This window comes from Phoenix dactylifera, chromosome 7 (genome assembly GCF_051530095.1).
Source record: "Phoenix dactylifera cultivar Ajwa chromosome 7, Ajwa_hap1_PhDact_Kaust_v1.1, whole genome shotgun sequence".
NCBI classification, from domain to species: Eukaryota; Viridiplantae; Streptophyta; class Magnoliopsida; order Arecales; family Arecaceae; genus Phoenix; species Phoenix dactylifera.
The window spans coordinates 10,110,487-10,182,575 of NC_143196.1; the positions used below are offsets into that span (position 1 = coordinate 10,110,487).

The following is a 72,089-nucleotide window of genomic DNA, read 5'->3' on the forward strand; positions in this document are numbered from 1 at the left end:
GAGTGACCTAAAAAAAATCCTAAAAACTTAGATGATAGCCTTGTATAATCAAGTTACCGTAGATACATAAAGTTGATTTACATAACAGTGAATAACAAATAGTGAATAAATATGCACTAAACATATGCATTAATAAATAGCGAAAAAATTTACTGTATCTATCAAGAAACGTGGTTGTAATTTATAGTCATAAATAATAACAAAAATAGGAACCCAACTCGTGATAAACAATCAAAAAGCGGCGAAGGACCAACCTTGGCACCAATCTAAGTAGTCAAGTGGACTGGATAGTGGGGTTACCGAGGCGTGTGAGATGGCCTAGGTGGTCTATCTAAAACAACCTGCTCATACTGCTTGGTGTACCTTCTTTTTGGCTCATTTGATCCGATAGCTGCCATCTCATGCCCTATGTTGTTGCAATTCATACCATGGTACCTATGATACCGATAAGTGACCAGCACCATTGTTAAAATCCTTTGTCTTGCATGCTTTGAAACACTATCATGAAAAAGTCCTAAGCACGAATAAGAAAGGCAGAGGGTTGAATTTAGGTTGACAGCCAATTGTAAAACTTTTTTAGACTAAGACTATTATGGTTTTGCTTAATTTAAGGTGCACAAATAGTCCAATGAAATCAGTATCAAACTTCCATGGCATATACAAATTCATTCAATGCAATGTAGCATCACCTTCCATTAGTTTAAAACTAATTCAACTAACGAGGAGAGGGTGGGGTGTAGCATTCAGATGGATGAGTCTGTATCATCTTGCATTGACCCATCTGACCTCTTGCTAAGCCAATTGAAACTCCATTTCATCATAGCTATCTGCACCATAGAATGCGAAGCTCACATCATTCACATCATGGACATCCTCATTACCGCTCCCTGGATCACTGCTATAGCTGCTGTCAGATGAGCTTGTAGAATAAGAACCAAATACAGCAGCAGCCATCATCTGAAAGCTTGTGCTGCTGCTTATTTCACTGTCACTAAAGTTTTCAATATCAATGAAGCTGCAAAATGCATGAAAAAAACTTGTAACTAAGATCGCCAAAAACAATTCCTTGCATGATAAAAAGTAATCACCAGACAGCACGTGAGAGAGAGAGAGAGAGAGAGAGAGAGAGAGAGAGAGAGAGACCTCCCTTCTGGGGGAAAATTGGCAATTAAACAAATATCAGGTCTGTCCTTTAAAACTCGTGAAATTGGAATAGCACTGCACCAGTGAAAAATAAAAGAATTAGCTAGAAAGTAAGATTTTCAAAGAAATTCACAAGTGGCACACTGCTACCTTGGGTTATAGCACCGATAGTTCCAGTCATTATTAGCAGAAAGGCCATCCTTATTCGAAATGTCCTGTTCAAAGAAGTCCAAGAACAACAGCAATTACATGCTAGACTAAACAAATATCTATCAAATTTGCAGGAAGTTTTTTCCATTTATTGGAAGCCCAAGTGATTATCTAGCTGCCTACCAAATATCTGAGGGTTTTGAGGTCTCCATCAAGCACAGCAGATAAGAACCGGGAAACTTCAACCTGCATAAAAAAATAGTATATAAAACGTCCAAATATATATTCTGGTACACGTCCATAAGAAAAAATATCAACAAAATGGTAGAGGGTATGAATCATCTGGTGTTCCGAGATCATCACCTCTTTGAGATGCAAACAGTCACGTAAAATCAAGACCTCCAATGCAACGGGATTTGTGCCATTGGCAAGGTTCCTAAACAACTGAAATTGTGAAATACAGCTCAAGAAAAAGAAACTTAGGAACAAGAGAAGCATAACTTAGGATATCCCAAGTGAAAAGGCTCAAATTGCAGTAAAAGAATTCATACCTTAAAAACATGCCTGTGATTGAATAAGATGTTGAAAAATCAACAAATTTGAGATAGCGAAATCCCTACAAAAGAAAATGTCACTGTGCAAAGATATTCTTAAATTCAAAAATCAACAATCCAGTTCAGAATGTTGTATTCTATTGAAGAGTCCAACTCAGATTAGTGATTCTTGCAAGCAAAATCTCAGAATAATCAAGCTAAATATGATTGAATACGGACATAAGTAGAATATACTAGAAAATAAATAAATTGTTTGGTCAGTACCAACAGCTATGTGCAATTCCAACCATAACTTGACAGCCATATATAGAATGCCTAGCTAGTAGAATAGGTTCTTCTTGGCCAAAAGGAAAAAAGAAAGTCAAAATATAAAACCGGGTGCCCTTAAATCAAAAGCAATAAATAAAAGGACAAAAGGAAAAAATAAACAGACTTTATGATAAAAAAATGATACCTTAACCAGCATACGGACTTTATGATCATGAAGCTTGAATCCCCTGAGGGCTAATGTTGTCAAATTAGGACAGCCATTTACCAGATTGATGCAAGTTGGGGATTTCAGACTATCATCTCTGCCTGATTATACAGAAATTTTATGGATGTACAAGTGGGGTGTAGAGAGAGAGAGAGGCGAGATAACCAGGAATGTAGCATACCAGTATCAGAAGACTCAAAGAACAAACGCTCTATGGAGTGACAATGTGTGCTGACTGCATCCAATGTTCGCCTCAGCTCAACATGTCTGTTCAGACATTCATGTCAAAGAACTTCCGTGCAAATATGCTCTTTCAAAAACAGACTGCAAAGCAAGGTAAAAGCAATCTACAGCAACAACGTAAACCTATTATAACAAAGCCAGAAATTGACATTACAAATTTACAAAATTAAAAAAAAAAAAGAAAAAAAGGGTACTCTCTATCTATTCATACATACAGTGAACCTAGCTCAGGTTAAGAACTAAGATGAGAGGAAGCACATCCAAAATCTGGCTCGCCCGAACTAAGATGAGAGGAAGCACATCCAAAATCTGGCTCGCCCACCCCTGCGCCCCATCCCCCCCCCCCCCCCCCCCAACCCACACAAGACTTCAGCAACTGAAATAATTGGGACTCTCTCACTATTGAGTTCGTTTGCATTTGTTTAGGAATTTTGAATGGGCAGCTTTGAATTTTTTCTGAGGAAAGGAAGGTTCATGATGGTAGTCAGGAAGCTTAGATTACTCTTGCAGACATGGGTATTTGTGTCAGTGTCTAACATGGAATCTTAGTGCATCTCTCTTCTGCCGATTGACTCAAGGAAACTTATGATATAAATATATAATACAAATGTATGTATTGATAAAGTTAGATGTATAACCCCGGTGACTTCATATTTATGTTTCAGAATATTACTTGTACAGGCACCTTATATCTATATCACATAGTAAATGTATCCATGCTAGCCATATTGTATTAGGAACAAGAAGTAAAGTGCTTATCTATACCGTGTCAAATATGTATTTGATGACTTGCATCAAGAATCAACACTGAGCTCATATTTTTTCTGCATATTTAAGGATAAATACACTGCTACTATTCAAAAAAGATGTACATGGTGTCTTTGCAAATGAGATATAAGTGTTGATTGATGAAGAGAGGACTACATGAAATACTAAATTAAACTTATCAAAGAAAACTTCAAAAGATAAGGGTTTAAAAATTAGTAGAACAATGTAAGTTAGTGAGAATAGAAATGAGGATACCATCCCGATCAAGGGTCACCGTGCCGATACCAGGGTCTGGACCAGTTGCCAAGCGGCACGGTTCGGTATGCCGCCATGTCGTTCCATGTCGGGCTGGTACCAAAATAGCAGAGAGGGCGGGAAAGAGGGAGAACGAGAGAGGAAGAGAGAGAGAGAGAGGGGTGGAGGGAGAGGGAGAGGAAAAAGAGGAGAGAGAGGGAGAAGACCAACGGAGGCCGGCGGAGCGCGTCCCAACACGATAGAGAGGGCGGGTGAGAGGGACAACGGGAGAGAGAAAAAGAGAGAGGGGGAGGGAGGGAGATGGAGACGAAGGGAGAGAGGAGGTTGGCGGACGTCCATCCCTTGTCGACTTCACTTAAGCTTTTCAAAATAAGCTTTTTTTTATTTTGCAAAAATTAAGTGAAGTCGGCAAGAGGGTTGCCAGCTCCACTTAAAATTTTCAAAATTAAAAAGCCCCCCCTTTGGGACTCTTGTTTCGAATGAAACAAGAAAACCGGAGGCGGAGCCCTCCTCCGCCCCTATATGCAGCTCCTCGGCCCTCCACCGGCTATCAACCACCCTCCCTCTCTCTTCCTCCTTCTCCCTCTTCTCTTTTCCTCTCTTTCCTTCTTCCTCTCCCCCTCCTTCGTTGGTTTCTCAATTTCATTGTTGGAACCATCCGGATCTGCCGTCGATATGGCTCGATATGCTTCAAACCAGACGATTCAGAACGATTCCACCTTCCTCAATCTCGATGAAGATTGATGGACAAGAGATGCCACAAAATGATCTTTCATTATTTCGGGTCTATTATACAAAATAATGGGGAGATAGATGGAGATATATGTAATAGAATTAGAGCTGGTTAGATAAGCGGAGAGGTGCTTTATAGAACAACAACGAGGCCTACAATGTTGTAGAGATTGTAGTACAAGAGAATAAAGAGAGTTTGCTAAAACAAGTTGAGTGTAGCAAAAATGAAAATATTAAAATCTTAAAATAGATGTATGTGTGTGTATGAGGGGTTGTAAGAGTTGTACCAAATTAAGGACAAAGTGATGAGGAATTGATCTAAATAGTACGGATGAGTACAACAAAGATCCGAGAAGGCTCTGGTATAAAGAGTTAGAGGAAGATCTAAGATAACGGAGATGAAGGTTTTAAGGATATGGTGAAGCTTTGGAATAATATTAGAGGTAGCCCTAAATAGGAATACTTGGAGAATATAGATCCAACCACAAATAGTTCGGAAATGGCTAGATGGTCATGGTTATGGTTATGCATTTTTAACATGCAAGTCTATAATGCATAACAGGCCAAAAAGTAATACATAGGGTAAACAGGTGCATTCTTTTATGCTTCCCCTTTCTAGACTAGACTGCATTAATATATGTCAAAGTAACGTTTAGTTGTACAGGCAGATGCATAGCATGATAGCAATATTTGTTTGCAAGCTTCTTTCACATTTTAAGCAGTTATCTCTATTGCAGAAAATTAGAAACTCTCATTAATTTATTATTAAAGAAAAAAGAATCTGAAAGCCCAATCCAGATATTAGACATTATAATGATGAAAAATCCTTTTCCTAGATATGCCAAATATTACAAACTGAGGTAACCAATAGCATTTAAGTTTCTTATAGTACTATTGCTAGTAAGATTTACACAAAAGTGGCAGTTTGTATGCAAAACCTAAAATATGTTGGTAAAGTATAACATAGTTACCTATTCCCAAATTCTTTGTTGATGAATTGTGAGCTCGAATTGAATATAAATATCTCTTGTTAGCATGCATAGAAAATTTTTTGAAACTACCCAACCATAGAACTCACGGATTATTTATGATTTATAACTTTATTAAATAGTAAAATATTTAGTATCTATTTGAAATGCTCTGTATAATTATTTGGTATACATCTGCGAGCTAGCATAAAACAATTAAATTTGTTTATATTAATTGTATATTGTAACTTAGCATGCCAACTGTGCATATTTTCACAAACTAGCTTGTCTTTCCTGGATAATACAAGCCATGTTTTAGCGTGTTATGGCATGACACTTGTACTATGTAGGCTCTTGACTGGTGAAATCACAATATGCATGTTATTTTAATCCTCCCTTAGCAGATTCAGTCATCCCAAACCTGAATTGGAATCCAAATTTAAATTAACTAATAGGAATACAAGGCCAAGCAGCTAGAATACCGGAAAATTCTTTATATTTAGTGTGTTAGATCAGTCCGAGTTGGCATCTACACTTGAAGAAGAGAAATTTGGAGAGGAGGGTTAGAGAACTCTGAATAAAATATACTTCATCTATTTAAGCAAAGAATGCTTATTTTTAAATCAATTAACATTATTTAGCATATAAAAAATCAATTAGATGGCACATGTGCCAGAGATGTAGTTCAATGAATTAGCACACCATTTTGAAATATTAATCTCTATTTTAACCATTATAACCTACCTATCAATAATAAAACAACAAAATCAAGGAATCTGAATCTTTAAATAAAACATCTGAAATCAGTTTTGGACTAAAAGAGAGTGGAAAATGAATTGGTATGATAAGAATTTAATTTATTCAAGCATCATGAAGAATACGAGTTTGAAGTTCATACCCTTACAAAAAGAAAAGTAACAACTAACAAGTATGCCCTACAATAGAACAACTAATATAGTGCACGACAGAAAATGGTTCACAATACATACCCTTGAATTATCATATGGTATCAATATAGTGAAATAGATATCAAATAGTAGCGTATGATAGAGACCAATACTTAAATCATAACTTGAAAAATGCATCAAGCTCATGATTTTCTTATGTAAATATACTGGCTAAGCAACCATATCCATTATGTAATCTAAAGATGTTGATTGGTTAGAAGAAAGTGCTTAGAACAGAAATTCTAAATCAAGCAAGGACACAGTATGTGGCAGATGATCAACTCTTATAGTCGCTAATACACCAAAATACACTAAACCAAGGATCGTTGTGCTGATAGCAGGGCTCCTACCAGTTGGCCGGTAGCATAGTTCAATATGCCCTCATGTTGTTCTATGCCGGGCTCGTACCAACGCAGCAGAGAGTATGAGGGAGAGGGAGAATGGGCGAGAGGAAAAGACAGAGGGGGGAGGGAGAGGGTGAGGGAGGGGGAAGAAGCGGGGGAGAGTGAGAGTAAGAAGGCCGGTAGAGCACGGCCCGACACGGCAGAGGTGGGGGAAAGGAAGAACGGAAGAGAGGGAGAGGGGGCGGACGGCTGGTAGAGGCCGTCGGAGAGCCAAGGAGGGGCGTGAGAGGCTGGAGGAGCAGCTCTACAATCTAAACCCTATTTCGTTCAAAACAGGAGTCCCAGATGGAGCCCCTTCTTTAGCCCTTCGGACCCCTCCCCGGCCCTCTGCGACCCTCAAACGGCCTCTGTCGGCCATTCGCCACCCTCCATCTCTCTCCCTTCATCCCCCTCTTTCTCTCTCTTTTCCTCTCTTTCCTTCTCTCTCTCCTCCTCCTTTGTCGATTTCTCGTTTTGAATGCCAGAACCATCCCAATCCGCCACCGATACGGCTTGAAACAATCCGAACTGGGTGGTTCGTGATGACTCTGTATTCCTTGCTCTAAACAGAAACTATGTAGCCTCAAATAAATTAGCATGATATATACCTACATGCATTTTGCAGATGACCAACTATTCATGGTCACTAATTTTCTGAAAAGAACTTCACAATTCAGTACCTTTAAATTAAGTAACATGGTAGGTGTGGACGAAATGCACATAAACATAAACCTAAACTTTTCTTGAGAAGTAATATGAAACCTACACTTAATTGTGGCTCTCTCCATTCAAAAAGAGCAGATCTTCAATTCTTTGTTTAAGAATCTAAAATGTAAAACTGACTAGAAATCACCTTTATTAAGATGTAGACATAAGAATAGCGGTACTTACAAACCAATGAGTTCCAGATCAAGGAGAGACTGACAGGCTGCCAATGCTGTGCAAAGTGCAGAATTATCCATCTTATCAATATTGTACAGGTGCAGCCTCCTCAGGAGAGCCCTTCAAACATGTAAGTGTAAACATCAACCAAAAAAAAAAATGAAGTTCTAAAAAAAATAGCAGCCACATGCCAATCCTGCCGTACCCAGAAGCACCACCATCCACACTTAAAGCCAGCAGACAGGACCGGGTAAGAACAGATGACTCCCTCCTTGGCCTAGGTCTCTTGTCATTCCATGGAAGACCAAATGTATCTATGGGATTTTTAATAGGATTGGACATTGGTTGAGAAAGCTCTGCTGTTGAAGTTGGGCTAGGTCGCATACCAAGCTTGAGTGACCTAATTTTAGAGAAATGAATAGAAAGAGTGAATTGAAAAAAAACATATATGCAACAAATAAGAAAGCATCTTCATAAATATACTAATGAATTTCATTTACAGTTATACACAAGGGACAACTGAAATAAGAATCAATGTTCTCCATCAAGCAGAAGCAGGATACGGTACGACTGAAAGTATTTGGTTTCAGACGTGTTGAATGATTCTTCTGATAACTTTTTACAAATTATAACTGATTTTGAGAAAAGATATTCAAGGAAGATAATAAAGTCTGGATGATAATGGAAAATTCTACAATGTAGAGCAATACTCATGTAAGAATAAGGATGGTTAAGAAACATGCAGCAGAAGAGGAAAAGTTAAAACACCTTAAAGATTCTCATAGAACCAAATCATGATAGTTTTATTATAGCCCTAAAATACTGAGCTCCCATTACAATCTAGTCTTATCAGCAGGTACATCTATTTAGGAATATCTCAAATTTTGAGGTCATTAGATTGGGAAATCAATCAAGGTTGTGTTTCACCACAATGTGGATTGTATATATTTCAACTCTAAATCCTTTTTGTACATTGGATAAAAAGCAGAATAGGCTATTCAATTCTCACATATTTGAGTTTCAATTGGCATTTCTTCTGACAGCTATCCTTTTCTTTCTTTCTCATTCTTTCTTCTCTTATTCTTTGCTTCTTATCTTCTCTCCTTTCATTTTTCGTCACCATATTTCTTGCAGCATACTTAATGCTTTTATATTTGATTAAATATCAGAAAACAATGATTATACTTGCTGTCTGAATTCCAATCTACTTATAAGTTTGAAATTTTAAAATGCACTAAATGAATATCTAAAATATAAAGCCAGCTTAACTTCCTTGTCTAAACCCTCCCATCATCTTCTTCCAAAATAATTGTTGATTTGAACACAACAACTTACAAAGCTATATGTTTGCAGATCAGAGTTGCAGCAATCCAGCTACCAGTACAAGATGCAGCATACAAAAGCTAAATTAAATATGGTCAAGTTACCGATCATAAAGAAGGACAATAGAACATATATACTTTGTAAACCTAGAGAAATGCATAACATTACTGGCTCAGGAGTTCATTTGATGTAATTTTTTGCACTAGCTCTTCAAAATAACCAGACTGCCCTCTATGGCTACCCAGAAGGAACGCTATTTATTCATGTAGTGAGTTCCTAAAACAAACCATGTTTTCCTCAAAACCATACAACCAAGTACTGCCGAACTACCTGGTTCGGGCAGTGCCAAACCGATCCGGTGTGGAACCGGGTAAGTTCGGCTATTACTTTCAGTTCCGGTTCCATATCGGCCGGAACCCATACAAAACCAGCCGGAACTGGTCACTTACTGACCGAAACTAGCCAATAAGTGCCTGAACCAGTCGGAACCGGCCAAAACCGGTCGGTTCGGTGCAGACTCAGTGTGAACTCGGTTTCAAATCGGGTTGACACTGTAGCAGTCTACCTGATGCTTTTTAAAGCATCGATTTCAACAGCATTTTGAAAACTCTTGGTCGCTTCCCCTTCTTAAATATTTCAAAAATAATACTGATTCAGGCTATCTAAAGAAATATCCAAGGATAAATAAGGTGTGCTTCCTCTCTCCTACCTCATTTCCTCCTTTTTGGGGGGAGGGCTTCAAAAAATAACTCAAAAATTGCAAAATAAAGGAAAATCAGGCCAAAATTTTAAATTTGGACTTGATTTTTTTATATGTTGTAGATCTATGGACAATCTACACGCTGACATAAAAATTTTTAATTTTTGAATGATATAAATTTTTTAAAAATTAAAAATATATGTAGCATCTATTGTTGGATTCTACATGATCTGAGCTAAAATTAATTTTTAAATATTAATATTTAAAATTTATTTTTTAAATTTAAAAATAATTTAAAATATATAAATAATATCAAAAATTATGAAAAAATAATAGTACGTATTACATAATTCAGAAGTAATTTCTGAGGTAGAAATCATATTTTTTTGAATTTATAATATTTAAATATATTTTTAAATTTAAAAACTATTAAAAATATATAAATAAATAAGAAAAAATAGGATTATTTATTAGAAAAATCTGATGTTTAAAGATAAAAATATTATTCTTGTCAAAAATTAATTTTGATATTTTTAAATAATTGATAAACTGACGTACTTGATAAACTTACAGAAATTGAGCTATCAAGCAAAAATGACCCAGAGTGTGACATTGGCCGGAATCATGGGCAAATACTCTTGAACTGGCACCATTGAAAGTGCAATTGATGCAACACAGAGTTCAAGGAAGGACGGATAACCAGATTAAAGAAGTGGTTACCTCGACGTATTTATGTGCCAAAAATGCTCATAGGAGGTTCGGCAGTTGATGAAGTACTTCGCTTATTTTAGAACAGTGAAAAAGGGTTGCCGAGAAGAAAGCGGAGGTGGACCGTCGAGCAGCAGAGCCACCTTCGTATGACTCCGGAGAGTCAAAGGATGCATCCGCTCTAGATGACGAGGCACAACTCTAAGTTGCCATGCAGACGAGCCTGCATCATCAGTGGGAGCAGAATGAGGTGGCCAAGCATAAGGCTCGATTTAGGACCTCGTACTACGAATCAGGCTTCGATTTTGCGAGCAACAAGCCAGATCCAAAGTTTAGGAGGACCACCTCAGTCAGAGAGGCCATCAGCAAAGGCGGTGGCTGGATTGCATCTTTGTTGGCGATTTTTGATAATAGAAAGAAGTCATCTAGAGAGATTCCATCAGCAGCAACAATCAATGATTTAGATCTACATGCCTTTCCCAACAGAGAATCGAAGCAGCAAAGAGTTGACTCGATGTTGAAGAAGAATAAGAAGGATATGCAGCGAGTTATTGAATCCTGATTCCACTTCAGCCACATCCTAGCAATGTTGCAGACAATACGTACTACAGGTTTGCCATTTCCGCCATACAGATTGCCGGTCCCGATATAGATCCTTCTGGCCCAAAAGACATCTACGGTGAGCTTCTTGACAGTAATAAGAAGCTAGAAAAATGGATTGCCTCCTACAAGATCAAGCGGCCCATATATGACTGGTTGTAATGTGTGATAGTTGAACCAGTCCTACTAGGTGGAGCATCATTAATTTTCTGACAAACTGTGATATGAAGACTTTCTTCTACAAGTTAATTGATACTTTTGAACGAGTGCACAACGTCGCGTACATCCTCAAACTGATAGAGGAGATAATTGATCAGGTAGAAAAGGAGAATATCATGCAAGTCATCACTGACAATGGGCCACAATATAAGGCCGCCGGAAAAATTTTGATGGAACAACAACCATATTTTTTGGAGATTCGAAGCAGCAGAGGGTTGACTCAATGCTGAAAAAGGATAAGAAGGATATGCGGCGAGCTATTGGATCCTGATTCCACTTCAGCCACATCCTAGCAATATTGCAGACAATACGTACTATAGATCTGCCATTTCCGTCATACAGGCTGCTGGTCCCGGTGTAGATCCTTCTGGCCCAAAAGATATCTACGATGAGCTTCCTGACAGTAATAAGAAGCTAGAGAAATGGATTACTTCCTACAAGAGCAAGTGGCCCACGTATAATTGGTTGTGATGTGTGATAGTTATACCGGTCCTACTAGGCGGAGCATCATTAATTTGCCAGACAAACTGTGATACGAAGGCTTTCTTCTACAAGTCGATTGATGCTTTTGATCAAGTGCACAACGCCGCGTACATCCTCAAACTGATGGAGGAGATAATTGATCAGGTAGGAGAGACAAATGTCATGCAAGTCATCGCTGATAATAGGCTACAATATAAGGCCGCCGGAAAAATTTTGATGGAACGACCACATATTTTTTAGACCCCATGTGCTGCACATTATATCAACCTCATGTTGATGGACCTTATGAAGATTCATAAAATGCAGCAAACAGTGGAGACAACCCAAACCATCACCAATCATACGTGGGTCCTTTCACCAATGAGGAAGCATGCAGGAAAAAAGATCTTAAGACCAGAAGTCATACGATTTGCTACGAACTGCGTTGCACTTGATTTCCTTCTTGAGAAGAAAGCAGCCCTACGTTAAATGTTTGTTAGTCCCGAGTGGCAGGCAAGTAGATATACGAGGGCTGACACTGAAGGAAGCAATGTCGAGGACTTGGTGACAAGGCAGACATTCTAGCAACGGGCCACTACTATAGTGAAAGCTATCAAACTATTGTATAAAGAGCTTCAGGCCGTAAATAGCGAGAGGTACCCTCAGATGGACTTCCTGTATCACATGGAGAGAGAAAAGAATAAGATCATCGAGGCAGATCCGATGCATGTCCAGGAGTACATCGACATCATTGAGCAGCGGTGGGACTACCAGATGGGTAGGAACTTGCATCTAGCAAGTAAACAAGAACATTAAAAATTAAACTGCTCCTATACTTGTATAATTTTACTAAGACAATAACGAATTTTATATACAGTATACTACCTGAACCCTCGGTTCTAGTACAATGTACCTGAAATTGATGTGGACGACGAACTTTGGCCGCTCTCCATAATGTGATTTACAAGATGAAGCCAGATCCAGAAATCGCGGCCCTAATACGCCTAGGATAGATAAGTTAACTTAAGTGACATGTGTAAGTTAACTGGTATCTTCTATTATTAACATAGTACAACATGATTTTTTCACATACCAAAATATTTAAAAAAGGCAGCGACAGCTTTGGAGTATCAGCAATTGTCGTAAGTAAGAAAAGTATGAATCTAGATATCTTACACATCAAAAAAATATTTATCTAGCATTAAATGGTTATTAATATGGTACTATCTTATACGTAATTTTCTTTAATATTTTTGCAACTAAATGTTGGATTCATTTTGGGTTGTCCGCGAAAAATCTTAAGTGGATAGCTATCCGGATCCTCTTCTAAACGGTCTCTTCGAGTGGTTGTAAGCGCAACTAGTCCACCTTCATCCCCACCCACAGCAAGCAGAAGAATCATTTGACACAGAAGTGCCTTAACAACCTTATGTATGTTCACTACAATCTGAGGTTGAGACTGAAGTGCATTCAGAAGTGGAGCTCAAATATATAGATCTGATCCATAGTACTTTTGTTGATGATGACAAAAAATATCAAAAAAATAACAAATTAGAATTAAATTCATAAATTAAATTCAAAAGAAGTGATTACCAATTAATTTTTTTTTTGAAAACTCCAAAAAAAATAGGTGCCAGTCTATGAACCGGCACGCCCTACCGATACCGGTTCGGTACGGTACCGAACTAGTACCAAACCGTACCGGGCGCCGACCGATACGGATCCCGATACCGGTTCAACGAACCTTGCATACAACCATGAATATCATCATGCAGCTTCACATGCATGCACATATACATTTTAGCATAGATGTACAGGCATACATATATACAAATTATTTTTACTTAACATGTAGCAATTGAAATTACAAATTCCTTGCACAGGATGCTCAAATAAGTGAATAACATTTTTTAGCTTATTAAAAAGTTAAAAAGAAAAATATATATATATATTGGTTACTAATCATATCTCATCATAAGAGATCTTGGTTTAACATGAATTGTCTCTCCCCTGAGCTACTCACTGACAACAGGAAAAACTTTAAAAGTATTTAGAGGCTTTTGTTTGCATACAGTCGAGCAAGTTGCAGTCGCAAATGCTGCAGTTAAATTGCAGGTATCTAGAACAACTATTTGGATGCCTGCAAGTGTTGCAGGTTGCATTTGAACCACAAAAAAGGACCCAAATCTTGTGTTTGAACTGCAGACATAATTGGCCATAGTTCCAATTACAAGATTTATTGCAATTGGAAGCAGCCCTCAAAAGAGTCACTTCATCACTTTCCAACAATTAAAATTTCAAACTATATATTCAAAAAGTCAATATATTTAAATATTCTAATAAGTATATTATTCTATGTAACTTCATTGTTTTAGTATACATATTTATTATAATATCAAATTAATGTTATAATAGTATCTTTCTATAATAATTATTCTTATGACAAGAATAATATACCTATTATTATTATGATACTAATATACTTATATAATCATTATTCTTGTATCATTGTTATCCTTATTACCATCTATCAACAATATAAGATCATAATTATTTAATAATTTCTATTATAAAATAATTATTAGTTATTAAAAATTTAAAATGATACATATTGTAAAAAAAATATAAGGGAACAATGATATCAAATTATTCCAATATCAAATTCTTTATAATGATATAAGTACTATAATACAATAATGATTTTATGACATCAACATTTTTTTATGAAAATTATAAAAATAATATATTATGTAATATAATAAATATATTACCATAATAAGTATTGTTATGATCTTATTTAACATTTATGATCATAATATACTTATTTAATTAATTGCATCATAATGATTCTTATTAAAATCTATATAATGTAAAAATTATTGTAATTATATTAAATAACATTTACTAGTTATCATAATATTATATATTATAAACATAATTATCACTATAATAACCCAACTAAAATTTAATAATAATAATACTATTTCTCTTAAATTATAAAAATATCATAATTATTATACTATAATAAAAAGAGTATATTAAATAATAACTATTTTTATAATATTTTAAATATCTTTATATAAAGATTATTACTGTGACCATAATATACTTATTTAGTCACTATTATTGTACCATAATGATTCTTATATAATCTATATATAATATTACAGTAAGAGTCATAATTATACTATAAAGTTCCAAGGTACGCGGTACCGACTATACCGACGTACCGGTGGGCATCGGCACCGGTACGGTGCCGAACCAAACCGAGCCAAACCGGTACTATACTGATGGGGCTAAAAACCAAAAAAAAAAATTTGGAGCCGGTACGGACTGGTCAGTTTGGGCCGGTACGGTTCAGTACCGAAATATATAGTTGTACCGTACCGGTAGGATCCGATATCGGTATGTACCGGCCCGTACCGACCGGTACGGTAGACCATGCTATAAACTATTACATAATAGGGCATTTTATACAAATTAGCCCCTACAATCATCCATATTTGTACATTATTCCCTATATTTTCATGTTCCTATAAAAATCCTTGTGAACTTCTCCACTTGCATCAATCGGTCCTTCCACTAGTGTTTGTTGATGGAACACTGGTCAACTAGGATTATATAAGGACAAAAATGTTTCTAATTTAATAGCAAATGAGGCTCAAGATTAACCTCTTCTCACTCACTTTACCCTCTTCTAGTTCAGGATTTGGTTGCTAGAGAACAACGGTAAAGGGGAGAGGTTAAGAGTAGGGGTCCAAATGGGTCAGGTCCGATCAAGTCATGAGTGACCCCGACCCAACTCGGTTCCTTATTCGGATCCTAATTTTGAACCCAGAACCAACCGAATAAAAGATCCAGTCAGGTCTGGTCGGATCCACCGCTACAATTTTTGACCCGAGTCACTCGGGTCAGGTTGGGTCCATGTATAACCCAAACCCAACCCAAAAAATTCGGGTTCGGGTTAGATCTGCTTTGGGTCAACCCATCCATGGCTTTTCTCTTCCCTTTATTGCAAAAAAACTTACATCTTTCCTAAGGATTGCTATTGGAAATAGGCCAATATAGGGCGGTCTTCAAATGGGGCTGAATCATTGCCGACTGAAGGCACCACATGCATGTAAGGAGCAATGACATCTTTCTTGAGATTCGCAACCTCAACCGGGTATCTCCCGAAATCTGCGAGCAGCAACATAGCCAACCCAAGCTTCCTCCGAGCCTCCAACATGTTGTTCGGATGATGGGCTACAATCACATGATCCTTTCCACCCGCTCTCCTCCACTCCTCTCAGCTCATCAAGTAGTCCACCAATTCATTCTGCAAAAGCTTATTCTGACCAACCTTTCCCTTCCCATGGAGCTCAGAATGTCTATTGTAGCTCAATGATGAGAACGGCACAAAGATTGCATATGCATGGCTTGAACCCATCACTCTAATTGCCGAGCAAGGCCTAACGACACTTGGAGAATTCGAAGAGAGAAGATCCAATGTAAGCCAGTATTTGGCATTGAGCTGCAAATTTAAGGCACCCGGGTAGGTCGGGTACGATTACAAACATCTGGCCATATCTGATTTTTTCTACCCTTCCAACCCAACAGTCCAGAATGAAACTCACGAGGCAAGTCGTACATATAAACCTTGAGCAAATTCTGATTTGAGTCACATCGTTTCCTTTTTCCTTCACCTAAGACCCTCACATCCTTCTTAGAATTGGAATTTCGTCGAACACCGATTCGACATATCATAGGAGGAGGCAATAAGTCAAGATGATGAGTGCTATGATCCCTGAATCGAGTATGGAGCTCTGATGTCTTATTGGCAAGCACTAGCATATGAACTGATTCAGGTATGAGGTAACCATTGCTGGCCATTAGAAGAGTGAAGCAAGAGAAAACCAAGAGGACGATGGACAGAAAGACAACAAAGAAGAGAAATCTCTTGGTCACAAAAGACAAAGGCTGCAACATCCTCTCTGACATGGTCATCAAAATAGAGCATTGTTGCACAAGGACGCCTACTTAAGTTTATCCATTAATTTGTTGAGACAGTGGTCAATGACATTGGCCTAGACACAGAGCTTGGGTCGAGCCTTAACAGAACTTGTTTGCACCCCCGCAAACTGCGGCCCGCGGGCCCAAATAATTTTACACATTCGGATCCGGTCGGAGCGAGTCATAGGATTGAAAACCCAAAATTATCCATATTTCAAATGAGTCGGGTCAGGTCTATATTCTAATAAACCCAGACCCGATCCGAAAAATGGAACGGGTCCAATTTTAAGACCCAACCCGACCTCACAGGTCCTCCAAAACAGATCGGGTAGGGTCGGGTCGGGTCGGGTCGGGTCACGGGTCAACCCGACCCATTTGCAGCCTTAGTTAAGAGTTACCCAAAGAAGGGGACAGGTTAAGGGGTTGATTAAGCATGGGGGCTAGACATAAAAATGCCAAGATGATATGGATTTAACACTGTGAGGAGAATATAAGCAGAATATTCATTATCATCTAGTTAACTTAGGAATGCATAAGCAATAAGTTGCAAGATTTTTAGGATTAAATTACAAATACAAAAGAAGACAAGAACCAACATGCAAATATGAAAGATTTTAGGGATATCTAAAAAAACCCATACAATAATTATTAGTTATTAATAACAACACATATTATAAATATATTCAGCATTATAACAATATAACTAATTACTATAATATCAAATTATTATATACTGATACAATTATTATAGTAATTATTGTTATAATAATCCAATATAATTTAATAACATTACTACTTTTTGTTGTAGGTAAAACAATGATGATTGTTATACTATAATAACAAAAGTAAATAGTTCACTGTTCCCAAGGAGGTAATCTTATCAAATAATTTGCAAGGTTATCATATCTCTTTTAACATCATACAACCAAGAAGCTACAATTGCATTTGCAGTTTCAATTACAAACAGTCAAACAGAAACAAATTTTGCAGCTACATTTCCAACCGCAGCTTGTATTTGAATTGCATGTAGTTGAATTGCAGGCAAACAAACAGCCCCCTATAGGTGACAATGGCCAAGCACTTATTGGTAACAATCAAAACAAATGGACAGACAAGCAAATTGATTTGATTCTTTGACAAAAACAAAATAAAATTTGAATACCTGAATGATACCTAAAAACTAGGAAATGGTTGTCACCCACAAGGGTAAATAAGATAAAATACCTAAGGAAATGATACTTTTATTAAACAACCTCCAATCATAACTTGGAGATATGGATAACATAACAATGCTTTTAAACTTTGTTACCAGCCATGAAAAAAGCATTCCATTGAGCCACAAAATATGTTTGGTGACACTAGTGAAACGGGTGACCCTCAAATAATTATACAAGCTCAAGAACTGCCTTTAATTTAAGCAACCCAGGTTTCCAATCTATCGTCATCAATAACTATCGGAATGCAAAAATTTCTCTAACCTATTGCTTCCCCATTACTGCTATAGGATAATGTGCAATTATTATGTGCATGGTAACAAGGCATATTCTTTATAGTTATTGCACTGCAATGTTTTTATTCATAACCAGCTTTATTTTATTAAACTAGCAAACAACAACACCAGCTTAGCATATTCTTTAATAATGGTTTGCATGGGGGAAGCATATTTGGCTAGGGACCAACATCTCAACTTCCCGATAGGACTCTTAACTTGTGAAATGAATCTCATTAGCAATTATATTCATCCCTGATCATATATGAGTTAAATGTCAACAGAAATCTTTGTCAAGTTAACCATAAACAGGAATTTGGGGAAATGCTCATTGGTATATGTAGCCAGCAAAATATGCTAATTAACACTCCTGACACCAGAAGTATAATGGACGAATCTCATTTTCATCACCACTCTAGATACTTCTGAGTTTTGTGGAGTGGACTTCCATAAAGCTGCATAAATATGGCATCATTGTCAGACAGCAGGAAGTATGATGTGATGGATAAAGAGATCTAACATGCCACCTAAGTGTCCATGTCATAAAATGGAGTTTACACCAGTAAAGTAATGAGCTTTTATCTTTTACTTAACCCAGTACAGCTTTAATTTTCAGGCAGATAGCTTGCTGGTATATCATGCATTAACCAATGATCAATCAAAGAATAAAAATTATCTTCCAGTATTTTAGAATAAAATGCATTATGACAAACAGTCCACCAAAAGGCCAAAATTTTAAATAAAAAAATCCTTTATCAAATATAAAGTAGAAATATACTCACTGAAGGTTTTTTCCTGCCCGTTGTATCATTGTAGACACAATCATGTTATTAACCTTCGGTACTGGCACTGTTAAGTCAATGTTAGCATAGCATAATGGATCTGTTGCACACTTGTGGAACATAGAACAAGCAGCTGCAGCATGGCACAGACTCTGTGTGTCTAGCATAGAGAAAACCTTCAGAATTCAAATTTGTTAGTACATTGCCATCAACGATTATGAGAACCAACAGAAAGGACAAGTAGATAGTATAATTAACAATTTTACTCATGATACTCTTCATTGCAAGAAAACATAATTATAGAATTACACATCTTATTAAAAAATTTTAAAAAAAGCACTTAAGTGGAGTTCATAGATTAATCTAACGGCAGAACAATTTAATAAAAAAAATTTGAACAGCATATATAAAAGAAAAAAAAATGAAAGGAATAAACGAGCAACCTTGAAAAATGCAAGAAATCAAAGCAAATAGTGCACAAGAAATCACAAGATGCACACAACAAATAGTATGATGCAAATTAGCAACAAACAGAAAGCAGAACGGTGGCATGGAAGCAAAATTAAGTTATATATTTAATATAAAATACATAAAAAGGAGGGAGAGGAAGGTAGAGAAAAAAATTATAATTGACAATGAACAGCTCAACACTTGAATTAATAATCCAAGGCAAAGCTTGGTGCTAAAACACATAACATGACACAATTCAATAATCAACAAATTTCACCATTTTTTACTTTGATTTTTTATTGATAAAATGCAGCCAAACAGAATAATCATAGAGACCTACTCATGGCTTCATTGTTCTCTTAGGCTAATAGATCGATGCAGCTACTGGGATAGGCTTAAATCCACAAGGGTAGCAATAGCCCCACTGGCCTAAGTCATCCAAAGCAAGGCTTGTCTGGCCCATCAATTACAAGTTACAACCAAAATCTTTCACATAATCATGTGACATGGCCCAGGGGTATGTCAACCTCTCCAAACCCACATGCCATGCTGAAGAAAGGTGCTTAAATCACAAAATTTCCATTCATCATCATCACAGAAGTGTTTTATTTAAGCCATAGTGCCATCATGAAACCAAAAGCTGCCCCTAGCCTTCAACCCTTGATCTCCACTCACTAGGGCTTGAAATTGTACTCAATCAACGGTCTCAATGCCTTCTTTTCTCGAGGGAAGAAGGATTAAAGAGTGGAGATCCAATATCCAGCAACAGATAAGAAAAGGAAAAGAATGGTTTCCTGCCTGAAAAGTATTGAGGGCCAGGCTGAATTTGAGCACTATACAAAGCTTCTCTCTCTAGGCATGCTCTTTAGAGAGAAAAGTAGAAAGTATGTAAAGTAGTCATAGTTCAAAGTTCAAACCATCTAATAAACCTATCATAGCCACAACATCAAGCCTTGTCCTTACTATTTGGGGTTGGCTTTCTACACCCTTATCTAGATAAGGCCTACCGCTGGTTGATGTATATAGTGTTTAATAATTTTAGCATCGGTTAATAACTAGCTAACAAAGTAATGCCAACCCTTCACTATTTTCATCCAGAAATTGGACCAGCATTGACAATGTGTTCAATGTTATTTTTCCCATGCATCAAGTACACACCAAGCGAATTGATTTCAAGAACATGTGACTTTGAGATAATTTGTAGTTTATAAGTAAACAAATGAATTAAACTCAACCATTTTCAGTGGAAAATTTATAAATGATGGTGAGCATTTCCTATCTGAATTTTGCAACTGCATGTTAGCATGACATTCAAGAAAGACACAAGGCCAGTATCCTTTCTCCCATTTTGATAAATGCAGTGGGAATCCCACCATTCCAAGTCGAAATCAGGACCTCCCCAAGGAAGATAGGGAGCTATGCCCAGCTAGCACATGCCCTGGAGTCATGAAGCACTGTGGAGCACCCATTGGTATGCACATGCACATATACATATTACAACTATATACATGTAAGTATACAAACATGAATCTACATATGCAACAATAATAGATTCACACGTAAATACATATAATGTATGTCCGTTCACACATACATTTTATATACACACACACACACACACATACATACATATGTATGTATGTATGTATATGTATATGAATATGTAATGAGAGCATTTAAAAGAAAAGAAATATGGTAGTAATGGAGTGTGGCATTCAATGCAATCAATTGCTAAGGTGTCACATTATGCAATTTAATTGAATATAACACCCAGGAACTAAAGAATTCTAGAAGGATATAAGCATGAGTATGCTAAAAAGCAAATAAATTAATGCACATACAATATAGAGAAACTGTGAAATGTATTTTAATCGGTACAAGATTTACCACAAAGCATAGGTTTGTATTCCCAAGCATGCTGAACAATAAGAGCTTGATGAGAGGGTGAAACCATGTGAGAGGCAGGTAGGGGAATGGTTGGGAATAAGTGATAGAGATGGGAAGAAAGTAATCCTATCAATTGGGTGGGAGAGAGAGAATAATACACAGCTATCAAACTGATTGATACTCGATTGCCAGAGTAATGGGTTTGTGAAGCCATTAGAAAGAAATCTGGGCAGTTTAAGACTTCCCATGAGAGGCATATCATTAACTCATTTGTCATCATATATGTCCATGGTACAAGACATTTCTACTACTTAATTAGAATAGTAAGTTGATCATAATATGCAGCATTGTTAATTTAATTTACAGCAAAATTAAATCTTTAAGGGAAAAATACAGTACACCCCTCCAACTTTTCCCCAAAAACACTTTGGTCCCAAAATCTTACAACTTTCCTTAGCCCTCAAAAATAATTTTCTGTGTCATCCATCCATCTCCATGAGGATGCATCACATGTTATCGCATGATCATCACATGATAACTTAAAAATTGTGCTTTGACGAAATATCCTCCACTCCTACTTAATCCCCCTTTCCCCCTTCTCCTCCTCCCCCACTACTCTCTCTCTCTCTCTCATGGCAGAGCACCAATCAACTGCCTCTGTGACAGCCAGTAACCCACTGCAATGGTGTTGCGCACCACCACCACCCTCCCCATGGAGAGCTTCCATCACCAGCAGTCCCTCGGCATGGACCACTTCCTCAACCACTTCATCCCGCCCCCCCATTGCAATCAATATCCCCACCACCAATAGGGAGGATGAGCTCCACAAGGACAACACCTTCCGGACCGGGGCCAACCCCCCTCATCCATCCTCAACCGCTTGGAATCTCTCCCCCACTACCACCATCCCTAACCCTCACCCTAGCCAATATCATGCTCTCTCGTGCCAGGTGCAAGAGCCTCTCGGAGCAGAACTTTGGCATCCTCGCTGCCCTCTCGAAGGATGACAAGAAGTGGCTCATGATGAAGGCCGCCAAACAGTTCCTCCAATAAAAAGATCATGGCTGTCACCACTTACGACATCTCTATCTTCTCATCAGTCTTCATCTCTCGTTCCTCCACCTTCTCACAGATGAACCTAACGATCCCAAAGCCGAAGCCAGAGTTCATGCTCTTGATGCTGGGTACGAAGATCTAACACTAGTCCGCAACTATGGCACCACCGAAGGTGAGGTGAGGATAGGAGAGTTCGTGATGGATGACGAATATTCGGACAACGATGAAGAGAGATCTCCCGCCCCATGAGAGATCACTAACATGATACCTTAAAAATCCTGGCAGCACTATAGGAGAGTGACCGGGTGGGCGGACCAAAGGTTACAAGACTCGTTCCTAATGGAGGTTGCGAAGAAAAGTTGATCAAGGTGGCACTGCGTTGAATGGTGGCAGATGCGAGGAGGAGGCCAAACATGATCTAGGTCGCAAGGAAGGTTTGGAAGCAGTTGATCGAGGCAAAGGCATGGGAATGGATTTCTCGGTAACTAGAGTGGATTTTTTCACTATTTTTTATATTACATTATATCATTAATATTAAGGGTGTTTTCATTTTTCAAGCCAGTCCATTAACGACATCAAAAGCTAGATGAACAGCTAGACCACATTAATATAGAAAAATATTTTGGGGTGTTAATTAAAAACTTTTACAATTTTGGGGGGTAAAGTGTTTCTCAAGTAAAGTTGAAGGTAACATATTGTATATTTTTCCAATCCTTATCATAATAGTTGATATTAATTAGGGAATTGAGATGATGAAGGTACATGTGATTGAGAGATATTGCATGCAAGAGAGATACGTCAAAGGGGGATAAACAATATTACTTTTAAGAATTTTTCAAGTAGTAAAGAAGTTGTATACCATCCCATGTGAAAAAGATCAGGAAAGCAAAAATCTATGCAAAGACAAGAGGCCATTTATGCAGCATTCTAGGAATGGAAGTTGATAATTTAGAGATCTTTCTAGAATATTTCTAAAATTCAAGACTATGCCCCTAATATAGCATAGATTTTATTGCTTCAGCTATGTGGATCTTCATTATTTTTGCACTTGGGTACCGCCTCTACTAAATCCCTCCAATCTCATGGATTCACCACCCCTAGAGGAGCCAAAACATGGTACTAAAAATCTTAAGCAACATGAAAAAACTATGATATGGAAAATATGGAAGCAACAATTAGTATTTCTATATGTAAACATTTATTTTAGTATTCTGTAAACTGATCGAAAAGGAGACAGCAATTGCAATGAAGATCGTAAGTTGCTTAAAGTATAATAAGTAAACATCATGATCTGATTTCTGATGACTGAGAAATTTAAATTATGACTAAATGAGACTACCGCGAATTTTGCAACCTTCATAACTGAAGGCATATTACATGGTGCCACATAACAAAAGTTCCATTGATGAACTAAAGCACAAACAAAACGTGTAAAGATATTTTTCACAATATGCATGAAAATGTATTAAACATTAATGTAATACCTAAAATCAATACTCAAATTCTATGGATCGGAGATAGCATAAAACCTAGAGCAGGCTATCTATCGTTAAACAGGTTTGTAATTAGTTCATTTTGCATCTTCTGAAACAGAGGCATCCAAGGACATGCATCAACTTGAATTGAAAAACAAGAAATCCATGTCAGAGAGGAAAAGAGGAAGAAAGAAAAATTTATCAGTCACAATGAACCATTTGTTGCTTGTTTGATCCATACTTTAACAACTTAACCTAGAACATAAACAACATAAATTTAGCAACCACAATAAACTAGCTGATAATATAATCATAAAACAGTCACAACCTTTACAAAACCCATTACATGCATCTTCCCCAAACCATATATATTCATCGCTCTAATTGCATTTATCAATAGAACAACAATCCGCACACATTGAATTAAAGGTGTATCTGAAAGAGATAATTATGACAAAAAGTGGATGGACTTAAGAAACAAAAGAGAATGACGAAAGATAGAGTACTTTGATGGTGAGATCGGGGGGAAGAGGCCAGGAGGCCGAGTTGTGCTTGGAGGAGCGCTTCCGATCGGATCTCTTGGCGGCCTCCAGGAGGGCCGATCCTACCCGGATGGCGCCCTCGATGGCACGGTCCTTATCCGACTCCTGGACCCGGGAGCCGAGGAGGCGCTCGAGGGAGAGATCGAGAGCGAGGGAGGGGTCCGAGAGGGAGAGGAAGGCCTCCAGGAGGCAGTCCATGGCAGCGGGGTCCGACGGAACCCTAGTGCCGCTGGCTGCGAGGGGGTCGCGGGGGCAGGGACGCTTGAGGACGGAGGAGGAGGAGGAGGATGAGAGGAGGAAAGCGTCCATGACCGACAAGCGGTGGAGAAGGGCAAGGGTGGAAGAGGGAGAGCGATCGCTTCGCAGATCGCGTCGCACGTAGGTAGGGGTGCAAATTGGTCGGATTGGGTCGGGTCCTGGATGACCCGATCCGATCCCCTTTTTTTTTTTTTTTTGTTCGGAACCTAATTTTAGATCCAGATTTGATCCGATTCGACATCAAATCGGATCGGGTCCGAATTGGATTCGGATCAGATCTGGATCCGAATCGGATCGGGTTGGGATCCAAATTCGGTCCTTTTTTTTTATGCTTTTGGAAAAGAATCTGGGCAAATCTAATTTAGCTATATCATAATTATGAGGTGCTGGGTGACCCATCACTTGAAAGACTTACAATTGACCTCCAGTCAGAACAGATGACCCATGACTTACTAACTAAGTCGGTCTACAAGCCAAATTTCATATCACACTATTTTTTGCCTATATGACTGGTTGGACGGAACTTGGTGTCTCCCAGCTCCTCTCTCACGAGGACACAAAAAATCCCAGACCTTCTTCCAAAATCCAATTCCATTGTAGAAAACTGGCACATGACCCATATTCAGTTCAGTGTTCCCTCGCTTCCTCCCTGCAGAAGTTAAAAAAACAAAAACCAAAAAACAGAAGGAAAAAAAAAAAGCTAGCTACCGAGAAACCAGAGATATCAACAGTGTAATAGATTGAGAGAGAATTCTGGCGGACCAATAGTGCCACGACCTACACACACAAAAAAACTCTCTTTTGCTTTTTTCCCTCTCTCTCTCTCTCTTTTCGGGTTCATTCGGATCGGATCGGGTCCGTTCGATAAACCCAGACCTAATCCAGAAAATGATTCAGGTCCAATTTTAGGATTCGATCCTGTTGCCCAGAGATGGTCACCCAAGAGGGGGGTGAATTGGGTGTTTTAAAACTTTTTGACTATTTAAAAGGTAAAACGCACAAATGAATGAACTAAAGCAAAGATAGAGGTATGAAAACAACCAATCGCAAACACACGGTTTTATAGTGGTTCGGAGCTTCCACTGCTCCTACATCCACTCCCCAAAGCACCTTTGGGAATTTCCACTATAATCCAAGATTACAGTCCGGTAGTTTTGCGAGTGCACTACCCAACTCGTTGTTTTACACCGGGCTAACAACAAACCCTATAACCCCCAATTTCACCTAGGCTTGGGACGCCTTTCCCTTGTTCCAAGTCCCTTGACTGGAACAAGCACGATATTGAAAGAGTTTTACAAAAGATTGGAAAGCTCTAAATAAGCAAATATAACAATGATAAACTTTAAAACCCGGAAGAATCCTTTTGCCGTTGGAAGCGTGGAAAATGATGATTCTTCCGATGTGGATCGCGTAGGCTTGAGTGTGAGCTTTGAATCCCGAGCGGAAGAGAGTAGTCGAGCTTGAAATCAGTTGGGAAGCTTGAAGGCACTTGATTTCTTCACTTGAATGCACTAACTCCCTTGAACCTCTCTCTCTTGCTTCTCTCTTGAATGATCTTGTGTTGGGTTGGTGAGAAGTTGTTGAGAAGCACTTAAGAGGTCCCTTTTATAGCCCAAAAAGCAAATATAGCCGTTAGAGATAAAGTAAAAGAGATTTGAAATTCAAACCAAACCTGCAAAAGTTGTCAGTCGCGTTCCAGGCGCTCCGGAGACGTCTCCGCTTCAACGAGAGACGTCTCGGCTACAAGATTTTACTTTTGACGTTGTTTGGGGTCGACTCGGCGCTTTACGGGGACGACTCCGCTGATGAATGGTTTGAATCCTTGTTTTTCTGTTTTTCTGAGAGGGTCGTCTCGGCACTTTACGGGGACGTCTCGGCTTGTTCGTGCTTTTTGCATGGGGACGACTCCGCTCCCTCGGGGACGACTTCGCTTCTTTATCTCCGAAAAATATGTCTTCTGGAATTCTCTGAGAGAGTCGACTCCGCTCTTTCAGGGGACGTCTCCGCTGCTTTGTCACCGAAAAAGACATTCTCTGAAAAACCCTGAGAGAGCCGACTCCGCTACACTAGGGACGACTCGGAAACTCAGCTTTTTAACTTGCGGGGACAACTCCGCGTACTGTGGGGACGGCTCGCGCGTATCACTTGAAATCTGCCTTTCTGCCGCCACTGAGAGAGTCAACTCCGCTACTGAGAGAGTCGACTCCGACCCTGCGAGACGCCTCGCCAGGTGCCGGGGACATCTCCAAGTGTGCCAGTTCTTCCGGTTTGTGCCAGAGACGTCTCTGAGACTATCCGGAGACGTCTCGGCTGTCCCTGATCTGTTTTCTTCATCTCAAAAATTCTTCAATAAATCCTTAAAAATTATGGGAACTTGCTTAGACATTTCTTAATAATATTCTTAATAAAACACATGAATTCCTCAATTAAATTGTTAAGATAAATGAAATTATACTCTAGTGTTTTGTATTCATCAAAATCCATTAGGGGGTCAACAATCTCCCCCTTTTTGATGATGACAAAACACTGAGTATATGCAAAATTTGAATTTTAAACATATACACAGTATTTGATCAGATGTACAAGTCTAATGTTTTGATTAGAGCTAGATACAATGTGCATAATTTAAAATAGTCAATTTTCAGTTCTATCCTTATGCATAAAATTAATCTTAATAGCTCTTGAGCAATTTTAGCATATCAACTGAATTTGAATCAAGTTAAAATGAAATATTGATGCTAAAGATAATTAAAAGCTAAGTTCTTTTTGACTCCCCCTTTCTTTTCCAGAAGGGCAATTATCTTAAAGCCAATATTCTTCAATTTTATCTTTTCTAATTCAACTTTGGAGTATGAATTTCATATTTTGCATTCCAATGTATCCAATATCCATATTGGTTCTACTCAATATATAAGTTCTATAAGTTCTATTATATCTACTCCCCCTTTTTGTCATCAACAATGAAGGGGACAAATTATCCTTAGGTGCTTAAAGCATACTTCCTAGTAAAATTCAGCATATTTCCATGAACCACTCAAGGATATTCAAGTTGTGCTCCCCTTGTCCAAGTTATTTCTATTAATGAATTTAGTCATTCATATCACTCCCCCTTTGTTTTGGTATTCATTTCAGACTCCTCTTTTTGTTAATCATAGTTATCACAAGATGTGCTCCCCCTATGTCATATGCATTGATAAGTTGTGTTAAATTTTACCACTTAAGGCATGCTATGAGATTTTTATGGCACATCACAATCACAGAATCACATACACAGAGTTAGCAATGTACACAAAGTTTCAAAAGAAATTGTATTCATGTATCATTGTAAACCTTTGAAGTCAGTACAAAGTTAAGAGAAGAAATCATTACAAGTATTGATTTTTAATACAAAAAGTGTTTCAAAATAGCCTAGGGTTTACAAAAAGAAGATCCCTAGATGTCTACAAAATGTCCCTCATCGGCGACGTTGCTCATAAGCCCTAGCAGCTGCATCTATGAAAGCATTGATGGAATCTAGCAGTGTTCTGAATTGATCTCCCTGTGACTGATGGAAGGCTGCCACTAGTGCTTCAAATTCTATGGTTGCCCTTTCAATTCTTCCTCTAAGTTGGGCAACCAAGGTGCCCACATTTCCTCCAGGGCTTGTCAACTCTTGAAGGCTATTTGAGATGCTCCTCAAGTCATCCTTTAGCTCGATGGATCTGAAGGTTTGGGTGGCACTCACACCAACTAGTTCTTGCGCTGTAGCTTCTATTTGAGCTCTAATTTCCTTCAGCTCTTGTAGAATCCCTTCATGTGAAGCTCTGATAGGGGCCAACTCAGTAGAGATCATCGATCTCATTTCCTCCCTCATTTGCTGGCATCTCACAGATGCTAAAGTGCGCATCTGGTCTTCGGATAGGGAGAAGGGCCCACTGACTGGAGGAGGTGGTGGCATGGATGTGGAAGGTCCAGCTGAGCTGGAGGGTACATCAGGATAATCCATGTGGCTATGTGGAGGAGAGTGATGGTCAGGCTCCTGAAGTGGGAGCTCAGGCTCTAGGGTTTGAGCTTTTCTCTTTGGTACCTTGACCCATGACCCATCTACCTTGTGAAACTCCATTCTACGCATTGTGCTCTCATTATAATAGTCGGTATTTCTCAAGGATTTTGCAGGCTCATTTTCTGGAATGGGTACTTTGAAATGTTTGAAGAGTAGGGTAAGGATCATCCCATAAGGTATGCTAAACCTAGAATACCTATGACATGTAGCAATGTAGTTCAACATGAGTCTAGGGAGGTTTAGAGGAATCCCTAGTAGGATATGGTGCATGATAACTAAATCTCGCTCCGAAACAAAATCGAAGCGACCGGTTTTAGGAAACAAGACCCGGTTGACAATACTTAGAAGTAGTCTCATTTCGGCATTTAGGTCTTGGGAGTTGACTACATCAAGAGGGCCGCAGTCCTCTCTTCCTAGAAGCAAATTTAGGGCTATTTTCCTTTGGGGATGTGATGTCGGAGCCTCACCATCTTTAGGAATTTGCAGAACAGTGGATAGAATATCCTCATTAATTTCTACCAATGTCCCCCGGACATATGCAGTGTACCCTAAGTCCCCTAAGGCCATATTGCTAAATAGTTCTCTAACTAGGCCAGGGTAGGTCGAGGTATTGAGGGTACAAAGGTATTCCCACCCTTGGGCACGGAGTCTCTCTCCAATAGAGAACCCCTCACTACCTAGAAATGCAAAGTCTATGTACCTACCGGTCGTCACTGTGCGATTTGCACAGGAAATGGTCGTGGTTGGCGGAGCAACCGGAGGAGACGGCGCGGAAGGTTCTTCCCTCCGTTCCTCACCGTCGGCCGCTGCCCTAGGACGCCTCCCACCAGTCCTCCTAGCTCTTTTAGGTGCCATTGAATGGAAGACCTAGGGAAATGGGGAGAAAGAGGCTAGGGTTTGTGTTGGAGAGAAAATGGAGGCTAGGGTTTTTGTTTTTGTCGGGGATGAAAGGGATAGCTCGGGTCGGCTCGAGCTGTTTCGACCTATTTTAAAAACCCTCGTTCGGTCCCCGAGACGTCTCCGCGACTAAGGCGAGACGTCTCGCCGGGGGGACGTCTTTACGATTTGCCAGAGACGTCTCCGGCACTGAAAAATTTCAGACTGATTTTTTTATCTTTTCCCAATTTGTTTCATTTAATCACACTAATTATGATTTCTTTAGGTGAATACAGAATGAGTTTGTTTGTGATCCTCCCCCTTAATAATACATCCTATAGAGGTTTGATAATGATTTTTGAATTATTAATGTTGAAATGAGGAATGTTTGACCAAATTTCGAATACCTATGAAATAGGCTCTGAAAATATCTCTATGAAGAGTCCAAGGGAGGGTAACCATCCTCCGGAAAGTCAAACAGTTCGTCATTTAGCTTAGATGGATTCATGCTTTCACTTATGTTGACCTTGAGGTGGATTACTAGTTTTTTGAGTAGCAAGGCATTGCAATACAAGTTGAATTTATTTGCTAGGGTCATACAAGCTCAAAGCATTTCTTAAGAAGTTGAACCTGGCTTTGTAAAGATATCGGCCAATTGATTTTCAGTACATACATATTCAATCATCACATCATTTTTCAGCACATGATCCCTAATAAAATGATGTCTAATCTCTATATGCTTTGATTTAGAGTGTTGGACAGGATTTTTTGTTAAATTAATTGCACTTGTATTATCACATTTAATTGGTATGTTGTCCATTTTGATGCCGAAGTCTTCAAGTTGTTGCTTAATTCAAAGAACTTGGGCACAACAGCTTCCAGCTGCAATGTACTCAGCCTTAGCTGTAGACAAGGCAACTGAATTCTGTTTCTTGCTAAACCAAGAAACCAAATTAGCACCCAAGAATTGACATGTGCCACTTGTGCTTTTTCTGTCGAGTTTGCACCCGGCAAAATCAGCATCGGAATAAGCAATTAAATTTATGTCAGATTGTTTAGAATACCATAAGCCTACATTAGATGTCCCTACTAGATATCTAAAAATTCTTTTAACAGCTTGCAAGTGTGATTCCTTAGGACATGCTTGGTATCTAGCACACATACAAACACTGAATAATATATCTGGTCTACTAGCAGTAAGATAAAGTAAAGAGCCTATCATACCTCTGTACAATTTACAGTCTATACTTTTACCTTTTTCATCTTTGTCAAGCTTGCAACTTGAGCCCATGGGTGTGCTGATTTCCTTTGCATCCTTCATCTTGAATTTTTTCAACATTTCCTTGATATATTTGGATTGACTGATGAAGATGCCTTCCTCTGATTATTTTATTTGTAGCCCAAGGAAGAAGTTGAGCTCACCCATCATGCTCATTTCAAATTCTCCCTGCATAAGCTTGGCAAACTCTTGACAAAGACTATCATTAGTAGCACCAAAAATTATATCATCCATATAAATTTGTACAAGCAATAAGTCATTTCCTTTTCTTTTAATGAAGAGGGTTTTGTCTACATTTCCTCTCTTAAATTTATTTTCAATTAGAAAATTACTTAATCTTTCATACCATGCCCTAGGGGCTTGCTTAAGTCCATACAATGCTTTATGCAATTTATACACATAATCTGGATGTAAGTGATTTTCAAAACCTGGAGGTTGTCCTACATAAACTTTCTTCATTATATAACCATTTAAAAAAGCACTTTTTACATCTATTTGATAGAGTTTAAAATCCATGAAGCATGCATATGCCAAAAGTAGTCTAATAGCTTCTAATCTAGCAACAGGAGCAAAAGTTTCATCAAAGTCTATTCCTTCCTCCTGATTATAACCTTTGGCAACTAGTCTAGCTTTGTTTCTTATGACTATTCCATCTTCATCTAGTTTATTTCTATACACCCACTTGGTGCCTATGATTGAGACATTAGGGGGTCTTTTCATTAAAGTCCAAACTTCATTTCTTTGAAATTGGTTTAATTCCTCTTGCATAGCATTCATCCAATTAACATCTTTTTCGGCTTCTTCTAGTGATTTAGGCTCTATTTGTGAAACGAAAGCAAGATAATTACTAGTATTTCTTAGAGAGGATCTTGTCCTTACCCCTTGTGAAGGATCACCAAGAATTAGATCTTTTGGATGACCATGTGCATACCTCCATTCCTTAGGAAGATCTTGATTTCTCAATGGAGGTTGATCTTCTTCATCTTGCTGAATTGTATCTTCTTTGATCTCATCCTCATGTTGTTTGTCTTGTATGGAGAATTCCTTCATTCGGTCTTCAAGTATACCTGCATCACCATCTTCTTCTTTTCTAGAAGAATCTCCATTAGCTTCATCAAAAACAACATGAATTGATTCTTCAACAACGAGAGTTCTCTTGTTGAAGACCCTGTATGCTCTACTAGATGAGGAATAACCTAAGAAGATCCCCTCATCTGATTTAGCACTAAATTTGCTTAGATTGTCCTTTCCATTATTTAAAATAAAACACCTACAACCGAACACATGAAAGTAACTTATATTGGGCTTCTTATTTTTTATTAGCTCATAAGGTGTTTTCTTTAAAATAGATCTAACTAATGCACGGTTTAAAATGTGACATGCAGTATTTATTGCTTCAGCCCAAAAATATTTTGGTAGATCCGATTCGCACAACATGGTACGAGCCATATCTGCTAGTGTGCGATTCTTCCTTTCTACCACCCCATTTTGTTGGGGTGTCCTAGGGGCCGAGAAATTGTGATTGATACCATTTTCGTCACAAAACTTTTCAAAGTGCTGATTTTCAAACTCGGTACCATGATCACTCCTAATTGCTTTTAGTTTAAGATTGAGTTCATTCGAAACTCTATTATGAAACTTGATAAAAGCGGAAAAGGACTCATCTTTATGTGCAAGAAATGAAACCCATGTAAAGCGTGAAAAATCATCAACAATTACAGGACCAAATCTCTTACCCCCTACACTAGCAGTTCTAGTGGGTCCAAATAAATCCATGTGAATTAGTTCTAAGGGTTTTGTTGTTGAGACTATGTTTTTAGGCTTGAAAGAGCTTCTCGTTTGTTTCCCTAATTGACATGCAGCACAAATTTTGTTCTTTTCGAAATCTATCTTTGGTAGTCTTTTGACTAGATCTTTTGTAATCAATTTAGAAATTAAATCCATGCTAGCATGTCCTAACCTACGATGCCATAACCAACTAGTCTCATTGACTTTGGGATCCATGGCTACAAGACATTGGCCATCCTTCATGGTGAGATCATCAAGATCTACCATGTAAATATTTCCATGCCTATGTCCTGTGAGTATGATCTCATTGTCAATTGGACTACTAATTATGCATAGTGATGATTCAAATGATACTTTAAAGCCCTTGTCACAAAATTGACTAATACTTAATAAATTATGTTTTAGTCCATTAACTAACAATACATTGTCAATAAAAGAGGAGGGTGATATGGAGATTTTACCAACACCAATTATTTGACCTTTAGCATTGTCTCCAAATGTGACTACTCCTCCTTCTTTTGATTTCAAGGTGACGAAGAGACTCTTGTCACCGGTCATATGCCTTGAGCAACCACTATCAAGATACCACATTCTCTTTTTATTCTCGGCTGCAAGGCATACCTGCAAAATGATTATGTGAGGCTCTTAGGTACCCAAGTCTTCTTGGGTCCTTCGTGGTTAGTGTAGTTGGTTCCCTTAGGCACCCATACTTTAGTTACGTTTTTAGCTTTTACAAATGTACTCTTGTTAGTTTGGATCTTTCTTTGAATACAAGAGTAGGCTTTATGTCCACCTTTTTTACAATGAAAGCATGTAGGTTTTTCAGTTTTGACATCTTTTGCTTTCACAAAGAAATTCTTTAGATACTTTTGTTGCTTGTTAGTTTTATATCCTAATCCGGCTTTATTAAAAACAGCTTTTTGATTTGAAAGAATAAGATTTAATTTTTCAGAGCTTTGTGTAAATTTTTCAACAATTGGTTTGTACTTATGTACCTCATTCTTAAGATTCAAATTTTCTTTAACTAGTTCTTCCTTGTCCTTTTTAAGGGATTCAACATTTTGTGCAAGTGAGGTATTATTATTGAGTAGAGATTTAACTTTTAGATTCAATTCCTTAATTAGTGTTTTTGCCATTTCATTTTCAATGCTAAGTTTTGAATTTTTGTTTTCTAGATCAATGGTGTTAACATTTTCAATGCTCTCTTTCTCAATCAATAGATTTTTAATATCTTCCTTTAGTTTTAGATTGGAGGCTTTTAATTCTTTATTCTTTGCTCCTAACATACTACAATCACTCATAAGTTCTTGAAAAGCTTCATACAATTCTTCTAAAGTAAAATTTATAGTTGAATTTTGACATACCTCGTCGTCTTCGAATGCCATGAAGCACAAATTGGCGGTCTCTTCCTTCTCTTCCTCGAAGGATGATGTGTCACTATCATCCCATGTTGCCTTCAATGCCTCCTTCTTCTTCTTTCCAAAATGCTTCTTTTGTTGAGGGCATTCGGAACGAATGTGTCCCGGTCTCTTGCAATCATAGCATATGATTGGGTCTCTTTCTTTTTCTTTTTCTTTTTCCCAATCATTTCTTCCTCCAAACTTTTTCCTTGGGAAGGGTTTCTTTTTCCTCATGAATTTTTTAAACTTCCTAACTATCAAACCCAAGTCCTCGTCCTCGCTTTCTTCCTCACTCTCCCTACTTTCTTCTTCACACACACTCGAAGTAGCCTTGAGTGCAATTGTCTTCTTCTTTGGCAAATCATCTTCATGTTGCTTCATCGTGAGCTCATGCGTCATCAATGAGCCCAAAAGTTGTTCTAGTCCCAAGGTGTTGAGGTCTTTGGCTTCTACAATTGCCGTGACCTTTGCTTCCCATGCTTTCGGCAAAGACCTGAGAATTTTACTTACAAGTTCCGGATTAGTATAAGATTTACCCAAACTCTTTAGACCATTAATTATATCGGTAAAGCGTGTAAACATGCATGTGATGGTTTCATTGGGTTCCATCTTAAACAACTCATATTTGTGAACTAGAATGTTCACTTTGGACTCTTTGACTTGATTTGTACCCTCGTGGGTAACTTCAAGCCTATCCCATATTTCCTTAGCGGAACTACATGTGGAGACTCTATTAAACTCATTTACATCTAGAGCACAAAATAATGAGTTCATGGCTCTAGAATTGAGTTGAGCCATCCTATCATCATTCTCATCCCAATCCTCCTCAGGTTTGGGAACTTGAATGCCATTAACCATGTGTGATGGTTCTTGTGGTCCCTTGACTATAACCCTCCACAAGGCATAGTCTTGTGCTTGAATGAAGATCCTCATTCTAGTCTTCCAATAGGTATAATTTGTCCCATTGAAGAGTGGAGGTCTATTGGTTGCTTGCCCCTCAGCAGGAACATTGTTAAAGGGTGTTGCCATCTAGATCTTTGGCTAAGACGGTTAGGTCTTTCAAGAAATACACAGAGCACCCGCTCTGATACCACTTGTTGCCCAGAGATGGTCACCCAAGAGGGGGGTGAATTGGGTGTTTTAAAACTTTTTGGCTATTTAAAAGGTAAAACGCACAAATGAATGAACTAAAGCAAAGATAGAGGTATGAAAACAACCAATCGCAAACACACGGTTTTATAGTGGTTCGGAGCTTCCACTGCTCCTACATCCACTCTCCAAAGCACCTTTGGGAATTTTTACTATAATCCAAGATTACAGTCCAGTAGTTTTGCGAGTGCACTACCCAACTCGTTGTTTTACACCGGGCTAACAACAAACCCTATAACCCCCAATTTCACCTAGGCTTGGGACGCCTTTCCCTTGTTCCAAGTCCCTTGACTGGAACAAGCACGATATTGAAAGAGTTTTACAAAAGATTGGAAAGCTCTAAATAAGCAAATATAACAATGATAAACTTTAAAACCCGGAAGAATCCTTTTGCCGTTGGAAGCGTGGGAAATGATGATTCTTCCGATGTGGATCGCGTAGGCTTGAGTGTGAGCTTTGAATCCCGAGCGGAAGAGAGTAGTCGAGCTTGAAATCAGTTGGGAAGCTTGAAGGCACTTGATTTCTTCACTTGAATGCACTAACTCCCTTGAACCTCTCTCTCTTGCTTCTCTCTTGAATGATCTTGTGTTGGGTTGGTGAGAAGTTGTTGAGAAGCACTTAAGAGGTCCCTTTTATAGCCCAAAAAGCAAATATAGCCGTTAGAGATAAAGTAAAAGAGATTTAAAATTCAAACCAAACCTGCAAAAGTTGTCAGTCGCGTTCCAGGCGCTCCGGAGACGTCTCCGCTTCAACGAGAGACGTCTCGGCTACAAGATTTTACTTTTGACGTTGTTTGGGGTCGACTCGGCGCTTTACGGGGACGACTCCGCTGATGAATGGTTTGAATCCTTGTTTTTCTGTTTTTCTGAGAGGGTCGTCTCGGCACTTTACGGGGACGTCTCGGCTTGTTCGTGCTCTTTGCATGGGGACGACTCCGTTCCCTCGGGGACGACTCCGCTTCTTTATCTCCGAAAAACATGTCTTCTGGAATTCTCTGAGAGAGTCGACTCCGCTCTTTCAGGGGACGTCTCCGCTGCTTTGTCACCGAAAAAGACATTCTCTGGAAAACCCTGAGAGAGCCGACTCCGCTACACTGGGGACGACTCGGAAACTCAGCTTTTTAACTTGCGGGGACGACTCCGCGTACTGTGGGGACGGCTCGCGCGTATCACTTGAAATCTGCCTTTCTGCCGCCACTGAGAGAGTCGACTCCGCTACTGAGAGAGTCGGCTCCGACCCTGCGAGACGCCTCGCCAGGTGCCGGGGACGTCTCCAAGTGTGCCAGTTCTTCCGGTTTGTGCCAGAGACGTCTCTGAGACTATCCGGAGACGTCTCGGCTGTCCCTGATCTGTTTTCTTCACCTCAAAAATTCTTCAATAAATCCTTAAAAATTATGGAAACTTGCCTAGACATTTCTTAACAATATTCTTAATAAAACACATGAATTCCTCAATTAAATTGTTAAGATAAATGGAACTATACTCTAGTGTTTTGTATTCATCAAAATCCATTAGGGGGTCAACAGATCCGGATCCGTAGGTCTTAAAATTCGGATCGGATCGGATCTACGCGGGTTGGGCCGGGCCGGATCTTGGGTCGACCCGACCCATTTGCAGCCTTACACGTAGGAGGATGTAGGTCCTCAACACGGATCCGAAAGTATTCCGAACTCGACCGTCCGCACAGATCTCAAAGTTTTTCCACTGGTGGAGTCTGTCCGGTCCTCAAAACATGCGCGGCGAGGGAAAAATATGGGCAGGATAATATTCTTCCAAATTCATTTGGTATCTAAATTTATTTAGTCAATTTATTTGATTTATATTTAAATATTTTATTTATAATTTTATTTAATTTTATATAATATAAATTTGAAAAAAATAAATGATTATATTAATATAGTATTAATTTGATTTATTTTTTACTTAGTAATATTTTCAATACTGCGGTCATAAAATTTAATTATCCAATCTACATCCATATTTTCACTATCTAATCTGTATGTTCATTCTTTTAAAATACATATAGATATGAATTTTTTCATCCAACTAATAATTATATCCTGCATCTGTCAAACAAAATAAATATGAATATACATATATTGATATCTAATTCATACCTAATTTCAACCCTAACGTGAGCTAATGGCAAGAAGGTAGGTCCCACTAAAATTTTTGGTTCAATGGTGGTGATGTTGAAATACAATATGTCATGTATACAAGTTAGGGGAATGACGGACTGGACCATATTTTGTCTTCCTTTTTTTTTTTGCAGTACAAGAGGGACTGCATTTTAATAATAGAAAACAAAACAAAATTTGTTAAATGCTTGAATTTTTAAGAACAAAACACCAAGCATATCAGCAAGAATAAAGGGACAAGTACCATCCGCAATCGAGTGTATCAAGAAATAGGCTTATTGATTCGGTCTTCACCTTAGTCTTCGTTGACTAGCCCTTTTGCAAGCTTATCTGCTGATTGATTGCCCTCTCTAAATACATGACTTGCATAGGAAAATGATAACAATTGCTTTGCACTAATCCAACTTATGACTGTTGATATTATAATTATAAGAAATATCCCTTTATATTACAAAATTCTGCAGGAGTTCCAACAAAAAAAATAAAAAAACCCAAAAATTAATTCCTAAAAATATTATATTAATAAAATATTAATATATAATGATAATAATTATAATATTTTATACCTTTATTATTGTATTACACTATAAATATAATATTATATTACATTATATCATGATACATTGATATGTTATATTATATAATATCAAATTATGTTATATTCTTATTCTATAGTATATAATATTATATTACTACATCATAATAATATTATATTACATTATAGTAATATTATATTATATCATATATATATATTAATATATATTATATTTTATTATGCTCTACTGTATAATACTATGCAATATCCGTTATAGTTATTTTTTCATACCAAAAGTACTTTCTCAGTTTGTTTACCAAATACATATTAGTTCTACGACACATTAGAAATGTAGCTACTAAACAGCAAATAGTTTTTTTATAAAAGCTCTACAAAAAATTCAACAAGCTCTACTTCAAAAAATTCTACTTTTGAAAGCTTTACTTCCGAAAGCTCTACTGTCAATAGCTTTGCCAAATAGGGTCCAGCTCTTTCGCAAACTTATCTACTGACTGATTGCCCTCTCTAAATACATGACTTGCATAGGAAAAGAGTAACAATTGCTTAAATTGCAATATGTCCATGAGAAGGGGCTGTCATAGGATCATAGTAGCATTACTCTGACGTACACTAATCCAACCTATGACTGTTGATGAGTCGCCTTCCAACTAGATCCTAGAGCATTGTAGGCTTTCAACATCCGCGGTCAACCCTTTCCAACCTGCTCTTAGTTCAGCTATAGGAACCGAAAATGTATAAAACAATCTCGTACCAGCCAAAAGTGCATTACCACAATCATAACGAACTATAAAATCTGTACCTGCCTTCCCATCCTTCCACGATGCATTGAATCTTCCCCTGGCTTTGGCTTCGAGCTGGTCCAAAGCCACACAAAAAAATTATTTGAGTATTCTTCTCTTTTCTTTTTTTTGGTAAAAAGATAGGAGGGAAGGAGGGGCACGAGACTTAGAATGGCTGGAGCGGGTGAGTGGGTGCATCAAATTTCATGCACTGTAGGAGGGTCAGTGGGGAGTTATTAGGGGTGGAACTATGGAGGCTTGTTGGGGGGGGGGGGGGGGGGGACTCAGCCGGAGACGGGGAAGGTCGGTGGTCAGGCAGCCTGAGGTCTCGGGGATGCACCGAAGGATCGCTCATGGGCGAAGGTTGTGAAGGGAGTCCCTCGGCAGCCGGCTTGGACGAGTCACCGGATGCCTTCTCGGATTTTGGAGATGTTGCGGAGTAGGACTGCCGAGGTGGTGGATGTTCCAGAGGAAGAGTTGGAGGGGATTCGAGCGGAATGGTGAAGCACTACCGTCATTGTGAGGAGCTTGGGGAGGCCTGTTTCGGTTGATTGGGTGGCCAGAGAGTTCAAACGGGTAGGTCGCCTGGACTATAACGTGGAGTGCTTCCTGCTAATGGATGGTTTCATTGCCGTCCGGTTTGCCAAGGAGGAGAACCGCGAGGCTGCTCTGAAGAACGGTCCATGGACGGTGGCCGGTCAACTTCTGGCAATGGAGCGGTGGCGGCCCAATTTTGTGCCCGGTGTAGGGGGTATTGATCGGGTGGTCGTCTGGTTGCGTCTACCACGATTGCCCCTGGATTATTGGAAGAGAGAGGCCATCCTTAGGATAGCGGCCAGTGCTGGTAATCCTTTGGCCGTGGATGGTTTCACGGAGCAGGGGGGACGGTATGGTTTTGCCAGGGTGAAGGTAGAGCTGAATGTTTCGAACCCTCTCAAGCCGGGTACCCTTGTTAGGGAGAAATACGGGGGTGTCGAGGAGACCTTTTAGCAGGGGTTCATCTACAAAAACCTACCTGCTCCCTGTTCTAAGTGTGGGTGGATTGGGCACTCGGTGCCGGAGTGCGGTTACCCGTCTTCGGCGGGTGGCAAAGTGGAGCCGGCAGTGGCCCGAAGAAAAGAGAAGGAAGATACCGGGGCGGATAACCCAGAGGTTGATGTGCAGACCAATGGGGGAGCTTCTATCCTAGAGGAACCATCGGCGTTTGGCCCGTGGTTGGTTACCAATCGTATCTGGCAATAATGACCGGCCAAGAAGACGCCGCAGAGGAAGGAGACGACTGAGTCCGGGTCTAGGCCGAACTCGATGCCCATTCCTCCCCGTCCCGATAAGGGTGGAATGGGGGATGGGTCGGGTTCTTCGGTCTCCCCGATCGACCTTGAAGCATGGCAGAAGCCATCGAAGGTCGCCCGACGGAGGACACCAGAGAAGGACGTCGCGGCGGCCAGGGCGGGCAAGGTTAAGGCGGGCCCGAGTCAATCCATCCAGGTCGATGACGATGGTCCGGGTCGACTCAACCCGAGTTTGAACTAGGATGCGGGCTGGGGTGTGTGTGGGCTGGATGGTGGTTCGGGCCGGGCTGTGGATAGACCAGGCCCCTCAGTGGTGCAGTGCCCCGATGGATCGGGCCCGAGCCCGAGGAAGCGATCCAGAAGCCCATGTCGGGCTTCGGGGATTGGAGGCAAGGGTGAGAAAGGGTCGGTCTTTTCCGCCGGGGGGATCCGCCCCCTGTCAACGGCGAAGGGGCGGCCGGAGCTTGACATCCATCATAGGAGCAAGAGCTCCCCTCCTCCCCTCTCGGCGGCTCGTCTTCGACCTCCGCAGGCGGAGCGTGAGTCTAGGGGTGGTGGTGAGCACGTCCGGCGTGGAGTGGCGGACCCACTGAGGAAGCTAAATAGAGCTAGCTCGGCGGCGGCGACCTCTTGGAACTGGGGATGACGGCTCCGGTCAAGGTGGTTGGCAAGGAGGGCTGGTCGGAACGAATGGGGGTTGGGGAGTCCGGTGCTTGTAGCGGGCAGGTGAATCCAGCCGGCAACCCCAAAGCTTCTTCACAGGGTCTTTCGGGCCATTTGGCACGAGAGAAGGGTGGTTCTTCTAGTTCGGTGACAAAGCTGGGAGCGGGGAAACAAGTCGCCAGTGAATCAAGTTTCATCAATGCTGCGGGCGGCACCAAGACTGAACCAGGAGGGGGGATGATGGAGGGCCCTGTGGCAAATGGTGAAGACGTTGGGGACTCACCGTGACATTTGGCACAACCCGGCTATGGAAGGGATCACCAGCGTATTTTGATTCAGTTGTTGGCAGTAGCAAAAGGTGCGAGTTCTGCAAATTTGGAGAATGTAGGAGCTATAGAAGAGGCAGTGTTCCATGATTGCAACCCCGGGGTAGGGGGTTGTGATGCATCCTTGGGTGCCCAATGAAGGTTATGTTATGGAACTGTCGTGGCGCGGGGAAGCCTTCCTTTGCCCCGACTTTTCGGAGGATTGTGCAACTGCATAGACCGGATATTTGTGTGCTGTTTGAGACCCGGTTATCAGGGAGGAGCCTACAGAAAGCTAGGAGAGCGGTACCTTGCTCGTGGGGATTTTATGCAGTGGAGTCTCGCGGGTTGTCGGGTGGTATCATCGTAACGTGGATGCAGGGTTCCTGTAGTTTGGATGTGTTCCATGTGTGCTCCCAGTGTTGGGAATTGTGTCCCAAAGCCAATTTTTAATTGTAAGAAATTGGATTATGTATATATTTTATTAAAATGAATAAAAATTTATTCTGGCAATTTTCTATTCATCACAAGTGTTACATCTTCAAATTGAACTCCTGTGTATTGTGATGAAGTCCTTAGGACTAATTTAGTGGATAAAAGAGGTTTTATCATTTAGTCCTTAAACCAGTTCGCGACCAAATGATGAGCTGTCAATTGGACAATAGCTATGTCAAGTATAGGTCGTTGTGTGTCATTTAGTTGGTTGTCCTCTTAAACCAAGAAGTGTGGAGACACTGTATGGCATACAGGTGAGATGTAGGAGTACATCATCACTGAACAGTGACTCACCTGCGTAGCACTCTACTGTCGGGAGTTAGCTCGCAAAGCGTATGGGCATAAGTACCCCTTAGACCTGAGACTGTCACGGTGACTTGCAAGCAACTCACTGTACTTAGGCACTGGATGACCTGAATTTCTAATTCAGGGATCGGAAGGATGCTGGGTGCAGTCAAGTACTCGCGAAGTCTGTGTACGAGTCAAGATGGGATTGACCGCTCCAGATTATAGGAGTTGATGTCTCGCTGTATTTCAATTCAGTAAAACCTTGGCCAGGGTAAACCAAGTGATGGTCACTTGATTTGATTAATTGAAATACACTATGGATGACCGGACCCAGAGTTCGACAGTCCACTCTGAGGTCATCTTGAGCATCGATGGTCATAGGGATGAATTATGCAACAACCATACGTCTAGGTTCTTGAATGTTGCTTTGCATATTCGACCTATCCGGACGTCGGGTATCATTGCTAGATGGTCACCTCGATTAGTGCATGGAGTAGTCCATGTACTACCGGCTTAGTGTTCGAACCTATCGGAGTCACGCACATTAGTCAAACTAAGTAAGAAGGTCTTGACCCAATTTAATTAAGAATTAAATTGTGGGTCATTTGGAATTTGGTTCTGTCTATGTTCAGCTAGCACTGAACATGAGGTACATGCTAAATTTCATGGATGAACAACTAATTAAGTCTGTATTTCGGGTCAATCAAGTTTCAATTAATGTAATGGAACTTGATCAGGACTCAATTGTTGAGATTGGATTTGATTGGGTCTAAATTAGTGTAATTGGGCTCGATCATGATTTAAGTGGGATTTAATTTCGTATTTGTTCTGATCTAAGTCGGACTTGGATCGAGCCGAAACTGGACCCAATTGAATTTCCCATGAGTCGGACTCATGTGGAATTTTTTCCGAGTCAACAATCATTTAAATCGGCTGTCAATTTGGATTAGAACCAAATAGGCTTGCTTTATTACAAAATGGGCTAACCCATTTTCTATTTGGCTAAAACCATTTCAATGGTTAACGGCTGACTTGGTTTTTAAATCCCATTTAAATACCTCCTGTGGACCCATGGACCCTTAAGCTCATGGACCCTTAAGAGATGCTTGTGAGCCGCGATGGAAAGGAAGCCTGGGAGCAAAAACAGAGTCTTCTCCGTCCTTGGTTCAACGCCACGACGTGCCACCATCCGGACTCCGTTCGGCTTGCCGTCTGGACCGGAATGTTCGGTTTTGAACCGGCTACATTCCGGTTCATTTAGATCTTTGAAATCTGGCACGTTTTCATCGATTCATTAGTTTTTTCCCACCGTTTGTTTTGAAACAAGCGTTATGAAATTCATCCATAAATGAATTCTTTAATGCTTGGTCAATAGCGCCTCTTAACTCCTCTTAGCGTTGGCCTATTTGAGGCCACCGTATCATCTTGAAGTTGAGAGGATGAGAATTTTCTTGAGAAGAAAATAGTCAGACAGAAGGAGTTTTTGATTCTGTGGAGAAGAAGAAGAAGAGAGAGGAAGGAGTCCTTTCTCTCTGGTGGTTTGGAGCTCGGCCCAGATCCGATGTCCTCTCCTCCCTTCTATTCCCTCTGTGATCAGGATCAAGAGACGGGCGTCTGTGGCTTAGGCGTGCTGTGAAGAAACGGGAGAAAAGAAACCGAAGAAAGAAAGAAAGAGAAGAAAGAAAGAAAGAGAAAAGGGAAGGTCCTTTTTCTGGATTTCTTTTCTTCCAAGGGTCCCTTTTGCAAAAGATTGTTTTGCACGAGTAAAGACATCATCCAACCTTCTTGCGAAGCTTGACGTGCGTGCGAAGTAGAGGGCTTGCAGATCCAGGCCTTGCAGAGCTACCTTCAGGGATCCAGATCCAGATCCAGATTCAAATTACCTCGACCAACTTCCGCTACGGGCTTGAGGTAATTTTATATAAAATTTAAATTTAATATTTATAATTATTATAAATAAAATAAAAAAAATTTTAAAACTGATTTTTCATGCCTGGCGTTCGATTTTATCGGACAACTCGGAAAATTTTCCCTTCAACTGGTATCAGAGCCAGGTTGGCCGATGGAATTGGCCTATAATATCTAGAATTATGCATGATTTAATTTTTAAATTTAGATTAGATCTAGATTTATTGATAAAATATCAATCTTGTGCTGAATTAAAAGGTTGTCCTAGCACAAAATTGAGATAAATTTGTATCATAAAATAAATAGTTTATTTTTGTGAAATTATGCATAATTGATGTTTATGAAATTTCAGTTTTAAATTTATTATGACCACAAAATTTAAATATAAATTGTTTATATTTGGAATAAATTGACACCTTGAATCCATGATCATAATGCATTTAATAAAGAATTAAATGTTGAATTTAAAATTTAAATTTTGAATTTCAAATAAAGATTTAAAATTCAAAATTTGAAATTCGAATTAAAATTTAAATTTGAACATGGGATTTGGGGATGGGTTAGCACAATCAGATTAGTTGACTAGGTTAGACCTAATCATGAAATCAAATTGAAATGGACTAACTTAAGAAACATGATTTAATCTAATCAATAGTTGAACTAGACTAAATCAAGGTTTATAAAATGATCAAACTCAATAGTTGTAGTTTATCATATCCAAACATTTCAATTGGATCTGATTGTGGCTTAGTGGTCGAGCCCGAGTTCCCAAGGATAACCTAAATCAACTTGATAAACCAATTGGTGTCTAAGGTAAGTCGGCATTTGATCATGGTTTTTAATTGGGGCTACCTCTTACCTGGCCAACATAGTTGGTGTCTAGGAAAGAGGTTAATGGTGTAACCCTCTCATGATCTCTCTTACCTGGCCAATTTGGTCGATCAAGTTTTGATTAAGGTACCTTGATACTTGGCACTCACCCATGCCATTAAGAAAAATCAGTGTGACTGATTTAGGTGTCTAATAGACCAATAAGAGCTAGTCCTCTATATGATTTGGTGAAGTCAGTGGGAGGATTTAGAATTATCGGTCAGTGTTACATATCATTTAAAATCCTCTAAATTATTAGGTCCTTAAAATGATAAAGTTATATAGATAACTAGATCATAGCCTCCCATTAAGGTGAATGATAATAGGTCCAATATTACAGTTGAACATGCAGGACGCTTCCGTCTGGTGTTTCTCTAAATACTGGAATTATCCTTCATTATATGATAGCTTTTTGAGCTATCTAATTGTGATTAGGTTGGCCGAGCCTTCCTCGGGCCTGATCATACATTAGGTAGTGTCATCGAGTTAGTTCATTAATGGTTGGACCTAACCAGGATCTTCAGTGGAGGCCTCCGCCTACTGATTACCACCTGGGGCAAAATTGATTACTAGAAATTGGTTAGAGAAACAATTGGTAATAGACCTACCCTTAGATGCAAATGGGTTGGCCGAGCCTTCCTCGGGCCCGTATGCAGTCTATGCGGATTCTAGTACTCACTAGGGAATTAAAGTAATTCCTCGAATTAAAGGTAGAGGCTATTAATTCGATTAAAATAGTGGGAGAAAACTTTTGACTAAAGTCCAAGTCTTTAGGATTAAATAAATCATATACTGATTAGTTGGGTTTTTCCTTTATTTTTCAGATATGGCTAACTCATTGTCCCTCCGAACACTATTAGACAATGATAAGCTTAATGGACCTAACTTCGATAGCTGGTATCGAAAGATGAAAATAGTATTAGAGCATGAGCGGATCCTGTATGTGATATCGGATCCTGCACCTGAGGAACCTGCAGCCAATGCACCACGTGCAATCAGAGACGCTTATCAGAAGTGGCTCAACGATCGCACTACAGTGCGTTGCATCATGAGGGCCTCGATGAATGACGAGTTTAGTCGTAAATTCGAGAAAGCGCAGCCAGTGGAAATCCTTCAAATGTTGAAGGAGTCTTTCGGCACACCTGATGATGTTGAACGACATAAGACCTCCTGCGCTATATTCAATGCCCGCATGAGGGAAGGGGCATCGGTCACCGATCATGTATTGTATATGGTCGAACAAATCGATCGCCTAAGTAAACTTGGCTTTCCTTTGCACGAGCAATTGGGCAAGGACGCCATTTTGAACTCACTTCCCAAGTCCTACCTGACCTTCCTTAGTCATTATAGAATGACTAAACCTGAAGTATCCTATCATGGTTCGCTAGGTTTACTGCAGACCTATGAGAAGGATCACCAACTCAAAAAGGAGTCGGTGAATGTGGTAGGTGGGACTTCTGCAGGACTTTCTTCCTTTAAGAAAGGAAAGAAGAAGAAGGTGCAAAAAGCTCGTGCTGGGGTCTCTAAGCCCAGCCAGACTAAGAAGCGTAAAGCCGATAAGAGCAAGGCAGAGTGCTTCTTCTGTAAGAAGATGGGTCATTGGAAGCGGAACTGTCCGGCTTACATAGCGTCCCTTGATCCAAACAGGCCTAAGAAGAAAAAACAGCAAACAGTTGCTGCACAAGGTAATTATATGATAACACCTTGTAATTTTTCTATTTATGATTCTACTGCTTGGGTATTGGATACCGGAAGTCCAATTAATATTTGCAATTCATTGCAGGGACTTCAAGTTAGTAGAAGATTCAAGAGTGGCGAAAGATTCCTGAACGTTGGAGATGGAAGATCAGTTCCAGTCCTAGCTTTAGGAGTCATTGAGCTTGTTTTTGAATCTAGAGTAGTCATATTAGATGATTGTCATTATTGTCCAACATTTTTAATGAATGTCATCTCTGTAGGCCTTTTGGCCAAAAATGGTTATTGCTTATCAATAAAAGAAAATTTTTGTGATATCATTTTGAATGGTATTAAAATTTTTCGTGGACAATTGAAATATGGCATTTATACTCTATCACTGCCTGTGAATGTAATGTACACCTCTAATAAACGCCCTAAGTTAGATAATGTCAATGAAGCCTATTTATGGCATTGCCGGCTAGGTCACATAAATAAAAACAGGATAAACAGGTTAGCCCAACAGGGCATTTTAGAAATCAATGATTGTGAATCATTGCCAACTTGTGAATCCTGTCTTCTGGGTAAGATGACCAAGTCACCTTTTTCTGGAAAGGGTGAACGAGCCAGCGATGTTCTTGGCCTCATACATACTTATGTATGTGGACCTATGAACGTAAGTGCCAAAGGTGGTTATGCCTACTTCATAACCTTCACAGATGACCTATCCAGGTATGGGTATGTCTATCTGATGAAGCATAAGTCGGAATCATTTGAAATGTTCAAACGATTTCGTAATGAAGTAGAAAAACAGACTGGAAAGAGTATTAGGATCCTTCGGTCAGACCGAGGAGGAGAATACCTTTCCGGTGATTTCTTGACTTATCTAGAGGAGAATGGGATTCTCTCACAATGGACCCCTCCAGGAACACCTCAACACAATGGTGTATCCGAAAGGAGGAATCGAACTCTGTTAGACATGGTTCGATCCATGATGGGGTTTACTAGTCTGCCTCTATCTTTTTGGGGTTATGCTTTAGAGTCTGCGTGTATAATACTAAATAAGGTTCCAAGTAAGTCTGTTGAGAAAACTCCATATGAGATATGGACTGGGCGTAAGCCGACACTTTCATACCTTAGGGTTTGGGGATGTCCGGCTTATGTTAAACGTTCTCAAACTGACAAACTTGGTCCTAGGTCCGATAAGTGTTATTTTGTAGGGTACCCCAAGGAAACTAGGGGTTATTACTTCTACCTTCCAAATGAACAAAAGGTGTTCGTAGGACTTAAGGCAACCTTTTTGGAAAGGAAATTCCTTAGTGAAGGAATTGTTGCCTCTAAGGTTGAACTTAGTGAAGTTCAGCAGGTGGAAGATTTAACACAATCTACTGAACCCACAGAACCGGATTCAATTAGATCAAACCCGGAGCCCAATGTAGAAGCACCATTAAGGCGATCAGGTAGAGTACTGCGTCAAGTGGATAGATACTATGGTTTCTTGGTCCAAGACGCAGATCCCATTGAGCTCGATGAGAACAATGAGGATCCGATCACCTATATGGATGCTATGCAGAGGTCCGACTCTGAGTTATGGCTTAACGCCATGAGATCCGAAATGGAATCCATGGAAATCAATAGTGTATGGACACTAGTTGATCCACCCGAAGGGATAAAACCCATAGGGTGCAAATGAATCTTCAAAAGAAAGAGAGGCGCAGACGGAAAGGTGGAGACCTATAAAGCCTGTCTGGTTGCCAAGGGGTATCGTCAACGTTATGGCATCGACTATGACGAGACTTTTTCTCCTGTGGCAATGCTAAAATCTATTCGGATCATGCTTGCTATTGCAGCATATATGGATTATGAAATCTGGCAAATGGATGTGAAAACAGCTTTTCTAAATGGAGAGCTGGGAGAAGAGGTGTATATGATACAACCTGAGGGTTTCACATCCACAGACGAGTCCAAAGTATGCAAGCTACAAAAGTCTATTTATGGACTTAAGCAAGCTTCTCGAAGTTGGAACATACGTTTCGATAAAACTATCAAAACGTATGGCTTTGTTAAGAACGAAGAAGAACCTTGTGTCTACAAGTGGGTTAACGGTTCAGTGATCACATTTCTTGTGTTGTATGTGGATGACATTCTCTTAATTGGGAATGACATTCCTGCATTACAAAATGTGAAACTTTGGCTGTCATCACAATTCTCCATGAAGGATTTGGGAGAAGCATCCTACATCTTAGGGATGAAGATCTATAGAGATAGATCTAAGAAGTTGCTTGGATTGTCCCAATCCACGTACATCGACACTATGTTGAAGCGGTTCAACATGGAGAATTCCAAGAAGGGCTATCTTCCGATAGGCCAAGAAATTTCTCTCTCTAAGAAAGATTGTCCGACAACTTCCGAAGAGAGAGAGCGTATGAGTAGAATCCCATATGCTTCTGCAGTAGGTTCTATTATGTACGCCATGACATGTACAAGACCGGATGTTGCTTACTCACTAGCAGTAGCGAGTAGGTATCAGTCTGATCCGGGTGAGAACCATTGGAAGGTGGTGAAAACCATCCTTAAGTATTTAAGAAATACTAAGGACCAATGGTTAATCTATGGAGAATCTGACTTAAAACTTGTGGGGTTTACAGACTCTAGTTTTCAGTCAGACCATGATGACAGTAAGAGTATGTCTGGATTTGTGTTTACCCTGAATGGAGGAGCAGTCTGCTGAAAAAGTTCCAAGCAGCATTCAGTAGCCGATTCTGTATGCGAAGCAAAGTATGTTGCTGCATCAGATGCGGCAAAGGAAGCTGTTTGGATCAAGAAGTTTGTAAATCAACTTGGTGTTGCTCCCTCAATCAACGGTCCAGTTCTTTTGTATTGTGACAATACTGGAGCCATTGCACAAGCAAAGGAGCCAAAGTCTCACCACAGGACCAAGCACATTCTGCGTCGCTACCATCTTGTACGAGAGATCGTGGAACGAGGTGACGTCAATCTTCAGAAGATCGATGGAAAGGAGAACCTAGCTGACCCATTCACTAAAGCCCTTTCTGTAAAGGAGTTCGATTATCACAAATCGAAGATGGGTATAAGATACTGTACAAATTGGTTTTAGTCCAAGTGGGAGTTGTTGGGAATTGTGTCCCAAAGCCAATTTTTAATTGTAAGAAATTGGATTATGTATATATTTTATTAAAATGAATAAAAATTTATTCTGGCAATTTTCTATTCATCACAAGTGTTACATCTTCAAATTGAACTCCTGTGTATTGTGATGAAGTCCTTAGGACTAATTTAGTGGATAAAAGAGGTTTTATCATTTAGTCCTTAAACCAGTTCGCGACCAAATGATGAGCTGTCAATTGGACAATAGCTATGTCAAGTATAGGTCGTTGTGTGTCATTTAGTTGGTTGTCCTCTTAAACCAAGAAGTGTGGAGACACTGTATGGCATACAGGTGAGATGTAGGAGTACATCATCACTGAACAGTGACTCACCTGCGTAGCACTCTACTGTCGGGAGTTAGCTCGCAAAGCGTATGGGCATAAGTACCCCTTAGACCTGAGACTGTCACGGTGACTTGCAAGCAACTCACTGTACTTAGGCACTGGATGACCTGAATTTCTAATTCAGGGATCGGAAGGATGCTGGGTGCAGTCAAGTACTCGCGAAGTCTGTGTACGAGTCAAGATGGGATTGACCGCTCTAGATTATAGGAGTTGATGTCTAGCTGTATTTCAATTCAGTAAAACCTTGGCCAGGATAAACCAAGTGATGGTCACTTGATTTGATTAATTGAAATACACTATGGATGACCGGACCCAGAGTTCGACAGTCCACTCTGAGGTCATCTTGAGCATCGATGGTCATAGGGATGAATTATGCAACAACCATACGTCTAGGTTCTTGAATGTTGCTTTGCATATTCGACCTATCCGGACGTCGGGTATCATTGCTAGATGGTCACCTCGATTAGTGCATGGAGTAGTCCATGTACTACCGGCTTAGTGTTCGAACCTATCGGAGTCACGCACATTAGTCAAACTAAGTAAGAAGGTCTTGACCCAATTTAATTAAGAATTAAATTGTGGGTCATTTGGAATTTGGTTCTGTCTATGTTCAGCTAGCACTGAACATGAGGTACATGCTAAATTTCATGGATGAACAACTAATTAAGTCTGTATTTCGGGTCAATCAAGTTTCAATTAATGTAATGGAACTTGATCAGGACTCAATTGTTGAGATTGGATTTGATTGGGTCTAAATTAGTGTAATTGGGCTCGATCATGATTTAAGTGGGATTTAATTTTGTATTTGTTCTGATCTAAGTCGGACTTGGATCGAGCCGAAACTGGACCCAATTGAATTCCCCATGAGTCGGACTCATGTGGAATTTTTTCCGAGTCAAAAATCATTTAAATCGGCTGTCAATTTGGATTAGAACCAAATAGGCTTGCTTTATTACAAAATGGGCTAACCCATTTCCTATTTGGCTAAAACCATTTCAATGGTTAACGGCTGACTTGGTTTTTAAATCCCATTTAAATACCTCCTGTGGACCCATGGACCCTTAAGCTCATGGACCCTTAAGAGATGCTTGTGAGCCGCGATGGAAAGGAAGCCTGGGAGCAAAAACAGAGTCTTCTCCGTCCTTGGTTCAACGCCACGACGTGCCACCATCTGGACTCCGTTCGGCTTGCCGTCTGGACCGGAATGTTCGGTTTTGAACCGGCTACATTCCGGTTCATTTAGATCTTTGAAATCTGGCACGTTTTCATCGATTCATTAGTTTTTTCCCACCGTTTGTTTTGAAACAAGCGTTATGAAATTCATCCATAAATGAATTCTTTAATGCTTGGTCAATAGCGCCTCTTAACTCCTCTTAGCGTTGGCCTATTTGAGGCCACCGTATCATCTTGAAGTTGAGAGGATGAGAATTTTCTTGAGAAGAAAATAGTCAGACAGAAGGAGTTTTTGATTCTGTGGAGAAGAAGAAGAAGAGAGAGGAAGGAGTCCTTTCTATCTGGTGGTTTGGAGCTCGGCCCAGATCCGATGTCCTCTCCTCCCTTCTATTCCCTCTGTGATCAGGATCAAGAGACGGGCGTCTGTGGCTTAGGCGTGCTGTGAAGAAACGGGAGAAAAGAAACCGAAGAAAGAAAGAAAGAGAAGAAAGAAAGAAAGAGAAAAGGGAAGGTCCTTTTTCTGGATTTCTTTTCTTCCAAGGGTCCCTTTTGCAAAAGATTGTTTTGCACGAGTAAAGACATCATCCAACCTTCTTGCGAAGCTTGACGTGCGTGCGAAGTAGAGGGCTTGCAGATCCAGGCCTTGCAGAGCTACCTTCAGGGATCCAGATCCAGATCCAGATTCAAATTACCTCGACCAACTTCCGCTACGGGCTTGAGGTAATTTTATATAAAATTTAAATTTAATATTTATAATTGTTATAAATAAAATAAAAAAAAATTTAAAACTGATTTTTCATGCCTGGCGTTCGATTTTATCGGACAACTCGGGAAATTTTCCCTTCACCCAGGAGGTGGTTATGGTGATCTCGAAGGGCAGTAGAGCTTCATGGGTTCTTACTGCGGTGTATGCCAGTACTGACTTCAGAAAAAGACGGATACTGTGAGAGGAGGCCTCTCAGTTGATTAGTTAGGGGTACCCTATGCTGATGGCTGGTGATTTTAACTGTATTGTTGATCCTCAGGAGAAGAGGGGGGGAGGCCTTTCTTATATGAGAGGAAGGTCAAGGAGTTCCAAGACTTTCTGACATCGAGTGGATTGATTGACATGGGATTTTTAGGCTCTAAGTTTACATGGTGCAACAATCAGCAAGGCCAAGCTAGAGTATGGGAGAGACTTGATAGAGCCTGCGCGACCGCTGGGTGGATTCAGTCCTTTCCGGATCATCATGTGAGCCATCTGCCCAGGATTGCGTCGGAGCACAACCCATTACTAGTGAGTACAGATTCTTATATTCCAGTTCATTCCTCCTTCAGATTTGAGAAAATTTGGCTCTATTATCCGCGGTCGTGGAAGATGGTGAGGGAGGCATGGAGTGCACCAGTGAGAGGAGATGCTATGTATCGGGTGTCCCGTAGATTGGAGTTAATGAGGAGACGATTGAGGAGGTGGAATCGTGAGGAGGTGAGAGATATTTTCAGGAGGATAGAGGAGTCAGAGGAGGCTATAGCCAGGTCACAGACCCAGGAGGACCAGAGGGGGGGCCTAGCGGATGAGGAGTTGGGGGACCTTAGATCTTTATTGGCTTTGCATGACGGTCTCCTTAGACAGCAGGAGACATTCTGGAGACAGAAATCGAGGATACAGTGGATTGTGGAGGGGGATAGAAACACTAGGTTTTTTCACCAGGCGACAGTTATCAGGAGGCACCAGAACATGATCAGAGTCCTCCAGGATGAGGAGGGGCAGCTGTCGGAGGACCCGGAGATGATTCAGAGGATTATGGAGAGCTTTTTTAGGGCCAGGTGGACAGAGCAGTCTACTGATGGGAGTCTAGCAGTTATACCTTCGCCTGTGGGCGGGGTGTTAGAGGAGGAGACAGCAGCATTGATCAGATCGGTGTCGGAGAGGGAGATCAAAGAGACGGTGTGGTCCCTTAAGAGGGACAAGGCCCCAGGGCCGGATGGCTTCCCACCCTTGTTTTTTTAGAGATACTGGATGATAGTTGGGCGAGATGTGACGACAGCCATACAGCAGTTCTTCAGCACAGCAGTGATGGCAGCAGACTGGCAGAGAACTTTCATCACCTTGAAACTGAAGCGGCAGGATGCTACGGAGCCGAGTCACTTTCGTCCGATTAGCCTTTGTACGACCTTGTACAAGGCTATAGCGAGGATTCTTGCCGTTAGGTTGAGGGAGGTTCTTTCTAGGCTTATCAGCCCGGAGTAGGGAGCTTTTTTGGAGGGGCGGAGTATATCTGACAATGTGTTGATGGCCCAGGAGTTTATGTTTGATCTCGGTAGGGCTCCGATGAGAAAGAGTTTGATGGGATCAAGCTTGATATGGAGAGGGCCTATGATAGGGTGAGGTGGAATTTTTTGCAGCAGTCCTTGCATGTGTTTGGATTTCGTGAGACTTGGATCAGGTGGGTGATGGGCTGTGTCCGTGCTCCCTCTTTTGCTATCTTGGTGAATGGCTCACCGTCCCACTTCTTTGTGTCATTAGGGGGGCTACGTCAGGGTTGCCCCCTATCCCCTCTATTATTCATTCTCTGTGCAGATGCATTGTCTAGATTCCTACAGCAGACAGTGGCTGCTCAGGAGCTGGAGGTTTACAGACCGATGGTGGGGGCTACCTCGATCTCCCACTTGCTTTTTGCTGATGACTGTTTGCTTCTTGCCAGGTCGTCGCGTCAGGTGGCCCGGGTTATTTGTCAGATTCTTCGGGATTACTGTGTAGTTTCGGGACAGCGGGTCAATCTGACCAAGTCAGCTGTTACTTTTAGCCCGAAGACCAAGGAGGCGGTGAGGCCCTCTATATTGGAGATCCTGGGAGTGGGAGCGTAGGAGGGTATGATGACATACTTGGGGGTCCCACTTTCGGGCCAGCGGTTACGGCGTAGGGATTGTACTTTCCTGAAGCTCAGTATCAGGCGCAGATTGGAGGGTTGGCAGATGCATTCACTATCTATGATGGGTAGGATCACTCTGGTTCGTTCAGTTCTTACCTCAGTTCCTATATACCTGCTTACCAATGCCATTATTCCGGTTACAGTTCTAAGGTCCCTGGAGCAGTTATTCAGGAATTTTATCTGGGGAAGGTGCAGTAGTAGGGGTGGGGTCCACTTGATGGCTTGGGATGTTGTGTGCCTGCTGACTAGTCTTGGAGGTTTGGGGGTGCAGTCCCTCGTAGCGAGGCGGAAGGCCTTAGCGGCTAGACATGCGGTGAGATTTGTACTCGAGCCCGAGCGTATGTGGTCCTCATTGATGAGGGCCAAGTATGGCGCCTTGGTCCCCGGGGTGCGAGTTGGTCGGCACCACTCTCCGGTCTGGAGGGAGATGTGTGCTAGAGCCATAGTGGTGCTTTCGGAGATCAGATGGATCATAGGTGATGGTCGTTCTATTGATGTGCTGGAGGACAGCTGGGCGACGGAGTTGCCTATTTGTCGCTTGCCGACCATGGTGGATTCGGCGAGATTAGCGGGCTGCAGGGTCAATGAGTTGTTGACTTTAGAGGGGGGACGGTGGAGGGAGGAGTTGATCCGGGAGGTTTTTGGGGAGCAGTTGGCGGAGTCGGTTTTGTCTCTTCCAGTTCCCTCTGGGGGAGGGGCTGACAGACAGTGTGGTTGCCGTCGGGACGGTCGCGGATTCGAGCTAGAGATCTTCATGCCTTAATCAGGTCGGAGCTAGTTCGCCAGATTGAGGTTGGTTGGATATGGAGGTTACGGATTCATCCCCGGGTGGCGCTATTCATCTGGAAGGTGGCCTGGGGCTGCCTTCCAACCAGGAGCTTGTTAGTTCGACGTGGTATGATGGTGTCTCAGTGCTGTGAGGAGTGTGTTGATATCGAGGAGACGACCGAGCATGTCCTTTTGCAGTGTCCTAGAGCCCGAGCGATATGGAGGAGGTCACTGGTCCCATTACCTGACTCGGTGGTTTCTGTGCAGGATATGATTCAGTTGCTGAGAGTTTCCATGCGGAGGCCCAGATTTGCTGAGGCAGGGATTTTTGTGGCATACTTGTCCTACTACATCTGGTTGGACAGGAATGCCAGTCTGTTTGAGGGGAGGAGATCGCTTCCGAGGATGGTGGTGGACAGAGCATTGCTATACGCGATGGAGGTTATAGCGGCTTCCGTTGGACTTTCTTCTGGGATTGCCAAGGACATCTGGGGTACTCCTTACGCTGCTTTAGCGCCTCGGTTTGCCCATGTTTCTTGGGTACCCCCACCCCTTGGCTATCTCAAAGTAAACTTCGACGGTAGTCGGTCTTTGGATGGTGTGACTGGAGGCGTTGGATTTGTGATTAGGAACCATCTTGGTAGGATGATAGCAGTAGGAATGAGGCGTACGCCAGGACTTATAGTGGTCGGAGCAGAGCTATGGGCTGCTTGGGAGGGCATATCTTATGTGTGGCAGATACTGGGTGTGGAGCGGGTCTGCCTTGAGGGAGACTCATCAGTGGTTATTGACTGGCTCCGAGGGGTGGATCGGTTTGGGGATGGTCATCCTCTCATCCGGGAGACCCGTAGGATGATCCAGTTGATGGGTGATTTTCAGATTGGACACGTGTTTAGGGAGGCGAACAGTCCAGCAGACTGGATCGCCTCCTTTGTTGCCCGGCACTCCGTAGATTTTCTCTGGACAGAGGCATCAGATGTCCCTCATCCTTTGTATCTTTTACTTTCCCGTAATATGGCTGGTTGTACTCACGTTAGAATTATATGAAATGAGTAGCCGCTTTTATCACCAAAAAAAAGGAGGAGGGGCAGAAACCAGCAGCACCCATTGGGCCCCCTTTCTACCAAAAAATGTTCGATGTGAGTCGCAAGTTTCCGCATGTCCTCCCCAATCTGTGGAAAGCCCCACTGGGCCATCCACGTATGAATACGTCATCTCAGCGCCACCTCAGTACTAATGGAAGGAAAGCATATCCACACAGAGCCATCCGGGCGTAGGGCATGCAGTTCACTGATTTAATCGACGCCCGCGCGTTTCGAATCTGGACAACTCGGGTGGAGTCCAAGCCCCTTTACCACCAGGCTACCACCTTGGTGGCATTCGAATATCCTTCGGTATAAGCTCAATCACAAGGGATTTGCTCGACCCTAGAAACCAAGATGAAGGAATTGCAATGTTCTGTTTTGTAAGTACAATAGCCACTTGTGCAATCTCTCCAATACCCCAAGCCTTCATCAATGATGGACCATGGCCTGGCACTTTACGAGCACCTGCACGAGAAAAAGACCGGGTATCGGATCCAATTTGCAAACCCCGCCCAACCTTGTACACCTCCTTTTGTTGGAACAAGAGAAAGGAAACCTATTTTTAAATAAGAGCTAAATTCCTTGGCATAATAAATGTGAGGAAAAATATAAATGGCTACAACTTTACACCAGCAAAAAATAATGAATATGAGAAAAGATATAAACAGCTATGACTTCTATCCATGAATGAAGAGATGATTATGTATCAAAAAAATTGAAGAGATAATCAAATACATAAGCAATTAAAAATAAAAGGATCAGAAATAAACAAACAACATCAGGCATGCAAATAAACTAAGCTTAAGTTAGTTAATTCTAGTACATCGGTTTTCTTCCGTTGCATAAAATTTCTAGTAAAATTAATGCCGGGTAGAAACCATCTCTCTCTCCCATCTACATTATACTTCTTTCTATACTAGGTTTGTAATTGGATTGGATGAAGTAAGACTAAAAAATTTTAATGAAAAAAAAATATTGATTTTTTTGTTCTTTTCCTGTCAACTAATTTGGGTTACAAAATGTAATCAAATACAACATTTTTAAGAAATATATATAACATATTTAAAAATTGTGAAAAATTTATAAGACTTTTGTTTACCTGGTTATTGCGGGAACAATATACAACTAGGCAATAGGCATCCTAATATGATCCATGTTTACTTGAAAAGCATTTTTCATATCTGCTACATCATTCTCTTTGTAGAAGAAATTGAAAAAAAATGTGAAATAGGTTTAGCACATAATGAAGGATTAAGTTATTTTAAAATACAATATATGTAATGTTAAAAATCAAGTAAAAGATGTGTTAAACTCTCGTCTTGCTCCTTTTGTATCACCCTCGTTCCTATGCCTAAACTACCACACCCAGTAAAACTCTGAATCAAATGAATAGATATATAAATTTAATTCAAGCCTAACTTTATACCTAATTATTGTAAAAGTTCTATAAATGTGTTTATAACCTTATCTTCAATTCTTTTCCAAATATTGCATATGTGATTTAGGTTCAAGTACAAAAATGGTCGGATTTAGTGAAATATAACATGCTGCCAACCAACTTATATTTGGTTTTCAACATTTCTTGTATTTTCAAACAACCAATCTATCTATAGTACTAACTAGCCTTTTTCCCCATGTGATGTGCCAAATATAGGTTTCTATGATGTAATAATTAGTAGTTATGACAGATTAAAAATTGGCTAAGACAAATTAGGAAGTGAATGCATGCAGGGGTAACTTTCTATAAATAAGACATTTAGTCTCAAATATAAAGAAAGTCAAACATCAAAATTGGTCAAACAGAGCAAAAAAAAATGTTTTAGACAAATGTTGAGTTGGAATCCAAAATAATTGAATGTATATGTATATTATATTATCTAGCAAGGGATAGGAAGAGTATGCTTGACATTGTGAAAATAGTGGCAGAAACATTATAAAACATTTGTAAAAAGTTTACAGATTTAAGAATGGTTTTAACAGTTTCAGAGAAAATATGATGAATAGGGTTACAACGGGTGGAGCTCGATTTGTCATTCGGAACTCTAAGTTAACATTTGTTGTAGTGGCGTCTCTTCTCTCTTTGATACAACAATCCCATTAGATAAAATGAGGATTGCATGAGAGGGTTTGGTATATGCCATTACAATCTTAAATGCAGATCATATTTATTGAAGGGGACTCTAGAATAATCATCTCCTAGATTACCTCAGAAGTACAAGATTAGAGGCCTATTCTTTCCTTGTGATAGATATTTGGTGAATTAAATTGAGTATCGCCTCATGAATTGTCAAGCATGTTTCCAGAAAGGCTAACAGGGTGGCAGACTGGATGGCTTCCTATATGACAGGCTATATTAGCTTGAAGTTGTGGGATAATACTACTGTCTACCAAGATATTTTTGAGGCATTCTGGTGACTGATGCAAGTGGATGTATTTACTCAAAGGCTTTGTAAAATAGCAAAATCAACAAAAAAATGAGAAAGTTAATATTACATAACAAAAGGCCCAAGTAATAAGTATTAAGCATCTATATATAGTGTCATGCTTATCAAAATATAAGAATAGCAAGCACAACATTGTTCGAGCCACAATATTGCTTCTCCCAAAACATTATCTTCATATGATCATAAAATAGTGCAAAGGGTATACCATTGTGTAGTTCAAGTTAGTTGCACTGGGATTCCTTATTCAAATATTACTTTTTACACTTTCATCAAAAAAACTACCATCATCACTCTCATTTGGCTACTTCCAAGTAAGGTAAGAGGCTAAGTTGGAGTGTAATCCCTCGAGATTCTTTTAGTTTTGCTTACTAATGTGGATGCAAAGTATGTGGCAATGCCCTATGAGTTATTCATAATGAGTAGATAGCTAAATGTTACTTTAATATTAGAATGATGTGGTACTTTAATTTCCTTTAAGTATATAATTAGGAAAGTGTTAACATCACATCTTGACCAAAGAATATGATCTGTCAAAAGGTTAATACACCAATAGTGCAAATTGAAACACCAAACATTAAGGATACATGCCAATGTACCAAGGGTGCAGGCTATTGCACCAAAGGTCCAAGCCAAGTAACTAATGTATAGACTAAAGGGGGTGAGATCTATCGACCTGGTTACTTCCTATCTCAACAACTTAGATGGTGGCTATAAGTAAACACCATATGCATGAGGTTAAGGGATTAAAATAGATCGAAATCATGTGATCCCTACTAAACCTAACAAGATTCGGTCTGGACATCTAACCAAGACAAGTGTAGAAACATAGGCAACAAGAAAGGAACTTGGCTATGCCTATGCAGGCACAAATCGAAGGATGTTAATTTTACCTTGAATGGGATTTGACTTGCAATTATACCGCATGTGACATACATGGGATCTTAGGGGCGGATTTTCAAAACCACTGAAGAACATGATGAGCTGATGTGGATGGTCACAAGAATTCAACGGTTATTCTACAATTTTCGTTATGTGTATAAATAATGAATTGTAATTTGAATAAAAAAGACTTTTCGACGCGTCAATGAAATCAGTTTATCTTTAAACTATTTACTCTTAATTTATCAATAGAACTGTAATTTACCAATAGAAGTAGTAGTAAAAGTACTTTGATCGTACCCTCGATTACACCCTATCCTATCCCATTCTTCTTCTTTCAAATGGACAGTGTGACAATAGCAAAAGTTCTTAAAGATCAAGATACTTGGATCTATGCTACTTCCATCATTATTTTTTGATCATCCTATTTTTGGCTAATTTGACACCGGTGGCATGCCCATGCATCTACCTTAGCCTAGCCACCAAATTTGTTACCTCCCTCTAGACAATCGAAGCTAGATGCATGCCTATCTCTCTCTCTAGATCGAAAGGAAAGCAAACAAAAAAGGTAAAGGAGATTTTTGTGAGTCATAAAGATTACTTCTATGTTTATATTTTGGATCAATTCCAAGAGCCTCCATAATACATTATGTATAGAGTTGATCATAGGTTGTGCCTCGAGTCAGTCGGGCTTCAGGCCTAGCTTATTTAAAATTTTATATTTTCTGGACCCAAGCCCGACCCATGATCAGCTCTAATTATATGTATGCCTATTAAATAGAACAATGTGTGACATGTTTGTGTCATCATGGATCGTGACCGATATTAATCTTAAACCTGTAGATATAGTACAATTAGTTGTGGTTGAACGTAGGCGCCATCAATTTATAGAGAATTATAGGCACCTCAGGCATCCTCTCCCAAGCTTTGTGATTTAAATAGAATAAGGATAATGCTTCTAAATCGAAAGCTCCTTAGTTTTGGTGGATCTTTCACTCTACTAACCTAATTCTCGTACTTCAGTGAACCCTAGATTGGTTAGTCTTGCTCATCCTACTTCCAATTAGTCGATTGCATACTTAATTCAACCCAATTACATCCAATTGCATCAATTAACCCATTCCCCCAATTTTAATTCCTAAATTACCCATCCCAAAAATTCGATTCTACCAACCCTATGCCATTCTAGAATCCAATTTACTCTTCTTTCTACCTAAGTACATCATTGATTGACTGATTTTAGGTTCAACTAAGCAATATTTATACTAATTCCATTATTTGTCTTGATAGGGCTAAGTAGAGTTAACCTAATCTAACTCAATTGACTATTTGATCATACTCAATACTAGTTTCCAGTTAGGCCTCCTTTTACCCCAATTAAGGATTTGAGGGTTCAATTAGAATTCTTCAAGCTCAATTTGCTGAATTTTTGCACATGCAAGTTGATTAGACTTGATTTGGTTTACTTCTAAGCCCAAAATATGATGATTTTGAAACTTGGTAAAACAAACTTCGATTAAGTTAAAAATTGAACCATAGTCTCCTCTCACAACCTAGGTGTTCTACTTAAAATTTCACTGTCATGGACATCTCTACCCCCACTAAACAAAATATCCATAAAAATACCTAAAACTCACTTATACATGGAAAAAAATAAGAATATCAACTAGATCTCTGATTAACATTCCTTCTCAAAATTAAAAGGAGAGAAGTATTCATAGCCATAAGATCTGGACAAAAGCATTTTATTCATTAAACCAAGCTTTAATTTATTGCTCTCTCCTTTAGCCAATATTTGGATGCTACTCGGCGTTTGTTAGATTTTTTTTTGGTTAAATTAATGATTAAAAGTTTTCATACTTAAAATATATATATTATACATATGTGTTAACAAGGAAGTATGGCTTGGTGGTTGGTGCGTTGTTTGGGTGGGGATGAGATAACAGGTTCGATTCCCCATTCCCTCCTTTTTATTTCTATTACGTAAAGCTCGGTTCTCTTGTGCTCGCTGTGCCTGTGTTTGTCCGAGCCGAGGTTCTCTGTGCCTGTGCTTGTCCGACCTGAGGTTCTTTGCGGCCGAGCTGTGCCTGTGCTTGTCCGAGCCGAGGTTCTTTGCGCATGTGCTTGTGCTCGCTGGGCCCTGCCCCTGCTTGTCCGAGGCTCTTTGTGCCTGTGCCTGTGCTCGCTCGGCCTTGCTCGTCCGAGGTTCTTTGCGCATGTGCTCGTCCGACCTACTTTCTCATCCGAAGCGCGAAGAGCCGAGGTTGTATTTCATTCGTGCTCCTCCAAGAGGAGTCGAGGCCGAGGTCGGATAGGTGTAATGAGCCCAAGGAGCCGAGGTCGGACAACAGGTGCGATGAGCCAAGAGGTACGTGAGTCGTGCTTCGCACCCATAGCACGAGGAGCCACGTCGCTTCCTCGTTAGCACCTCTTCGCAACCGACCTCGCATCCGCTGGCCCTACTCCCAGTGTTTTTTCAAACTTTTTTACCGGTTTCGACCGTTGGATCAGTTTTGGGTCGCGTCTGTCCCGAAGAAGTCTATAAATAGACCTCTTCGGATTAGACAGGATATATAATTGAAAACAGAGAACTTCTATTCTCCCTGTTTGCTATTTTTCTTTCAATCAACGGGCTTGCTGCATACTGATTCTGGGTTCGAAGGCTTCTTTGATCCGTGCAAATCATTGAGGCAGAAGGAACAGTGCGAGAGGCTGTTGTATCTCAGGAGTAGAACGTCATTTAAGCCTAGTGCACTGTAAGGCGGCGAAATCTACTTCAAGGAAAGTGACCAACATACCATGCCTCAGCATCTCGGATTTCATTTTTTCACTTTCTCTATTTATTTTCTCTAAACCTATTTCTGCCTATTATTTGTTGAAGTAGAGTATTATAGATTTAAAATTCTCTAGGACAGTTTATTTCCAACATTCTTGAAGTAGATTTTTTCCTACATATAATAGGCTAGTACTTAGAGTTACCCCAATGGCCAATGCAAGTGACCCGGTTCCTCCTGAAAAATTTAATGGAAATAATTTTAAGCGTTGAGACAGAAGATGGAAATCTTCTTAACCACACTTGGGTTATTTTCCATAATCTTTGACTCTCCTCCAAATGAGGAAGAGAATGAACCAGCTAGAACTTGTAATTTGGAGAAATTTAAGAAGAAAGACTACCTGTGTAGGGGAAGGATTCTGTCCTATCTTACTGATCCCCTTTTTGATGTCTACTGCACTTTTAAAACCTCCAAGGAGATTTGGAATGATCTTAATAAGAAATATGGTATCCAAGATGCCGGAATGGACAAGTATGCTGCTAGTCAATTCCTGTCTTATAAGATGGTTGACACCAAGCCCGTAGTTGATCAAGCCCATGAGTTAACAGTGATTTATCATGAATTAGGCTTAATGGAATGGGTATAACTGAGAGCCTTCAAGTTGCTTGTACCATTGACAAGCTCCCACCTTCTTGGAAAGACTTTGGGTTATCCTTGAAACATAAAACCGAGGATATGACAATGAAAACTCTATTGTCTGCCATTAGGATCCAAGAACAACACCTTGAGAAAGATAATGAGCAACTCATGAATCCTGAGCTTCTAACCAAGGTGAACTTTGTAGAAGGCCAGAATAAGACCCATAAGTTCAAGAACTCCAAATTTGAAAAGGGTGGACCTAGAAACAAAAGAAAACCTATGAAGCCAAAACACCATATCAATAAGAATGATCGAAAGCCGATTTGCTATAATTGTGGGAAACTCGGTCATATGGCTCGAGTATGCCGGATGAAGAGGAAGAAGTATCAGAACTATGAACATGCGCCTTCTCAACCTGCAAATCCACAAACCAACGTGGTGCTATCCAGTATTGGTCCTACTAGTACTGATGATCGGTATGTAACTTTAAGTCCAGAATTAAATTTGGCAATTTGCTCTACTGATTGGTTAGTGGATACAGGTGCGAATGTTCATATGTGTACTGATCATACCCTTTTTACTACTTATCAGGTCCGGAGTGGCCTAACAGTAACTATGGGGAACTCCACCTCGGCACGAGTGCTTGGAACTGGAAAAGTACTTCTAAGGCTTACGTCTGGAAATGTGCTTACACTATTTAATGTGTACCATGTGCCCGATGGAAGGAGGAATCTGATCAGTGGATCTCTTCTAAATAGGAGTGGTTATTCTTTGTTATTTCAATCTAAGAAAGTGATTATAACAAAGAATGAAACATTTGTAGGCAAAGGCTATGAGTGTGATGGCTTGTATGTAATAAATAATGTATCTTTGGATTTTTCTTCTGATAACAATAATAAAATTGTGCTTTCAATATGTTCTTCATCTCTTTGGCATGCTAGATTAGGACATGTGAATAATAATACTATTAAAAGAATGATTAGCTCTGGTTTATTGCCTAATGTTTCATTAAATGAAAAGGAAAGGTGCCAAATTTGTGTTCAATCTAAACAACCTAGAAAACCATTTAAAATAGTAAATAGAAATTCAACTTTATTAGAATTAATACATTCAGATGTATGTGATCTAAATGGAACTTTGACTAAAGGGGGTAGAAGGTATTTCATTACCTTCATAGATGATTATTCTAAGTATTGTCAAGTTTATTTAATGAAATCTAAAGATGAAGCATTTGAGATGTTTAAGACTTATAAATCTTTAGTAGAAAATCAACTTGACAAGAGAATAAAGATTCTCAGGTCAGACAGAGAAGGAGAATACACCTCTAATGACTTGAATGAATTCTGTAGAGTTAATGAAATTCTACATGAAGTTACACCTCCCTATTCACCTCAGTCTAATGGAGTGGCTGAAAGAAAAAATAGGACTCTGCAAGATATGGTAAGATCTTTGCTTGCCAACTCAGGTTTACCTGAGGTTTGGTGGGGGGAAGCAATGCTTACTGCATGTTTCCTGCTTAATAGGGTTCTATTTAAAGGTTCTAATAAATCTCCTTATGAACTTTGGAAAGGAAGAAAACCTAACCTAAACTTTGTAAAAGTTTGGGGTTGTTTGGCTAAGGTTAATATTCTTTTAATCAAGAAAAGAAAATTAGGACCTAATACTTTTGATGCTGTGTTTCTTGGTTATTCTCTTAATAGTGTTACTTATAGGTTCTTAGTCATTAGTTCTGATATTAATGGCATAGATAAGAATACTATAATTGAATCTAAAGATGCTTCTTTCTTTGAAGACATTTTTTCATTTAAGGATAAAATAGAAAAGCATGTAATAGATAGATCTAATGATGCATCTTGTAGTTCGCCATCTAATTCTCTAATTATTCCTAATAATGAAAATGAAAATGAACTTAATGATATTAATGAACTTGGTAAAGGAAAAAGAATTAGAAAAAAGAAAGATTTTGGATCTGATTTCTATACTTTTATGGTTGAAGATGATCCTAAAACTTATAAAGATGCTATGAACTCATTAGATTCTATGTTTTGGAAGGAAACTATTAATAGTGAAATGAATTCACTTATGACTAATAAAACATGGTTTTTAACTGACTTACCACCTGGTAGTAAGGCTTTAGGTTGTAAATGGATATTTAAGAAGAAATTCAGACCTGATGGTTCTATTGAAAAATACAAAGCAAGATTAGTTGCTAAGGGTTTTTCTCAGAAAGAGGGTATTGACTACTTTGATACATATTCTCCTATAACTAGGATAACCACAATTCGTACTTTAATTGCACTGGCTTCAATCCATAATTTGATAATTCATCAAATGGATGTCAAGACTGCATTCCTTCATGGTGATTTAGAGGAAGAGATCTATATGGATCAGCCAGAGGGATATGTGGCTCAAGGACAGGAAAGAAAAGTTTGTAGGTTAGTCAAATCCCTCTATGGTTTAAAACAAGCTCCTAAGCAATGGCATAGGAAATTTGATAAAATAATTGTTTCTTATGGCTTTAAAGCAAATGAATCAGATAAGTGCTTATATTCAAAGTTAGAAAATGATTCATGTATTATCTTGTGTTTATATGTTGATGATATTTTAATTTTTGGTACTGATATGAATATGGTGACTGATATCAAAACTTTCTTGTCTAATAATTTTGATATGAAAGATTTAGGTCAGGCAGAGGTAATTCTTGGTAATAGGATTACCAGAATACCTGATGGTATAATTTTTGATCAATCACAATATATTGAGAAAATATTGAAGAAATTTGATAAGTACAACTGTAAACCAGTGAGTACACCTTATGAGCATGGTTTGAACTTGAAGTGCAATAAAGATGATCCAGTGGCCCAAGAGAAATATGCTCAAATTATTGGGACACTGATGTATGTTGCAAATACAAGTAGACCTAACATTTCTTATGCTATAGGAAAGCTTAGTAGGTTTAATAGTTGCCCTAGTCTTTGTCACTAGGAAGCACTGGATAGAGTACTTAGATACTTGAGAGGTACAATATATTATGGTTTACATTACTCAAGATTTCCCACTGTACTTGAAGGATACAGTGATGTTAGTTGGATCACTGATTCAGTGAATCGAAAAGGAATTAGTGGATACATATTCATGTTGGGTGGTGCAGCTGTTGCTTGGAGATCATCCAAATAAACTGTGATCACAAGATCCACTATGGAGGCTGAGATTGTAGCCTTAGATTCTGCAAGTCAAGAAGCAGAATGGTTTAAAAATCTTATGTCTGAAATGCCTATTATGGAAAAGCCTATATCTGCTATCTCTTTGTTATGTGATAATGAAGCTGCAATTAATACTTGTAGAAATACTGAGTATAACAAGAGAAACAGAAGGCACATTAGTGTGAGACATAAGACTATTAGATACCTAATTAAAAATGGTATCATAACTTTGGAATTTGTTGGATCTAAAGATAACCTAGCAGATCCTTTAACTAAAGGACTGGCTAGAAGCAAAGTCATAGAAACATCAAAGGGGATGGGACTGAAACCCATAAGGAATCATTGACAATGGCAACCTAACCTATTCGGACTGGAGATCCCAAGATGAAAGGTTCAACGGGAAAAACAAGTTGTTTAATGATTAGTTAGCACTATTATAAAATGACTTTATGTCATTTGGTCTCTCCCTGTGATGTGAGTGCTAAATACAGCAGAAGTATACGGAAGAGTTTAAAACTCTGAATGAGTCCGAGTCTATGGCAAGGTGCTGTGCTGCGAGCACCCTTGGAGGACTCACCTATGTGAGTGTGACTGTGTGGTCGCAGTCTATGGGGATAAGGGTTTAACCCCTAGAGCACTCATGAAACTGAGATATTGGTGCATAAGGCCAGAAAAAGCACCACCTATGATGAACCCAGTATTTGCATTTGTCATGGGTGAAGTATATAGAAATCTGAACTAAAGAATTTGGTTCAAAGCTTTTTAGCTACCACTATACCTTTCAGATGAAAATATACTTTCACTAGGTAAAGGTTCAAAGCCGCAAGCTACCTTTATTAAAGTCGTGACATAAACAAGCCCGGTTTGACTATTTTCTGATTTTATAAAGTTTTTTGAAAACATTTTAATCAGGTGGGGGAATGTTAGATTTTTTTTTTTGGTTAAATTAATGATTAAAAGTTTTCATACTTAAAATATATATATTATACATATATATTAACAAGGAAGTATGGCTTGGTGGTTGGCGCGTTGTTTGGGTGGGGATGAGATAACAGGTTCGATTCACCATTCCCTCCTTTTTATTTCTATTACGTAAAGCTCGGTTCTCTTGTGCTCGCTGGGCCTGTGCTTGTCCGAGCCGAGGTTCTCTGTGCCTGTGCTTGTCCGACCAGAGGTTCTTTGCGGCCAAGCTGTGCCTGTGCTTGTCCGAGTTGAGGTTCTTTGCGCATGTGCTTGTGCTCGCTGGGCCCTGCCCCTGCTCGTCCGAGGCTCTTTGCGCCTGTGCCTGTGCTCGCTCGGCCCTGCTCGTCCGAGGTTCTTTGCGCATGTGCTCGTCCGACCTACCTTCTCATCCGAAGCGCGAAGAGCCGAGGTTGTATTTCATTCGTGCTCCTCCAAGAGGAGTCGAGGCCGAGGTCGGATAGGTGTAATGAGCCCAAGGAGCCGAGGTCGGACAACAGGTGCGATAAGCCAAGAGGTACGTGAGTCGTGCTTCGCACCCATAGCACGAGGAGCCACGTCGCTTCCTCGTTAGCACCTCTTCGCAACCGACCTCGCATCCGCTGGCCCTACTTCCAGTGTTTTTTCAAATTTTTTTACCAGTTTCGACCGTTGGATCGGTTTTGGGTCGCGTCTGTCCCGAAGAAGTCTATAAATAGACCTCTTCGGATTAGACAGGATATATAATTGATAACAGAGAACTTCTATTCTCCCTGTTTGCTATTTTTCTTTCAATCAACGGGCTTGCTGCATACTGATTCTGAGTTTGCAGGCTTCTTTGATCTGTGCAAATCATTGAGGCAGAAGGAACAGTGCGAGAGGCTGTTGTATCTCAGGAGTAGAACGCCATCTAAGCCTAGTGCACTGTAAGGCGGCGAAATCTACTTCAAGGAAAGTGACCAACATACCACGCCTCAGCATCTCGGGTTCCATTTTTCCACTTTCTCTATTTATTTTCTCTAAGCCTATTTCTACCTATTATTTGTTGAAGTAGAGTATTATAGATTTAAAATTCTCTGGGACAGTTTATTCCCAACAGCGTTATCTCGACATTTCTCTAGTTTAAACAAATTCAAACTTCCACCATTAGTTTGTTCTTCCTTTATCTAAAAATAGTTCCGCAGGAAGAGAAAATTGGATCTTTTGGTTCATCTGATCTCTTTTCCCATTAGTTTTAACTTAACTTGCTCTTGTGTAGGTTCCTCTTGGCTTTAACTCTCCTCTCCCCCTTCCCCTCTTCTTCCATCTCAATTCCTTTAGATCTGGACCCTTCCAACCCAAGCAGCAATCTCAATAGATATTCAAGAAGGCCTAAAGCATAAAAGAATTTAAGGGGGATCTCCTCCAAGAACAGGGTATGCCAAATTCATACTAATCCATGCTAGAGAAGCTTCTTGCCCCTCTCTTTTACTTTATTTTTGATTACATTCATGCAATGATAATGCTAGCCCTATAATTTGATTGAGATCAATGAAAACTTTCTGCTTCTTGGTGATATATTGGCATGCTCTCTTATTTCTTTGCTTATTTTATCCACAAATTCTACAGAATTTTCAACTGCAAAAATAGCCAAACAGACCCAAAATAATTTATTGAACTTGATCGGATTTCTAACTAATCCATACACAATGTCAGAACAAAATTCATACTCAACTTATAGATCTTATAAAATCTCACCCATCCAGCTATTGACTCAATTGCTGGACTGGACAAGAACTTAGATCAAAACCCCCACCAAGCCCAGATTTAACTGGCCGTCACGAGTTGGCTGGGTCCATCATCCACACGTGTTTACTACCTCAGCACCAAAGCCAGGAGCAAAGGCACACGATCAGCCATCCCCTTAAACGATTGTATACGGAATTATTTTCCTGTGAGGACGGTGATTAAGATGAACCAATCTCATCTGGACGGCAGATGTTTCGTCCCTCATAAAAAATTCTGTACATATATCTGCATAGATTACATTGAAGCATTGATCCACACCATCGACTTTCCTTTTCCGGATGCTTCTGGAACCCGACCCTGCTGCTTCCCATCCCACGAATACTCTCTCCGTCTCTCGGCTCCTCCAGAAGCTCCCATCCACCTCACCCCATTCTTTTATTTCTCTCCTACCCCTCTCGTCAACGAGTGTCGCCATCCTCACCTTCTTCTCACTTGTTTCCTGAGTTCCCACTTCGCTTCTCCAAGTATCAATCAAGTAAGGGCCTTTACTACCCTTTCCTCTTCCTCCTCTTCTGGTTATACCATCTCTCACTCTGTTTTCTTAAAGAATATTTGATATGTATTTCTGATTATGCCGACGTTTTCGACCATGTTGGGTTTGCTCGTGGATGCGTTCGTGTTTGCTTTGTTGATAAAATTCTTTTGTATTTTGTGCGGCTTGAGGTTTTTTGTATTAGTCATTTACTTGCTTCTAGTTTTATTGTTTTTGATGGTCTGCGACGTTCGTGTTTTTGTAGCGTAAGTGATAATACTGGTTGCTCATCAACTTGGTGGCGGGATTCCACACTTCATGTTGTTGGGGTTAATCTTTGGATGATAAGAAAGTGAACTCTGGGTATGTTGATGAGGGATCTGGTCATTGTCTTTAATCATTATTATTAATGTCGATAGATTAACATGCAACTCGAGAGCCCATCTTCCTTGTAAAATTTTCATCATTTTGTTATGTTTTTTTTTTTGTTTTTTTTTTTTTTTGCATTTAGTTATGAAGCATTTGCTGGTTGGGTTCTGAATCCCCTTTTCTGAGCTTAGTGGTTGACCGATACTGGTGGCTGCGATGCTCCATCTGGACTGGTTAAATGCCAATTTTGGAAGAGACTACTCGTCTGGTCTTTGTCAGAATGGTCTAATACGGATCTTTTCCTGGGATATTTAAAATTCTAGTCATGTTCTTATATTCAATATAAGAGCTGACTGGTTTTCTTTATTTGTGAAGATGAACTATTACTTGATCTTCTTGTTTTACAAGAAGATAAGATTGCGCTAGTTGAGGGATTTCATTTGTGACATAGTTTTTCTCTAAATAATACAGGTCTTTTACAAGCTTGCAGATCCTAATAGAGTTGACCAAGTAGTGTCTGGGACTGAAATCAGAGCCAGTAACTACAGGAGAAACTAATGTTGGTATATTAAACTTTGGGGAATAAATTCTTAAATAGATTTTGGTGTGCCAAAACATAGGGCAAGCCCCTGACTATTCTACATGGTTCTGTGTGCTGAGTTAGACATACTATTTCCTTCAATATATTGCATGTCAAGAATAAGTAATCTGTGAATCTTCTTTTGTTGGATGAGGATTTTTGCACTTTTGTTATAGAGATTGAGACATCTGTATTTTTGTGCCATTTTTTTGTTTTGAATGTTGTCACTTGGTGTTCAAATTCAGTACCATGCAAGTTGATTCTAGAAGACTTTTGCTACTTGAATGCCGTGAAAACTATGCTTGAGGGAAAAAGTATTAAAATTTCTGAAACTCTTGGTGCAGTTTTGGTATCATAAAAATGGATGAATTAATAAACTTAAGGTACTTTGGTTGTTTTTGTTTTTTTTTTCTTTTGCAAACATTAATTTTTTGGTCAGCTAGAACTCATGATTTCTAATTGAGAAGTTATTTATAGCATCTTCATGTTTTTTAAAATAAAAACTAAGCATCCCTGTACATAGTTTGTTATTGTTGTAGATTGGATTGAGGAAGTTCTAGAGTAACAACAATAATTTTCTAGAGTAAATCATTTTTTTAGATGAATTTGTAAAATTGTTTATTTCTCATTTGTTTGTACCTGAATGTTCATATTCTGTCTTCATAATCTCCATCTCTATCCACTTAAATTTAAGACACGATCTTTTACTTATTGTCATATCTAACCAACAAAATTTGTTGATTGTATCTTTATATATCTGGTTGATATGAGTAAAAGGTGCTTGGTAGCATATCTGGGTTCATGGTATCTCGATTTTAAATCATTTCTCAGATGTGGATTGAAGACTTTTTCTTTAATAATAAATTTTGATGATTTCATTATTTTGTGCATTGTACTAAGAAATATTCATAGATTTTTTGTTCTCCTAGGAAAGTGTCATTTTGTTTTTTTTTAAAAAAAAACCAGTAAGGTAAAATATTATAAATTAAGTAAAGAATGATATATTTGACCTTTCATCATTTCCTATGATATGTTATCCGATCTGCCAGTGCATACTATGCTGGATAAGCTTCGACAAATATCTGCATCATATGATGGCATGTCCTACAAAATTTTATATTTGTTCCCTTCAGTCATTTTAAAATGGAGCTAAACTTCTAATGGCTAATGCAAAGGCAACTTTCTAAATGGAGCTACAATATAAGGTGTTTCGACTATATGTTACCTTACTAGGAGATATATAGAGTAGGAAATTAGTGACCTTATTAAGGTTTTAAGAGTGGGAAAATGCCAGCTGTATAGAGGAAACATTTTCATTTTGTTTTCCAAAATGAAACAATTAAACAAAGTTGCATCAACCGTCATGAAATCTAACTTATGGACAATACACCAAAATCACAAAAGATGTTGTGAGCAGAGACAGGAAATATTGCTACAACTCCCAGCGCCATAATTGTTGAAAGATTGCAAGGAAATTGATCATATGTCTTAAAGATTCTATATTAATTTGACATGTTTTCTGTTTGACAGTTATCATCATTACTTGCTCCTATTAGAGGGAACAATGTGCTTTTGTACAATAATTTTTGTATAAGATCACACAGAAACAGTTTCTTTAGGTAGTTAATTTCTATTATAACTTTTATTTATTTCTGGCTCAACAATTCCAGTCATGAAATAATTAAATGAATTATGCATATCCTCTAGTCTTTCTGAGAGTATGAAATCCAGTATGGTTTCTGTCCAAGGGCCCTAGAACCAGCAATGGAATTCTTATATAATCTGAGTGTGTTTATGTATGGGGTTTCCTAGGACTCCACATTTGGTAGAATGCTGAGAGTAAGGGCTTTATTCTCTAGAGGACTGTAATATCACATTAAGTGATTGAACTTTATTTTCTTACTCTTAGGTGAAGGGTCCTGATTTGTAACAGATTTTCTTTAGTAAGCTGCAATTCGTATTTGTTAATCAAGGTCGGAGGAATCGGTACCGGGCACCGTACCGGTTCTCTGGCGGGATGACTCGGTACGGGCCGTGTTGGGCCCGTACCGAGAGAGGGACCGTGGGAGAGAGGAAAAGAGAAAGGTCAGGCGGGGGAGGGAGGGCCGGAGGAGGGTGGCAGATGCCGGCACTCCGCCAGTGGAGGTTGGAGGCCGGCCTCGGCTGCGGCCGCTGCCTTAAAAAATTTTGTTTTTGTTAAGCGAAGTCGGTAAATCTCTTGCCGACTTCACTTAAAAGTTGCAATTTTTTTTAAAGCCATGGCTGGACCCTATTTCATTTGAAATAGGGTCAGCGGCTGCGACCTCGCTTTCTATGGCCTCTGCGGGCCTCCGCCGGCCTCTACCGGCAATTTTTTGTAAGGCCATGGCCGAAACCTATTTCATTCGAAATAGGGTTAGCAGTCGCGGCCTTGCTTTCTGCGGCCTCGGCCGGCCCTCTCCCGGATTCTGCCGGCATTTTGCCGGCGTCCCGCACTCTCTCTCTCCCTCCCTACCTCGCTAGCTCTCTTTTTTCTTCTCCTTCTCCTCCTTCGGCTCTGGCTCTGGCTCTGGCAACGGGCTCTGTTTCTGCTGCCGAAACTGTACCGGTGAGCCACCGGTACGATTCG

General features: G+C 39.8%; 5 protein-coding genes and 1 pseudogene across 14 annotated transcripts in view; 4 read left to right on the top strand and 2 right to left on the bottom strand.

Moving 5' to 3' along the window:
- Window positions 1-563: 563 nt before the first annotated feature.
- Window positions 564-24,572, bottom strand: LOC120111042 (F-box protein SKIP17). Its single transcript, XM_039127368.3, has 12 exons — window positions 24,150-24,572; window positions 18,776-18,951; window positions 7,706-7,900; window positions 7,510-7,620; window positions 2,504-2,589; window positions 2,302-2,423; window positions 1,845-1,909; window positions 1,657-1,729; window positions 1,477-1,539; window positions 1,294-1,358; window positions 1,144-1,218; window positions 564-1,015 (listed from the first exon to the last, which is right to left on the bottom strand). Exons 1-12 carry the CDS (start codon window positions 24,492-24,494, stop codon window positions 793-795), a joined length of 1,599 nt encoding a protein of 532 aa, XP_038983296.3. The 5' UTR covers window positions 24,495-24,572; the 3' UTR covers window positions 564-792.
- LOC148702904 (putative arabinosyltransferase ARAD1) lies at window positions 15,431-16,648 on the bottom strand (annotated as a pseudogene).
- Window positions 24,573-39,064: 14,492 nt separating the features above from the next.
- Window positions 39,065-39,439, top strand: LOC149753140 (uncharacterized). The gene has a single exon (XM_089924122.1). It carries the CDS (start codon window positions 39,065-39,067, stop codon window positions 39,437-39,439), a length of 375 nt encoding a protein of 124 aa, XP_089780248.1.
- Window positions 39,440-51,986: 12,547 nt separating this feature from the next.
- LOC149753141 (uncharacterized) lies at window positions 51,987-52,619 on the top strand. The gene has a single exon (XM_089924123.1). The coding sequence runs from the start codon at window positions 51,987-51,989 to the stop codon at window positions 52,617-52,619; it is 633 nt and encodes a 210-aa protein (XP_089780249.1).
- A 66-nt stretch (window positions 52,620-52,685) lies between these two features.
- Window positions 52,686-53,476, top strand: LOC149753142 (uncharacterized). Its single transcript, XM_089924124.1, has 3 exons — window positions 52,686-52,829; window positions 52,934-53,055; window positions 53,203-53,476. The coding sequence occupies exons 1-3, from the start codon at window positions 52,686-52,688 to the stop codon at window positions 53,474-53,476; spliced, it is 540 nt and encodes a 179-aa protein (XP_089780250.1).
- A 14,729-nt stretch (window positions 53,477-68,205) lies between these two features.
- Window positions 68,206-72,089, top strand: part of HSP70T-2 (heat-shock protein 70T-2) — a 7,196-nt gene continuing 3,312 nt past the window's right edge. Inside the window, exons 1-4 of one of the 10 annotated variants that reach the window (XM_089924287.1) lie at window positions 68,399-68,535; window positions 68,798-68,895; window positions 69,044-69,184; window positions 69,373-69,460. In XM_089924287.1, the coding sequence (XP_089780413.1) occupies window positions 69,459-69,460 (2 nt within the window). In that variant the 5' untranslated portion in view covers window positions 68,399-68,535; window positions 68,798-68,895; window positions 69,044-69,184; window positions 69,373-69,458. Of the gene's footprint in view, window positions 68,673-68,797; window positions 68,896-69,043; window positions 69,185-69,372; window positions 69,465-72,089 lie in introns of all 10 variants that reach the window. The other 9 variants (XM_088701212.2, XM_088701215.2, XM_008811925.6 and 6 more) reach the window with 9 other exon arrangements.

What these genes read in the sequence shown, in the direction of transcription:
- LOC120111042 (XM_039127368.3), bottom strand. Translation starts at nt 24,494, where the DNA reads ATGGACGCTTTCCTCCTCTCATCCTCCTCCTCCTCCTCCGTCCTCAAG. An exon ending in ATCACAGGCATGTTTTTAAG is followed by an intron (nt 1,730 to 1,844) that starts GTATGAATTCTT and finishes TCAGTTGTTTAG; the next exon opens with GAACCTTGCCAATGGCACAA. An exon ending in TATCGGTGCTATAACCCAAG is followed by an intron (nt 1,219 to 1,293) that starts GTAGCAGTGTGC and finishes TCACTGGTGCAG; the next exon opens with TGCTATTCCAATTTCACGAG.
- LOC149753141 (XM_089924123.1), top strand. Translation starts at nt 51,987, where the DNA reads ATGGTGAGGGAGGCATGGAGTGCACCAGTGAGAGGAGATGCTATGTAT.
- LOC149753142 (XM_089924124.1), top strand. Translation starts at nt 52,686, where the DNA reads ATGGCAGCAGACTGGCAGAGAACTTTCATCACCTTGAAACTGAAGCGG. An exon ending in TTGCCGTTAGGTTGAGGGAG is followed by an intron (nt 52,830 to 52,933) that starts GTTCTTTCTAGG and finishes TGATCTCGGTAG; the next exon opens with GGCTCCGATGAGAAAGAGTT. An exon ending in TTTCGTGAGACTTGGATCAG is followed by an intron (nt 53,056 to 53,202) that starts GTGGGTGATGGG and finishes TGCATTGTCTAG; the next exon opens with ATTCCTACAGCAGACAGTGG.
- LOC149753140 (XM_089924122.1), top strand. Translation starts at nt 39,065, where the DNA reads ATGGATGGTTTCATTGCCGTCCGGTTTGCCAAGGAGGAGAACCGCGAG.